We start from the raw sequence: 72,089 nt of genomic DNA, 5'->3' as shown, positions 1-72,089 counted from the left end.
ATGTGTCACACCAGACCACATTAAAAGACCACTTGCTATGGCTCACCGTGAAGACCAAACTGAGCAGGTAAGCATTGTGAGGAGACAGTTTTGTTTGACAACTTCCAGAACCCAGAATGTCACAGTGGAGAACCTCAGGCCAACAGTTACTTCTGGGTCCTGGGGTGGTCACAGTAGATCAGAACCTGCCTGCCACTCTCAGGGCAAAGAGAGACTGTAGTAGACAATGATAAAAAAAATTTTCAAGGCTCTCACTCTCGGCCTACTTTTGAATTTTGTCCCACTCTATAATAATCACAAAATTCAAACTGCCCCAAAACTGATTAACTGCAAGATTAAAAGAAAACTACTATCCACGGTGAAAAGACCAGCCCCAGGTGGGAAATAAGGAAAGCAAAAGAAAACAGCGTGTCAGGCAATCTGGAAATAAAATCCAGGAAATTCAATATTCACTGTTAATTTTCACACGAATCCCTTATACTATTTTCTTTCTTGTCTCTAGCCAGCTGTGCTTTTTAATAAGACAATTATTTGCTATTCAGATGTATTCCAATTATTTCTTTAAAAAAAAAAAACGAACTTCTATAGGATAATCAAGTTTGTCCAATTGAGAAAAATCTCTCTCCACTTTTTACTGCCTCATGTGGCATCTACAAAGGTAATTTTGATTATGCAGAATTAAATTATTCATCACTATTAATAACAGTCACATTAACAAGGAAAGATATAGAGTGTTTATTAGCTTTAATTCAAGTACAAACAATGAGAGCCAAATAAACTGCATAAGAATTAGAAACTGGGTGAGATGGGTAAGGCCACAGGATAAGCAATTTCCAAGCAAGACGGAAACAGGATGAACCATTCACATCTGAACGCCTGGGTCAGTCACAAAGAGAAGCAGCCCAAGCTGCCTCCACAAAAATGAGTTTATTAAATTCTAGCAAGGCCTCCAGCTGCTCATTAGCTGGGAATACTCTAGAGAGGAACATAAGGAGCAGCTTCTTTTATTATGACTTTAAAGAAGCAAAAGTATGGTTTTTAATGTGATGCATTCTGGAGACATTGATTTATTAAAAGTTGGGTTTTTTAAATGTAAGTTACTTGTGCTTTTGAGACAAAGCACTCTGAGGAGGGTGTGTGTGTGTGTGTGTGTGTGCGCGCGCGGGTGCACATTAATGACAACATTCTCTATTAGTGTGCCTGGGCCTCTTCTATCTGCAGGTATAATCAATAGATGAAGATATTTGGTGACTTTTCTCTATCTCCAAATTTAACAAGTGCCACCATATTTGTTTTTCATTCTTCTCTTTTAATGGGACTATTTTACACAAGTGTTAAAGTTCAATAAACCTGAAGCAACAGAATGTCAGCTTCACACATGATGATACTTCCCTAGCTCAATCCACGTTCACTTCTTTACACAAGAAAAGCATCCAATCCCTCATATAAAAAGCACAAGAATAGTACCCTGGTTATAACATGCTTACCTACTTTATTATTTATTGCAGGCCCTTGGTGAATCATATGTTTTTCTGCTTTTAAAAGCATTCTGAATAAGCCAGGTTAAATCATAAATGCCTCTCAGGGCTTACCTGGAGAGAAGCAGAAAGCAACTTTACCACCATGCCCTGTAGGGAATGCCCTACTTCTCCCTAAATCAAATGATGTTTTTTCTCGATCTTCATTTTGTGACATTTTTTTGGCACATCAAACTCTTCACCCCTCCCTCCTTGCTAAATAAAACACTACCTTTGGCTTATATGGTAATACACTAATTTGGTCTTCCTGCCTCTAAAATGACAGCTGCTTCTTCCCCCACCCCCAACACACACACTGACCCCCCTCCCTCTCCCAGGCTGTCTCTGTGCTCATTCCCCCCGATTCAATCATCGATCTACCACTCTTGTGTCATGCCTCTAAGAAAATCCATCCTTGATTTAGTCGGCTACCACCTCTGTGTATTTGAAAATCAAATATTTCTTGACAACTCATTCTTCATCCAATTCTAGGACCGTATCTTCATCATTCTATCGCATAGATTTTGTAGAAAAAAGAATGGGGTTGTCATTTTTAACAGAACTATATACCCAAATGATTAGCTTCCCAAACATGTTACTGTGCTATGGCCCTCCAGGAAAATAGTAATAACTGGAAAATTAGCCAAAACTGAAGCGATGAAATATCAGTTTCACAAGTGGTTAGACTATATATTTTTTTCTTAGCATTCCCTAAATCTATTTTTTAATTCCAGTTTCTGTGAAATTTTATGGTTGGGTCAGAGGCCCTCAAATTCTATATTTCCTCTCTCTGACTCAAAATACGGTCTTTCATGGGGGTCACCGAGCATGCATTCTCGGTGCATTAATGAGAATGCGTTCCAATTCTATCATAAATTAGTGATAGTGCTTCAGAGAACAGAGCATAAACGGCCACCACCCATCTCTGAAAAGGATCGGATGTGATCTTTTCTATACAATGTGTCCTTCTGTCAGCAGGAATTTGAGAGTGTGTTCCACGCTAGAAGAGATGCCTGGTGGATCAGTAAACCTGTTTTTCTTCACAGAGATTTTTCTACCTCTCCCATCTTAAATCAAGAAAGTCTCTCAATCCCCACAATTGTCATAAACATTCCTCTTTAATAAATGACACTGAATTTCAATCAGCAAACATTTACTGAGGAGGTGCTAGCAACCCAGACATCAATACACCAGGACCCCTGCGGGTCCGGACTCTGCAGGAGGTGTTCCAATCCCAGATTCACAACGTGGGAGCTGTGCCACCTCGGGCAAGTTAATTCACCTCTCAGTGCCCAGGATTTTGCTTCCGCGAAATGTGGAGAATAGTAGTTCAAGGGAAGTGATGGAGAGGGAAGAACCCTGGGATGGCCCGGGATAAAACGAGCCCTGTGTTCCAGGCAGATGGAAGCAAGAGGGTGGAGGGCAGAGTGACCCAGACAGGAGCTGAGAAAGAGCCCACCACCCTTGCCAGAAGGAAGAGCCCCTGAGCGGTGCCGAAGGGCAGGGCCCGCAGGTAGGTGAAAAGCCGCATTCTGAATCATGATCTGATGACCTGATGATCATTTCTCAGCAATCTGAAGACTGGAGGAGTCTCCCTGAAGGTGGGGAGATCCATTAGGAGCTCCAACCATAGCCCCAGCAAAGCGGGAAGACACCTGGCCTGAGGCGGTCACTGCTAAGGAGAGGAGGGTACGTGAACTTGGAGGTGGTCCGCAGAGCAGGTGCACAGTGTTTCTATCTTCTCCAAAGTAGATCCTTCCCAGAATGATTTGGGATGGATGACCACCTCAAGAATTGGGGGCTCCACATGCTCCAATGCTGGATGATTTCCCCACTTAGAAAGCTATGTGTTTTTCTAAGAGCAACCTTTTCCTTGGAGGGATATCCTAGTTATCTTTAATTTTTTTTTTACCAAAAAGAATATAACTGTGTTTGTGTATGTATATACGTACATGTGTATACGTATGCAGACTTGTGAGGTCCCATCTGTTTCCAATGACATTCTACTTATGAGTGCACGGAGGCATGCTACTTCCTTCTACAGACTTCCCTCCTTCATTATTTTCCAACTTCTAATCAAACCAGTCAGCAGAGGATGACCGGAGAGTACTGAAAAGGTCCTTAGTGCCCCATAAGGTCTGAAGGCAGAATGTCGTTCCACATTTCCTGGCGAGCTGAAGCATAATGGTCCAGGGATAACACAAGGTACCTAAGAAGAGCGCCCGCTCCTTCAGTCATTCTGGCCAAGACACCGAGTATTCAAATAACAGGAAACTTCATCATTTTGGAAACCAGTCCTTTGCAGCTTCTTATAGTTGTTAAGTCTTTCAATTATTGTTCTTCTGTGTTCTTTAGGTTATCTTAGGTGTATAAGTTATTATAAGTCCACCAAAAATGCATCCAAGAAATCATTTTGGGGTCAACCATGAAGAACACTGAAATCTTGCCATTTGCAACAACATAGATGGAACTAGAAGATATTATGCAAAGCAAAATAAGTCAGTCAGAGGAAGACAATCATCATATGATCTTACTTACATGCAGAATTTAAGAAACAAAACCGAGGATCATCGGAGAAGAGAGGAAAAAATAAAACAAGACAAAAATCAGAGAGGGAGACAAACCATAACAGATTTTTTAATCCCAGGAAACAAACTGAGGGTCCCTGGAGGGAGGAGTGGGGAATGGGGGAACCGGGTGATGGGCATTGAGGAGGCCACGTGATGTGATGGGCTCTGGGTGTTATATAAGACCGATGAACCACTGACCTCTACCTCTGAAACCAATAATGCATTATATGTTAATTGAATTTAAACAAAAAATTTTTTTGAAAATAATTTTGGGGTCAAAATACCAATAATGGATGTTCCTAGGTATGATGGTAACAAAAAGATATGTTCTTATCTTTTTTTTTTTAAGTCTGTTTGCTTGTTTGTCAATATAAATCTCAAAGGACTAGTTCTTTATCTGTCACTTAGCCCACACCCACCCGTCACTTCTCCGCTCAGTAAGGCTGGGGCTAGGGGACCACAGACAATTCCCAGGCTACCTCCTCCTCTGGCTCCCTGTTCCTTAGTAGTAACAGGTTGCTGGTGCAGGACAATGGGAGGCTCCTTCCCTCCCTGTCTCCTCCCCTCCCTGCCTCCTTCTCCCACTCCTTCTTCTCTCTCCACCTCTTCTCTCTTCTCCCCTGGCAGGGTCTCTGGAAGTTGCTGGATTCCCCTCTCCAGTCCCAGCACAACCCACAAAGCTCCTCATCCCTGGTCCGGGCACTGGGTAGGGAGCCCGCTTTCCATGCTTTCCTCGGCCCCAAGTGCATTCTCCTCTGCAATCCCAGCCATGGGCAGCCCTCTGACAGATGTCAACACCCCTTGCGCCACGCCTCCCAGCACCCAGCACTCTGAGAACACCACCTCCTCCTTTTCTTCTCAGAAATCTGTACTCACAGCAAACTCCTAATGTTACCAAGTTCTGGGTAATCTTGCCAACCCTGTTCTGCCCTTTCTGTGCTTCCAATATTTAAAAAAAAAAAACTATTCCCTTGATTCAGTCTCCTCTTTGTGGAATGCCTGGGTGTCTGTTTCGCTGAAAGGACTCGGACCAATACAGTGCTCAGTACCAGGAGTGATTCCCAGGAAACTCTTGTTCTAAGCTAGGATTTTTGTATTGATCTGCTGCCCTGTTTAAGCTTAAATGGTGTGATGCCCTTATCAACGGTAGAAATGGCTAGCCAGTAAACTGCGGCTTGAAATGGCATTATAATTAGTTAATCGCCTGTGGTATCTTGAGATAAAAAGTCTATCAAAGACAAGACTTTGGGAAATCAAGTGGCTACTTCATTTAACTGTAACTTCCAACAGTGATGATTTAAAGAATTGGGGGGGGGGGGAGATCCCTGGGTGGCTCAGCGGTTTGGCGCCTGCCTTTGGCCCAGGGAGCAATCCTGGAGTCCCAGGATCGAGTCTCGCGTCGGGCTCCCGGCATGGAGCCTGCTTCTCCCTCTGCCTGCATCTCTGCCTCTCTCTCTCTCTTTCTCTCTCTATGTCTATGATGAATAAATAAAATCTTAAAAAAAAAACTGTGGGGCAGGTAATTGCTTCCGAATACATGAGAGATACAGGAAAAAAAGGATATCTCAGGGGTTTAAACTCTCAGTTGAAGGTATGACCAGAGAACCAAAGAGCTTCTATGGAAAGGTAGCTGGAAAAAACAAAACAAAACAAAAACAAAAAAACAACCCTCATCCCTCTCACAACAACAATTATTATGCCAATAATGAGAGAGCAAGATTGCAAGATTTGCAATAATGAGAGTACAGATTTGCAAGGTGGACACAGTCACCATAGAGGGCAGCAGGGCCAGAAGAGCAATCAGAATGCTTCCACCTACAGGGAGCATTGGTGGTGACCAGTCCATTGGAAACAGAGATGAGCAGCCCATTAAGTCACCAGGTCTATATAATTGGATCATCTCAAGGGCTGGTGAGCAGACACCAGCTTGACCTACCACAGTGGAGGAGCACATGCTCTTACCCAGATCGGAAGGAAGCCTCTGCCCAGGCCAGAGTCCCTTCACTGGAGAAGAGGGGCTTAAGGATCCCCTTACGGTTGGATCCTACCATGTTCACTGCTATGTAAAATCAGCCCCTCTCCCAAGCCCTCCTCAAATGGACCTGTGGCCATTTCCTTGGGTGGCCATACACATGGGAGACAGAAAACTCAAATCACTGGGATCTACCAAACAATTGATCCACAGATCAACTGACAGTAATTGACAGTAATCTCTAGGGAAAGTCGCTGTGGTCAACTCTCCCAAGGGAGACTGTGCAGTTTACACAGTCACAGAATTTTGGCCCCCATTCCTCTCACAGTGGGTTTAGACTCAGCTTGTGAGAATGTCTCCAGTTACTGAAGACGTAGCTGGATGATCAGTTCTCAGCAACTAGAAGAGTCCTCACATGGGCTACCTGACCCAAAAGAGGAAGAGCCAAATAGATCATTCAGGTACCGCCATACCTTCTGCTACTAAATAGTAAAACAAAAGCAATATTATATTTCATATATTATATGGAAACATTAATTTAGTCAAAGCATAAAAATACCATAAAGACTAAGGGGCAGTAGTATTGGTAACTAATCCCACATTCCTATATAATTCACCTATTTGGTCCAGGCAGAAGGAAGATCATTTTTATAAATTTTATATCATTTTATAAAAGATATTTGTATCTTCCTAGGATAGGACTGATTTTTTTTCTTTTTGTATGGTATAGAGTTTACTTATGGATAGAAGCCCTAGACTTCTTGTGAATTAAATATATAGTATTTCTGCCATAACTGTACCTTTTGCAAATAATTTTGATATATACATTTAAATATGTCAATCAGTGTTCTTACATTTCAAGTAAATATAGGCTTACATGGTCAGAAAGCATCAAAAAAGACAGGATCATGTTAGTGGTGTTTCAGAGATTTTATGAAACTTTCTTCTGAAGCACAACTGGTATTTCACTTTAAGAATCTAATAAATATTTTAGAATGGCATTTCATTTGTTTTACAATGACATTTGATATTAGAATGAAAGAGCTGGAAAAAGAAATATAAAAATGTTCCCTCCACTACCCGCTGGAATCCTTATATTTAGAGACCAAACTGATTTATGATGATCATAAGAGTCACTTTAAATCATTACCAACTGCAGAAGGATCTGAACCAGCAGTGCAGAGGTGAGGTCCACGGTTTGTCTACTGAATACACAAATCTACACTTGACTCTAAACGGTTTTCAAATTTATTTATTCAACATGTTCTACTGAATCATATCTCAGGCTATGCTATTTATTATCGTTCTATGGGATGCCACTGGGAGACGTGCCATTTCACATAGAATAAGAAATCAATGAGGTAGAAAAATTATATTTTTTTTAATTAAGTCATCTTTTTTTAAGAGTCATTTGCCTTAAGTCCTTGAATGCCCATGATATGCAACCTAAGGTCATTCTCAGCAGAGTGCAGTCCTCAACAGAGAAGCCAGTAGAAAATAGAGGTCTACTGGATTCCAAGGCAGCAGCTCAACAGAATCTCTGGGTGGTGGTTCTTAGTTCCATGAGTACGATCTGGGTGGATTCCTCTCTGTTATTTAAGGTATTAGTATTCATCAGGAGTAAAATCAAAGTAGTACAATGTCCTGTGCTGGTGCAGGTAGAAACTGGACACTTCTCCTTCCCTTTCTCCATTCAAACCCTCAGGACTAGTGAATTACAATCTAAGGAAGGATTAACTGTTTCCTTTGCTTGGAGGTCTCCAACCTCCTATTTCCAAAGGTCTTCCCTCTTACAAAGCTCTTTGGAGCTGACATAAACGGGTTCAACCACAAAACAAAATAACATAACATTTGAGGAACACAACCTTCTCTGAAGGAAAACAACACACCGGAAGTACAAATTCTTGTAGGAATTTGTACAACATGATCATACAGGGTCCAAGAACTTTAAATTAGCATAATATATATATATATATATATATTAGATTGATGTGAAAGGATAGTGGCAACATAAAAGAAGATAAAAGAAAGAGAAGTATTACATATGAAAATATAATAGTTGAAATAAGGGACACAACAGATATAGGCGTGGCAGATTGGGTTATATTGTTTAAAAATGCATACTCCTTTCCCCCACACCTTCACGGGAAGAGTATGTTTCCCCACTCCTTGTCTTTTGGCTCCGCATGGGACTGGTTTTGGTCAGTGTGATGTTTCAGACATGACATGAGGCTTAAAACATGCTTGTGTGGTCGAGTTTATACTCTTGCCCTTCTCTATAACATGAAAAGAATATGTCTCGGGTAGGTCACTAGCCTGAAGAGAAAGATGAGAGGCACTTTTTTTTTTTAAGTGCACAATACAGGAAACCAAAGACAATATATTGCACAGCAGATCTCTAAACTTACTCATCTTACAGAACTGAAATTTTATACCTATTGGACAACACTCTCTCCCTACCCTCAGCTCCTGGAAACCACCACTGGATTTCCTACTTCTGTGTGTTTGACTGTTTTAGGTATCTCATACAAACGGAATCATGCAGCACTTGTCCTTCTATGACGGGCTTATTTCACATAGCATACATGTCCTCCAGGTTGGTTGTGTTGTTCCAAATGTCAGTTTTTCATTTTTTATAAGGCTGAATAATATTTCACTGCATGTATACACCACATTTTCTGATTCATCCACTGACAAATACTTAGGTTGTTTCCATATCGTGGCTCTTGCGCATAGTGTTGCAATGAGCACAGGAGTACAGATATCTCTTCAAGATCTTGATTTCAATTCTTTTGGATAACTACCCACAAGTGGATCACAGAGTAATTCTAATTTCTTGAGGAACCTCCATACTGTTTTCCATAGCAGCTGCACTATTCTACATCCCCACCAACAGTGCACAAGGGTTCCAATTTCTCCACATCCTGGCCAACACTTGTTGTCTTTTGTTTTGCTTTGTTTTTTACAATAACCATCCCAAATGATGTGAGGTCCTATCTCATCGTGGTTTTCATTTGCATTTCCCTGATAATTAGTGATGTTGAGGAGGAGTTGCAAATTAACATTTTAATCATGATCACTTTTGGGAACAGTGTTATAGAAAGACATACAAGGCTGTATCTTCCCGAGGCAGGTACTATAAGGTACTCTAAGGTGTTCCCATACTGCTCTAACCTGTAGTTTAGGTCTTTCTGCCTGACCTGAATTTGGAGGGAGCACCACGTAGCAGTCAAGAGCAGGCCACTGGCCTGCTCCCCCACCATGCAGCTGTGTGATCTCTCTGGGCCTCTTCCCTTATCTCCCTTATCTGAAAGTCAAGATAATTGTCACCACTTCATTCTGCTGTCACTGGAGAGTAAGGTACCCCCAACTGATAAGACCGTCTACTTGATAGATAAATAAACATCATCTTCAAACTATCAGACTGGATAAGCTTCATACTTCACAGATGCCAACTGTTCTGGGCTCCGATTGAAGACAACAAGATAAATCTGCCAAGATAGAGATGGAATGGCCCATGTCAATCCAGCCCCCTGGGTGATGGACTGTATGACATTGTCAATCTGACCCCACATCTTAGGTGGGACTTTTTAGATCAACTGAAAACACTAAATGGAATGTGCCAAATAGATGAATACACACACACCAACTTGTAGTCCACGCAAGACAAAGACTGTGCCTTCTATTTATTCCACATTCATGCACAGAAACCATTTGAGTTCTTTTTTCACCCCAGACACCCAAGGTCATCATTAACTCTGTTTCATAGCCAACTCCTTCTCTTAGGACATTTCCTACCCACGTAATTCTTGTGGAAAAAAGACACCCCTTGAAAAGTTTCTTTTTTTTTTCTTTTTTTTTCTTTTTTGATAGTCACAGAGAGAGAGAGAGAGGCAGAGGGAGAAGCAGGCTCCATGCACCAGGAGCCCGACGTGGGATTCGATCCCGGGTCTCCAGGATCGCACCCTGGGCCAAAGGCAGGCGCCAAACCGCTGCGCCACCCAGGGATCCCCCTTGAAAAGTTTCTAACAAACTTTTCTCCAAATGTCCTCAACTTTTTAAATAGGTCTCACATTCCTGCTGTTAGGAATTCCTTGGTGACATCTAAAGATGTTTTCCTGCCCTTCCACTGAGTTCAGCAGTTATGATAAACATTTTACCTAAATAGACTGGAAGCTTCTCAGAACATAAAGATATTAACCAGAACATCAGTTTTAAAAAACAGTCATACAGTAATGTTTTGTGACACACTAAGATAATGTTTCTAAGCATTAAATAAATGTGGTTATACAAAATAGAATGATCCAGCACACCTCCTCATCTCCACTTCAGGAAGCTATCTATATAATAACCTTGAAATATTCAAACTGCTCATTTAAAAAGTATGGCCGCTCTTTATTCATGTTGGAAGAAATTTCCAATAAGATCTCTGCATAGTCCCTAATTAACACTCAGGTGACTTCAGATAAATGTCAATCAAAGTTCTTTCCTTTTCCGTCAAATATGGTCATGTAGGCCTAAGTAAGGAAAGGCAGGTCGAGATTTTCAGTGACCTTCTCAGCAGCTGGGCTAGCTTTCATCAGATAGCTCATTAGTGGAAACGGGCTGATTGACAAGGTTACCCCAAACTGAGAAGAGAAGCCAAACAGATCATTTGCATATTATATTAATGACATTCAGAGTAGCATTTGGTGTTCCTAGGGGGATAGAAGAAGAACAAACTGTAATTTTCACAATCATTAATTGTTTAAAGGAAACTGCAAATTCTAGTAACACTTAGGATGGTTAAAGAATTTCAATTTCATGTCGAAGAAGAGGAAAGCTGTGTAATTGTGGAACAGGAGCCTGCTAATCACTGATTTTGCTTGAGATTAACTCTTCCCAGGGCCAGAGATGTTCTACTGGAGGGTGACACTGTTCACCGAGACATACTGCAGAGCCTCATGACCTGAGGAGGGATGGGGATTGAGAGCAGAAGTGTGGTTAAGTAGTGATGATCATTTGTGCATTTGGCTCCTGTGGGGATGAATGTGTGTGCAAGAAAGTGTGTCAGAGCAGAACTCTCCCAATTCCCTCACCCCAAACTCCTGCGGTTTCCATCACTAAGTCTACTTAGCCTTCTGTCTCATTCCTACTATAGATTCTGGGACTGACTTGTCCCCCTGGCAGGGGAAATCCATGGGCTGGCATAGAGTCCTGTGAATCTGGGAACCAGGTTGGATTAGTTTCCTAAAACTAACATAACAAAGTACCACACCCTGGGTGGCTAAACACCGCAGACATTCTCTCTCCGTTCTCAAGGTCAGAAGCCCAAATCTAGGTGTGGGTGGGGCATGCTCCCTGAAGGTTCTTCTAGCCTCTTCCAGTTTCTCTTGGTTGCCCATCATCCTGGGTGTTGCTTGCCTTGTAGTAGCATCACTCCAACCTCTGCCTTTATCTTCACAGAACGGACTTCCCCTTGTTCTTCTCTGTGTCATCACATGGCCTCTGGCCATTGGATTTAGGGTCCACTCTAAGCTGGTAGGAAATCACCCTAACTATTTATATCTGCAAAGATCCTGTTTCCAAATACGATCACACTCTGAGGTCTCTATATTTTTGCTGATGATCCAGATCTGCTAAGTTCCCTGTCTCGTTTCTTTATATCATGATTTCTAGTCCTGTTTTTTTTTTCTTTTTAGACAAATATGGCTTTACTTCCCTAATTATCTGAGAACCTGAAGAATGGTACCTAAACCTCTTTACCTAGGACCAAGAGCAGGTGCTGATAGTGATCTCTGATAAGGACCACCCCTGTGATTCTGATGTCTGATGTGAGATTCTTTGCATGAGCTTCCTTTGGTGCAGTAGAACTCCTTGGGGATTGCTGATATCCTTGACATCATCTGCCTGCCCATCAGACTTTTTTATGTTGCCCTATGCTGAGCTCAGCCCCATCACCATATGTGTCAGCCTGGCCACTGCTGCCTCCTGGCCACTGTCCAAATAGAAGGCTGCTCAGAAAGACCAGAATCCCACAAGTCCCCATCCAACCTTGTCCTATATATTCTTCTCCCGTGTATTTCCCATATATTCTTCTATATGAATTTTCTTTAAGTTTTAAAATGTATTTAATTATGAAACATCTCAAACATAGAGAAAAGTACACAATGATTACAAACCCCAAATCCTGAGCAGAACTCAGCTCCTTGCAATTGTAGGACTGGGGTCCCTGTTTTCTCACTAGCTGTCAGAGAATGGATGATATGTGCTCCCAGACCCTGCCCATATTTCTGCCAATGCTCCCTGTGGTCCTCCTACAAGAATGGACCAGGTCCTCTCACACTTCAAATCTCTCAGGCTTCTTCTACTCCATCTCTCTGACTCCGGCCAGAGAAAATCTTCTGCCTTTATTAAGGACTCATGTGATGAGATTGGACTCATCCAGGTAACGGTGGATAATCTCCCTATATTAAGGTTTGTAACTTTATGACATCTGTAAAATCCCTGTTGCCGTGTATGGTAACATATTCCAGGGATCAGGGTATGGACATTGTTGGATGGTCATGCTGCCTACCACACTCACCAATATTTTATCTTCTTTTTCTGTTAATTTGTGCTCTTATATTTCTTACTTTCTTCTTTGTTCCATTACACAGATAAATTTTAAACATTCAATATGTACTTGAAAACTATCTGTATATTCATATGCCCTACCTAGTGTATGCTTCCTCATATTTTTACATTGTAATATGTAAAGAAAAAGGAAATATTTATTTTATACACTAAGGTAAGCCAGACTCATTCAAAGGCATCTATATGGAGCTTGTTGGGAAAACCTTGTTATCTTTCCCTAATATTAAGTAGATATAATATGAAAGTAAGTACTGGTAAAGTATTGAAGAACATGCTAACTATGTAGCATGCATAGAATTTCCAAATATTTTTCAAATATATAAATGAGACTCTTGAGGTACTTTGGATGTATATATCCCTTTAATGTCAGGTTTGATGCTTGAAATGCCTCCTATGCAATTCCTGAACAAGACGTTTTAATGATGAGCTCTTCAAATTTTTGATAGTCACCTTTTGACAAGAAAGTTTGTTCACAAAAAAGTGGGTGGTAAAAATGTAAAAAAAAAAAAAAAACTTGAAAAATGTACAATAGTTGAAATTACATTTAAAGACCTTAACTGCGGGGACACCTGGGTGGCCCAGCGGTTTAACACCTGCCTTCGGCCCAGGGCGTGATCCTGGAGTCCAGGATCGGGTCCCACGTCGGGCTCCCTGCATGGAGCCTGCTTCTCCCTCTGCCTGTGTCTCTGCCTCTCTCTGTCTCTCTCTGAGTCTTTCATGAATAAATTAATAAAATCTTAAAAAAAAAAAAAAAACTTGGGATCTCTGGGTGGCGCAGCGGTTTGGCGCCTGCCTTTGGCCCAGGGTGTGATCCCGGGTCTCCAGGATCGAATCCCACGTCGGGCTCCCGGTGCACGGAGCCTGCTTCTCTCTCTGCCTGTGTCTCTGCCTCTCTCTCTCTCTCTCTCTCTGTGTGTGTGTGTGTGTGTGTCTATCATAAATAAATAAATAAATAAATAAATAAATAAATAAATAAATAAATAAATAATAAAAATAAAAATAATTTTAAAAAAAATACCTTAACCGCACTTCCATTTCTTTCATTAACATATATCATGTTGGAATTTCTTAAAATAGCAAAGGATTTCAAACTTAATTGAACTCTTCCATGTCGCAGATTTCAAAATAACAACAAAGCTCTACTTTTCAGGATCGGCACACATTATCAGGGCAGTTTCTCTGTGATGAATGTAGATACCACTAATAAAGGTACTTCTGCCACAAACGAGGAACATTCTAGTATGTGTGAAAACAGAGGTGAGGGGTTGCCTCCGTAAGTTGTAGCCATTAAGGTGCCCTCCCCGCCCACCGCATCCGGGCTCACTGGGCCTCCCGGCAGAACCAGGCGCAGAACCAGGTGCGCCAGCAGGTGCACAAGCAGGTGCGCCTCGGGCTGCGCGCTCCACTCGGGCAACTGGCCAGGTGCTGCTGCAGCTGCAGGGAACAGCGCCACCACTGGACGGCAGGAGGCCCTACAGCTGATGCAGGAACTCCAGCTGGTCCTGGGGTGACCCGACGGGTGGGGATTGAGTGCCCAGGCCGACACAGTGTCCATAGGTGTCTATAAATGGAATCACAAAGTTTGTATACTTTTGTGCCTGACTTTACTTATTTTGAGCAAGGGTTTTGACTCATGAACACATATCTATTTCTTTAGATTTTCTTGAATTTTTCCTTGCAATATGTTATGGAGTTCATTATTGAAAAGTTCAGCCATATATTTAGATTTACTCTTGAGTGCATTTGGGTTTTTTTAATTCTTTTTTTTTAATTTTTTTTTATTTATTTATGATAGTCACAGAGAGAGAGAGACAGAGAGAGGCAGAGACACAGGCAGAGGGAGAAGCAGACTCCATGCACCAGGAGCCCGACGTGGGATTCGATGCCGGGTCTCCAGGATCGCGCCCTGGGCCAAAGGCAGGTGCTAAACAGCTGAGCCACCCAGGGATCCCCGAGTTTATTGCTTTTTATTGCTCAATACTCATCAGCGATAGAAAAATGCTCTACTTTGATACCCAGGTTGATGGATACTTGAGCTGCTTTTATTTTTTGGCCATTCTAAATCCAGCTGCCATAAATCTTCTCTTTTTCTCACAGACACATACCTTGTGTAGTACCTAGAAGTGGAATTGCAAGATGGTAGGAATGTGTAGCTTTGTAAGAAACTGTCAAACAGTATTTTTAAAAAGATTTTTAAAACTTTATCACCTGCAAAATAGGAGAATTATAGTTGTTTCACATTCTTGCCAATATGTGATCCTGTCGATCTTTTTAATTTTAGCCATTTCTGTGGGAATGTAAAGATATCTTATGGTTTAAATTTTTCATTTCGGTGATGACTAATGATGTCGTTCATCTTTTTCTGTATTTATTGGTCATTGGTAAAACTTTCTTTGTAGACTATTCAAGTATTTTTGTGATTCTTAATTAAGTTCCTATTTATTACCTCTCTTTGTTCTTTGCACATTTTTGACAAGATTACTTGGTCATATAAACACATTGTAAATATTTTATCCTAGCCTGTAATTTGTATATCAATTTTTAATCATAATTTTTAGTGAACAGAAAGTTTGATTCTGAAGTAGTCTACCATTTTTTTCTTTTATGGTTCTTGCTTTTTTGGCATCTGAAAAGCATAAAATATCTTATTTTTGTATTTGAAGATTTAAGTTTTATATTTATATTTGAGTTTACATTTTAAGTTTGGTCTAAAATCAACCTCAAATTATTTTAGTGTACAGTGCAAGGGTCATTTTCTTTCATACAACTTTCTAGTTGTCTCAGCATTGTTCATTGGAAATGATTCTTACCCCACTGAATTCTATGGTGACTTTGCAAATATTAATTAGTCATATCAGTGAGAGTCTATTTCTGGACTCTATTCTGTTTCATAAACCTATTTCTTCTGCCCTTACTCTGATATTACATTGTCTTGATTATTGCAGCTTTATAGAAAGTCATGAAATTAGGTATCATGAAATTAGGTATTATAATTCTTCCAACTTTGTACTTCTTCAAAATCATTTTGTTTCTTCTAGCTCTTTTGCGTTTCTATAAATATTTTAGAAGCAGCTTGTCAATTTCTGCTCCCAAAACAAAAACCTGCTGTGATTCTGACTGGGATTACACTGTATCTGTAGACTAATTTAGAGAGGGCTTACATGCTAACAATATATTAAGGGTTTTGACCCATGAACACATATGTATCTATTTATTTAGTTTTTCTTTCATTTTTCCTTGCAGTATGTTATGGTCCTTATTGCAAAGTTCAGCCACATATTTTAGATTTATTCTTGAGTGCATCTGGGTTTTTTTTCATTCTAATGTAAATAACATTATAACATTTCGTTTCCTTTATATAGAGAAACAAACTGATCTTGTATATTTACCTTCTTTACTGAAACTTGTTAAATTCCTTTTTAGTTCTAGTAAGATTTTTTTAATATCTTTGGATTTCTATGGGTACAATAATGTCATCTGCAAATAAAAATATTTTCACTTCTTCCTTTCTGACCTTAATGTCTTTTATTTCTTTTTCTTTCTTATTTGCATGGGTTAGGACTTCCAGGGCAATGTTGAATAAAAGTGGTAAGAGTACACAATCTTAGTTGAAAGTGAGCAGCATTTCAACATTAATTATGATGTTCACTGTCATTTTTATAGCTGCCCTTTATCTGATTGAAGAAATTCCCTTATAGTTCCACTTTGCTGATTGTTCTTATTAAAAGGTGTTTGGTTTTTGTCAAATGCTTCTTATGAGCCTATTGAAAACTTATGATTTTTCTCCTTTATCCTGCTAATGAAGTGTAAGCTGTTACCTAAGTGGCTCGTCTGAAATTCAGGTTTTGAAAGGGGACGTGGTATAATTCTTTGGTTTTTTTTAGCATGGCTATTTAGTTTTTGAATCCGCCTTATTTATTTATTTACATATATTATCTAATATTTACATGCTGTGTGGTAGGGAGGAGTGTGTATCATCTTAGTTCACTCTACTATAGACGTTGGATTTGCTTTTAGAAGTTCACCTTTTGGGATGTAAATATTTCCTGGGAATAATAAGACTTTCAGTGAATTGTTTGAATTGTTTTAATTGGGTTGTTCAATAATAAAGCACATCCATAAAAAGATGATTCCGCATGTCCCACAGTTGTGTTTCAGAAACTCAGAGAAAAGAGTGGGATTTTCCAGTGTCTTGACAAGTCTAGTGGGTATAACTGTACTGCGATCAGAAGAGTTCAGAAGATGACAAGCAACCTAAATGTGTCCTTTCTCCAGAGGTCAAAACCATTTAAAAACCACGTTCCACTAATGTGGAGGGTATTTTTCCATTTTTCATTAATTAGACTTCATTATTCTAGGAATCAGGGGAATGGTAACATCTAGAGAGCACTAAGTGTGGGCAGTGGGAACCTGGAGTCCTTACGGCTATAATTCACATCCCTCAGACCTTCGTCTCACAAAGATAGAGTTGACACACACAAAAAAATAGCAACTACATTAGCTACTGCAAAAGGTACACAGTAAATCTGGCTCAAAATAATGAGGAACTGGGAAGTTTGTCTTCTGTCCGAAGAAATAATGGTGAGGGCAAAGTGTACCTATTTTATATTTTAAATAAATAAGGTAGTTGGACTAAACACTTACTTAGGTGACTTATAGTTCTAATAGTCTGTTACTCTGGAATATTATCTGAACAAATTCAAAATTAAATATTGGTTAAGAGAAAAACAAAGGAAAATGTACAGAAAAGATCTATACTAGCAGAGTCAGAGGTTAGGCTTCCATAACTCTGATTCTTGATTCCTCCAAACTCTCCAATATCTTTGCAATGGATATTTGAGAAAAATGTGGGGTGTCTCTGTACCTGATTTCCCATGAATTCACTGCATATGCATAGTGTGTTGAAACAAAAGCCATTTTTACCTCTATTGCTAAAGACCACTGTAACAGTATTTTAAAAATTTGGGAGGTAAACTTAAAATCTCCCAGATTGGCCTGTATTTTCCCCAGTACTATCGGGCTACTAGCTGTTCACACATTCATTTATTCCTAGGAGTCCACCAGAATTTGGGCATATGTGGAGAAACAACAAATGCAAAGACCAACCTGAAGACGTCTAAGTTCTCTCTGCCCACTCACTATTCTGTCCCCCATGACCCAGAGTAGAACTATTTTAGATGCACAGCTAGAGACAAAAGCCATAAGCTAAAATCTGTATTTTAGTTATTGGATGGGAAGAATTGTAAATATTAACATTTTCTTTTCACACAGGAAGAGTCTCATGATTTATTGCTGAAGAAAATAAAGCCAAAATACTTAACTTCTTTTCACTAGATCATAGTTTATGTAAATAATCATTTAAAAAAAAATTTTTTATTCAAAATCCCAGTGACATTTTTTGCAGGAATAGAAACAGTCACCCTAAAATTGATATAGAATCTGGGGCACCTGTGTGGCTCAGTGGTTGATGTCTGCCTTTGGCTCAGGTTGTGATCCCAGGATTCTGGGAGTTCCACATGAGGCTCCCCACAGGGAGCCTGCTTCTCCTCCTGCCTATGTCTCTGCCTCTCTCTGTGTTTCTCTCATGAATCAATAAATAAAATCTTTCTTAAAAATCTAAAAAAAAAAAATTATACAGAATCTCAAGGGACACTTAGTAGGCAAAACAATCTTGAAAAAGAAAAACACTGGAGGGTCTCATGTATGCTGATTTCAAAACTTAACTACAAAGCTCCAGTAACCAGATCACTTTACAGGCATAAAGACAGACATAAAGACCAGTGGAATAAAATAGAGAAATGAATCCTCACATACGTAGGCAAATTATTTTAGTCAAGGGCACCAAAACCATTCAATAGGTTTTGGTAGGAGAGGATAATCTTTTCAACAAATAGTGATGGGAAAACTGATTTACCCACATGCAAAATAATGAACTCTTACTACTTACTCTATATAAAAATTTACTCAAATGAATCAAAGACCTAAATATAAAAGTTTTAACCATAAAACTCTTGGAAGAAAAGATTGAACAAAAGTTTCATGACACTGCATTTGGCAATGATTTATTGGCTATGCTATCCAAAGCAGAGAAAACAAATGAAAAAATAGATAAATTAGATTTCATCAAAATTTAAAATGTTGGTATAGCAAAGGATCCCAACAGAATGAAAAGGCAACCCAAGGCATAGGAGAAAATACTTGTAAGTTATAATATGAAAACAGATTAATATCCAGATTACAGAAAGAACTCCTATAACCCAACAAGAAAAACCAAACACCCTACAAAGTGGGCAAAGGACTTAAACAGATGTTTATCCAAAGAAGACATATGCATGACCAATAACCACATGAATAAATGTTCAACATCACTCATCGTAAGAGAAACGCAAACCAAAACTACAATACCACCTCACACCTGTTAGTATGACTATTATTTTAAAAAATAAAATTTTAAAAATTAGACAAATAGAACAAGCGTTGGCAAGGATGTGAAGAAACTAGAATCCTTGTGCATCACTGGTGGGAATGTAAAATGTGTAGTCTCTGTGAAAAAGAGTATGGAGTTTCCTCAAAAGATGAAACATAGAGGGGCACCTGAGTGGCTCTGTCCATTAAGCATCCAACTCTTGGTTGGATATAGAAAAAGCTATAAAAACAGAATGACCAAAACATTTTTGAGAAGTTATAATTAATTACTTGTGTCTCCTCTGTCACCACAGTTGGTGTGTTATTGTATCCCAATGTAAATACATTAAAGAAAAGTTTGAAAACTACCTGTCACTTTTTCAATGTGCCTATATCCAAGAGAGATTTTAAGCCTATTTCACCCAAAAACATTTTCTAAGCAGAAAACCTGATAATACTTTGTGACAAAAGAACTGGGTGCATGAAAAACTTATGACATTTTTCACAATTGCCAGGATCGTCAGTGCAGATGTTTTCTCAAAATGTCAGTAATAATAAAAATCTACATTTGTCAAGAAGTCACTACTTTTCAAAGGACAATGCATACTTACAAAACTTCAAGTTTTCTGTTAAATTACCTTTTCTGAAAAATCTTGAAATTCAAATTTTTATGTCTATATATTTGACATAACTAAATGAATGAATATAACTAAATTCTCTTTGCTACACTGTTGATAACCTCACCGGATGGACGTTTAAACTTCATTAACATTTCAGAGAATGATATCAACATCATGGCAGCATAAGACATCCCTTGCTTTTTTCCTCCCCATGAAAAAACAAAAATTCAGCATCTATCTATGGACAAAAAGATGCATTTGAGGGATCTGTGGAATCCTGAACCATACACGTAGGGACCTGACCTGGAAGGACTCTCACTCACCCTTGTGCCTGGGAACAGGTAGATGGACCTCAGTTTGGCTGCGGGCCTTGCCATGGCCTGTGAACTATCTCCAGGCCCTCTTGGCCATGGTCCAGGAACCCCTGGAGAATACAGACTTAGACTCACCCCTGTGAGAGAGACCCTTCTTGGAGGTTCAGGTTTCTAGAAGAGAATTTTCAACACCCTGTTACAGAAAAGAAAAAAGAAGGAAACAAATAGACCCACAGAGGTGGGTCTAAGAGGAACAGTTTGACTTTCACCATGTCACCCATCCATGAAGGCAGCACAGATTAGGGGCAAGAGAGATCATTCTCCATGTATGACTTCTCCCATAGGGAAAAGGAGAGGGTGTGGGTGAGCATCCAGCTTCCTCAGCTGTGCAACATGCTGCCAAAATTCTCATTTCTCTCTCACCACATCAAAATTGAATAGCGAGGAATTGGGAAGAAACAGTGAGAAGAGCAGATAGGACTCTCAGAGGACATTAAAAGCCCACCCATGAGCCACTGGGAAAGTATCACTCAGGACTCCCCCCATCTGGCACATGGCACCTCCAATGCCCCATACGTCTCACTAACACAGGTTTTGGCAGAGGGCTACTGAGCAAGGACAGAAGCCATCCAAATCTGTAGGCCTGGGAGAGACCACAAATTTGAGATTAGTGCCTCCTTTGGGAAAACAGAGAGAGAGGTTGTCAACACTCAGCCTGGTGTGTTTCAAGATCCAGAGAAGACAGATATGCTTAAGAATGCTGCCACAAGAAGCAGCAAGAAGATGGAGCAAGAAGATGGAGCAGGTGTACCCACAGAAAGTCTGAGCTAGCCTCGGTACCTCTCTCCCGAACACAGTAAAGACTGGAAGAGGTGACAGCTATTTCATGCAAAGAGAGTAATGCAAAACTAGGAGCATGAAAAACAAGGAAATATATCAAAATCTCTTAAAAAGATCAAAATAATCTCCCAGTAACTGGATCCCAAAACATGGAAAATTTTAATTTACTTAAAAAAGAATTCAAAGTAGCTTTTTTAGGGAAACTCAGTGAACTAAAACACAGAAAGACAATTCAATGAAATCATAAAAAGCAGTATACAAGCAAAATGAGAAGCTTAACAGAGACAGAAAACACAAAAAAGAACCAAACAGAAATTCTGGAGCTGAAGAATATAATGAATGAACACAAGGATGGGAGCCTGGTAGGAGGTTTTTGGGCACAGGCAGCCCACCTGTTGGTGTGTCCAGATGGAGCAGCATGCCAGCCATTCCAAAGGAAAAGCCAAAGTGGAAAGTGATGCCATCCCTCTGTGTTGAGCCAAACTTTCCCCTAACTTTATTAATCTTCAAGCATGTTCCCCACCAACCACTTTCTTGAACATCCAGAGAACAAAGCTGCCCTCAGGACTTGACCACAAGCCCAAGGAATGCCTGGGACTCCTAGAATGTATGTATGCAATCTCCATTCAGACCCAGCCCTCCCAACAATAGATGGCTATTTTGGAAAATTTACAAGCATCCATGACACAACTAGCTCCTGAGAGGAGAAGCAAGAAGTCTTCTCTCCCAGTCTTATCCTGCAGTTTGCTGTTAAGTCATCTGCCTCAGTTCAGTAAATGAATTCTGGGGGCGGAAAAAAAGAGAATATAATGAATGAAATGACAACTGCAATAAAAAGTACTAAGAACAGGCTTAATTCAGCAGAAGAAAGAATCTGTGACACTGAAGACAGGAACTTTGAAATAATCCAGTCAGAGGACAAAAAGGGAAAAGGAATGAAAAGAAATGAAGGAAACCTACATGATCCGTGGTACACAATCAAAAGAAATACTCTCAGTTAACCAGATTCCCAAAGGAGAAGAGAAAGAAAAGGGGCAGAGAAATTAAAGATATAATGCTGGGTGGCTCAGTCCATTAGGGCACCAACTCTTGATTTCAGTCCAGGTCATGATCTCAGGGTCCTGGGATTGAGCCCCATGTCTGGCTCCATGCCTGGTGGGGGTCTGCCTGAGAGTCTCTCCCTCTCCCTCTGCCACCCTCCCACTCGCATGTTCTCTCTCACTCTCTAGCTCTCTCAAATAAAATAAAATAAAATAAAATAAACCTTTTAAAAAGAAAAAAAGAATGGCTATGAACTACCCAAATCTGGGGAGAAATGGATATCTAAGATCATGAAGCTCATAGGTCACCAAAGAAAACCAACTTGAGATCCTCTCCAATATGTATTACAGTAAAACTCAAAAATCAGACAAAGGAAAAATCATAAAAGCAGTAGGAGGAAAAAAAAAACTTATAACTTACAAGAAAACCCCCATTAGGCAATCAGTGATTTCTCAGGAGAAACCTTACAGGCCAGGAGAGAATGGGATAATATATTCAAAGTGCTGAAGAAGAAGGAAAAAAAAAAAAACTGCAAACCAAGAATAAAGGAGAGATAGATTCCCAGAGAAACAAAAGCTGAGGGAGTTTACCACAAGAGCTGCCTTAAAAGTAATGTGGAAGGGTGTTTTGCAAGCAGAAATAAAAGGATGCTAACTAGTAAGATGAAAACGTACGGCAATACACAACACACTGACAAAGGTAAGCATATAGTCAAATTCATAATACTCTACTACTGCAAGATGGTGGAATGTTAAGCACTTAACTCTAGTTAGCCTTTTAGAAGGTTAAAGGACAAGAGTATTAAAAATAAATATGGCTAAAATAACTTGTCAATGAACACAGTATAAAAAGAGCTGAATTCTGACATCAAAAATATGAAAGGAGGAGAATAAAAGGGTAGAACTGTTGTATGCACCTGGAATAAAGTTATCATCATAAAATAGAGTATTATAACTATAAAATATTTTATGTGATTCTCATGGTAACCAGAAAACAAAAATCTACAGTACATTCAAAAAGGATAAAGAGAAGGGAATCAATGAAAACCACTACATAAAACCATTAATTCACAAAGGAAGCATCAAGGTAGAAAAAAAGGAGTAGGAGGACTATAAAATAGCTAGAAAACATAAGATGGCATTAGTAAGCCCTCACATATCAATAGTTACTCTAAATGTAAATGGACTGAATTCTCCAATCCAAAGGCACAGAGTGGCTGAATGATTTTTTTTTTTAAGATTCTATCCATCTATTAATGAGAGACATAGAGAGAGAGGCAGAGACATGACAGAGGGAGAAGCAGGCTCCCGGTGGGGAGCCTGATGTGAGACTTGATCTCAGGACCCCAGGATCACGACCTGAGCCAAAGGCAGATGCTCAACCACTGAGCCATCCAGGCACCCCAGAACGATTTAAAAAAACAAAAACAAAATTTAATTATATGCTGCCTACAAGGATACACTTCCATTTCAAGGACCCACATAGATTCACAGTGAAAGCATGGGAAAAATATTCCATGTAAGGAGAAGTCAGAATAAAGTAGGGATAGCTATACTTACAGCAGACACAGTAGACTTTAAGAAAAAATTGCAACAAGAGACACAGAAGGTCATTATACCATTATAACGGAGCCAATTCATCAAGAAGATCTAACAATCATAAACATAGATGCTCCCGCATCAGAGCACCTAATTATATTAAGCAAATGGTGTCAGACCTGAAAGGAGAAAGAGATAACACTGATAATATTAGGGGACTTCAACACTCCACTTCAGCAATGGATAGATCATCCAGACAAAAAAATCAACAGTGAAACACTGAACCCTTCTGCACTGTTGGTGAATGATCCAGCAATCTCACTTCTGGGTATTGACCCAAAGGAAATGAAAACAGGATCTCAAAGAGATATGTGTACTCCCATGTTCTCGGCAGCATTATTTACTATACCAAAGACAGGGAAGCAACCTAGTGTCCACCAAAGGATGAATGGATAAAGATATATATATCATAAAAAAGAAGGAAATTCCACCATTTGTGACAAAACAGGTGGACCTTGAGGGCACCATGCTACATGAAAAAGTCAGAAAAGCAGGGGATCTTTGGGTGGCTCAGCAGCTTAGCACCTGCCTTTGGCCCAGGGCACGATTCTGGAGTCTCAGGATCGAGTCCCACATCAGGCTCCCGGCATGGAGCCTCCTTCTTCCTCTTCCTGTGTCTCTGCCTCTCTCTCTCTCTCTCTCTCTCTCTCTCTCTCTCTCTCTCTCTCTCTCTGTCTATCATAAATAAATAAATCTTTGGGGAAAAAAAAGTCAGAAAAGCAAAGCCAATGCTGTGGAATCTAAGAAACCCAAATGCGTAGAAACAGAGTAGAAAGGTAGTTACCAGAGACTGCGGAGTGGGGAAAACTGGGAGATGTTGGTCAAACTCCCATTTAGAAGACCAGTCAGTTCAGATGATCTAATAAACAGCAAGGTGATTATAACAAATAATCCTGTGGTTTATACTTGAAAGTTGGTGAAAGAACAGGTCTTAATTTTTCTCACCACAGAAATGAAATGGACACTAACACTATGTTGGAAATCATGTTGCAATACATAAGTGTATCAAATTAACATGTTGTATGCCTCAAATTTACATAATGTTATAAGTCAATGCTATCTCAAGAAAGCCACAAAGAGAAAAACGTTTCATATGTTGCTTCTCCTTTGGTAATGCTAAAACGTTTTAACCAAAGTTGGTGATTTGGATAATCTTATTCAAAATGTATGATTAGGTAACCATTGCGAGCCAGATACTATGTTCAATGCAAATTATACAAAATAGGGCAGCCTGGGTGGCTCAGCAGTTTAGCACCGCCTTCAGCCCAGGGCATGATCCTGGAGACCTAGGATCGAGTCCCATGTCGGGCTCCTTGCATGGAGCCTGCTTCTTCTCCCTCTGCCTGTGTCTCTGTCTCTGTCTCTCTCTTGTCTCTCATGAATAAATAAAATCTTTTAAAAAAATTATAGAAAATAGAATGGCATATTCCATTGAGTATCGATTACAAGTGGGGTTGTTTTTACAAATCCATGAAATTAAGGGGAAATATAATTAAGTGACTTTTGCTCATACTGGAGAAGTGAAAGATCAGAATAATTGAGAGACCTCTTTGTTGTCAATTTCAGCCCAAAATGCCATTTAAACTGTTTTAGCTGAAAAGCTGGATTAATTGCTTTGTGTTTTGCCCTCTCAGATCCTCCCTGACCACTCTCTGGTATGTATGCTGAAGAACTAGAAAAGAAAAAAAAAAAAAAACAGGCAAAAGATTAGCAGCCTGGAGCATAAGAAGGAAAACAAAACAAAGTAAAGAAGCTCTACAATGACTTTTAAGTTAGAATGAAGAATATCTCTAAACTGGTTCGTGGAGACACTTTTATAAGCATTGAGTCACACTGCAACATAGTTTTATTAATAATGTAGAAGCTTTAGAACAGCAAATGTTTCTGACAGAGCAATACTTTAACTTGAAAGCACAAGCTCCCCTTTATAAACAAAAATGTTTCTTTCACGTTGCTCTGGAAGCACAAAATTTGGTTAGCAATTTCTGAAAGACATCATTAGCTCTTCAGCGCACCATTCCTCTCCTGCGCTGGACAACTCCTCCCAGAAAGGATTTAAATAACAGTGCTCACTTTGAAGAGTACAAATCTCATTGACAGCAAAGGCCACCTGAGGCAACAAGGTTGCTATAGCCTCCTTGTCAAACAGGGTTGGAATCTGAACCTTGAGAAAAAAGGACAAATTCAAGCTCTAAGGTTCAACTTTTCACTCATCTTAAGACTGACATCCTAAATGTTTACAAATAACTATACTTTACTCCTAAACAGGTTTAATGCATGCTCATCGATATCCTCTTTGTCTCCACAATATCCTCTTTGTCTCCACACCAGAATCGTCTACTTATATCTGAATCTGCTAATATATAATAATCCTTGTGGAATAGGCAGAAACAAAATGATTATTTTCAACAATGGTAATCAGAATTTACAGGGTTTTTTTTTTTACACACATTTTGACAAGGAGCAATAACTGTGTGTCCCAGAAGAAAATGAATAAATTCTCTCTTTTTCCAAATATTAGTTCTTTGACCTAATGTTCACACTCAGTAACATTAACTAGAAAGACCGAATAAGGGTAATGGAAAGATTGCCTTTGTAGATATTCTTAGTATCATTTTCTGCTTTTTGACTTGTTTCTTCATATCAAGTGATTTTTAGGGAACCAATCTTGCTTACTGCTACCCAAAAAATTACTCCTATAACTCAATGGCTTAAAGCCACCCATTTGATTTATTATATCTCATTTTAGGGGTGAGAAGCTAGGACGGGGTTCAGGTGGGTGGTTGTTATGCTCCACATGGCACTGATGGGTCACTTGGTGGGACACAGCTGGAAGCAAAACCAAAACACTTTCACTCACGTGCATGCACCTTGGAAATGATGCAAGGGATGGTTAGGAGTCTGGGCTCAGCTGGGACTATCACTTGACAGGCCTACGGTGACTGCACCCTTTGGGCAGTGTCAAAATATCCATAATTGTTATACGGTGGCTCAGGGATCCCAGAAAGACCGTTCAAAGAAACAGAAGGTGAAGCTGACATTTTCTTAAGAATTGGTCAAAGCCATGACAGAACCTAGCTCAGTTCAAGGGAAGGAGACACAGGTCCCACCTCTCAAGAGAAATGTCAAAGAAATCACAGCCATCTTTAATCTGTCCCATCAACGAGCTTTCCTGAGGACCTTCTCCATGTCCCCGCAAATACAGATCATGGTACTTCACCTGCAGACACCCTACTTTCTGACTTACCTAACCTTTATTAAATCACTCGGCTATTACTTCTAGTTAAAGAATTACCTCGGGCTTCTTTTAATGAGTTTCTTTTAATCACAAAAGAAACAAAGAATATTAAAAAGAATTGTTAGCATGCATATTTAAATTTCAGAATACCTATTTTTAGTCAAACAATCATGTTTGTTACCACGCCTTGATATTATCAAGAATGATATATTAACAATACTACACATAAAATCATTTTACTGATACAAGAAAAACCTGTCTCAACTTCAATAAATAATCAGTAGGCTATGGGCTAGCAGCTCTCCCATTTCATGGATTGCAGTTTGAGGCATATAACAAGTAACTTTCTTAGGGTCACTCAGCTGGTAGATGTCAGAGCTGGGCAAGCTGCCTCCCTTGTGATAGAGTGCATACAGTGCTTCTGTTCTATCGAATTACATCAGTTTTTAACATAAAATTCTACAATGAAGTTCAATGCTATTTATCCTCATTCTCTGTGAAACCTCGATATTCAATTTTCAGAAGTACTTATGATCATGTATGCACAGTACATTTTAAAAATCTCAAGGCATTTATATTTAAAACCTCTGACCAGAGCTCTAAGGACATCATAATTTATATTTATGCCCTATACAACTTAGAGGTAATTACATGGCAGTTGGGCTATTTTTTTCTAACTACTATACTAATGTTCAATGACTGCACTTTTGACAATCCACTGGAGTTTCATTAGCAGAAAAAAAAACATCTTGGTAAATGCAACAAGCATCATGCTGGTTTGACAGACCTGAGACAGGTCACTGAAAAAGAGGGAAGAAGTGACACTCAGGTAACTATCCTGGTGTTGGGTCTTAATGTGGTAATTAAGTATCATGAGCTCATTTTTAAAAAATCTACAAAATGATTTTTATCATTTAATGAGAACCACATTGTAATTAAATATTTAATAATGAAAAAAAAATATTTAATAATGGCCCTTACGAAGCATATTTTCAGTATCACCAGTATGCACAATATTTTAACACTGTTGTACCTCAGATTAATATAAGACTCAATGGATTCACAGTATAAATTACATATATCTCTAGCCTGTATCTAATAAAGAAAATTAAGGAGAAACATAAAATCTATAAATTTTATGAAATGTGCACTTAAATAAATAATCTATAGTAATAAAATTATGAGTGTCACAAATCAAAGAATTTCTGAAGTTGGTTCTTGAATGGACCAATAAGAAATATTTAATAATTTTGCTTGCTACATCTTCACTTAATAAATAAAACTGCCCAAAACTCATCAAAGCTTTTTTGAAAATGTTTTCAAACTAACATGACAATGTCCCTTAAGCAGCTTTGGTGACAAACTTTGAGTAAGCAATTTTTATGTTTTTACAGTATTTAGAAAATGTGAAACAAACAAAAATAAAGAGAATAGTAGAGTGAATTTCCTGTTCCTCATCACACAATTTTAACATTTTTGAAATCATTGCTATTAATCTTCCATCCTTGCTCTTACCAACCCCCCACCTCTCTGGTTTGATACAAATCCCAAGTGCTGTATCATTTCATTTGTAAATTACAATAAGCATTTAAAACTTCAAATTGTGCTAAGTTAGGATATTTTACACAATCGATGAATATTGAGTTTAAAATTTAATTATTTTTTAGAAACTGAATAAGAAATGAATATCTGAAGTAAAGTTGAAATGTCATTATCTACACAAGAGAAGCTACTATTTTTAAGATGTTAGAGAGTTATCATTTGGAAATCAATAATGCTTAAGGCAAAATCATCGTTATTAATTCATCAGCGACTCAATATTATTAATCTGGTTTAAGCTGCTGGTTTAACTATATTTTATTGTTTATACCATATCTAATTTCAAAACCCTGCAACAGTCTTGTACATATTTGAAATAATAACTGTGATTTTGTTTTTAAAATATATTTGCTAGTTCAAACTGATCCCTATTCCTTAATCAAAACTGTGTTTTATAGTTTTATAGTAATGTTTTGTAGTAACTACAGGCAAAATCGATGACAAAATACAAAATATATGATAAATCATGTTTCTTCTTATCAACTCCTTATTTTATCAGGCTGTTCCATGTATTAAAGGTAAAATAGCAAATAAGACAGATAAATTCTCCTGTCCTCAAAGAGCTTATAGTCTACTGGGAAAACAGACAATGAAGAAACAGCATTATAAAACATAGAACACTATATGGCAGCAAGTATTATGCGGAAAAATAAAGCCACATGAGGTGGCAAGCAATGACTTGGGGGAGTGGCAGTTGGCTGGATTCCTGATGAGGAGACTTGTGTGTAGTATCTCTGATGAAGGCCAGGAGGAAAGCCCAGCAAAGATTTATAAAAGAACAGCAAGAGGAAAAGACAAGCTTTGAAAGGAAAATAGAATTAATGTCTAAACAGAACTGCAAGAAAACCATGGAGATTGCACAGAGGGAGAAAGGGGGAAAAGCTCCAGGAGTCAAGGTCTATCATATTATCAGAAACCACGTTGTGGGAGAACTTATAGGCTAAAAAGTCGTGACTACAGATTTTGTTCTGAGTGTGATGACAATCCATTAAAGGATTCTAAACAGGAAAGGAAAGTAAACCTCATTTTTAGGTTTAAAACAGCATTCTGGCTTTTGTATGAAGAACTACAGAGCAACCAATATGGAAGCAAGGGGGTAAGTTAAAATTCAACTAAAGAAGTCCACAGAAGAAATGATGAACAAGGGTGGCGGGCGGAAAGATCCTGAGTAGTCACGTTTAAAATATGTATATAATTTATTTACTTGAGAGAGAATATGGGCAGGAGGGGCAGAGGGAGAGAAAAATCTCAGGTAGACTCCATGCTGAGTGTGGAGCCCAACCCAAGGCTCCATCTCAGGGCCCTGAGATCACAACCTGAGCTGAAACCAAGAGTCCAATGGTCAACTGACTGTGCCACCAGGTGCCCCACATTTAAAATATATCTTGGAAGTAGAGCTACAGAGCTTGGTGGATTGGATGTGGGATGCATGGAAAAGAGCATCAAGGAAGATTTCTATGATTTTCACCTGAGCTCCAAATAGATGGGGATGCCTTTAATCAACAACTAGGTGGAAAGCAGGTTTGCAGGAAGTAAATCAAGAGTTCTATTTTGGTCAGGTTACGTTTGAGATGCTTCCTAGACATCTGTAAATGATTTGCTAGAGCACTGAATACACGAGTCTGATGCTTGCCAAGGGGACTGGCGCTGAGGTATCCGTGTATGGGATTCATGAGCGTCTGAACCAGACTGAATGGCATGGAAATCAGTGAGATCGTCCAGGGGGTGAGTGTGCATGGAGAAGGAAATCAGGCTGAGAACTAATCCCTGGGAAGATGAGGAGCTGCCAACTCCTCAGGCAGAGAGAGAAGAAGAAAGTCAGCAAAGCAAGCTATTTGGAAGCCAGGTGATGTAGGTACTTCCAAAATGACAGCATGATCGGCTGCACCCAATGCTTCTGCAAGGGTGAGCTGATGAGAAGTGAATGTTGATTACAGAATTTGCCAAAAGGAGGAAGTTACCGGTAAACTGAGAGTAATCATTTTAGTGGTGTAGCAAAAATGAGTATTTTATTGAAGAAAAATAAGTTATAAATATAAGGAGATAAAGAAACAGAGAAAGCTAACCTCAAATTTTCAGAGTTTTGGTATGAATGGTACCGAAGAAATCATTTATCTGGAGAATTGCTGGGTTTATGGATGACTAGCCCCTTTTCCTTTTCTTTCAAGATTTATTTATTTTTTTTAGAGAGAGTGAGAGAATGAGAGAGCAAGGGAGGAGGGTCGGAGGGAGAGAGAGAATCCTCAAGCAAACCCCCGCTGAGCGTGGAGCCCAACGCAGGGCTCCATCCCAGGACCCCAAGATCATGACTGGAGCAGAAATCAAGAGTTGGATGCGTAACCAGTTGAGCCACCCAGGCGCCCTCATTCCTTTTTCTTAAGATGGAAAAAAATAGAGCATGTTGGAAGGTTAATTGGAATGACAGCATAAAAAGGGAGAACATGATGATGCAGAAAAGAATGAAGATAATTTCAGAGAAAAGTCCTTGAGTAAACTTAAAGATGTGGGCTCCAGCAGCCTTGGGGAGGCTGCAACTGCCCACCATGGATGTATAAGGTGAGTACATGCTCAGACTATGGACAAGGACACGGACTGGATGCTAGCACAGGTGGTCTGTCTACTGCCATGATTCTCAACCGGTCGATCATGAACACCAAAAATAGTTCTTTTTCAGAGCTGGAAGGTTTCAAGCATGTCAACTGTCCTGTGTCTTTAGAGAAGTGGTTTTCAAAGTAGGGTCCCCAGAGGAAATGCAACAGGATCACATGGTACTTCTGAGAAAAATAATTTCTCAGACCCTAACCCAGACTAACTGAATCAGAAACTCAGGAGGAGCCTAATAATGTGTATAAACAAGCCCTCCAGGTATTCTGATGCATGCTGAAGCCTGAAAATTGCTGTTCTAGAGGGTGAGGGAGGAGGTGAGGAGCTGTGCAGGCAGCATCTAAAACTACCCCCAGGCCCATGGCTTCCAAGCAACCACTCCCCTCAGACTCATTGGGTTACTATCAGTACCCAGCCCACCTCCGTGACCCTCTTCAAGAGCAGTCTTGAAGTCTCTACAATTATCTTTCTCAATTTATATTCTTGCAGTGACCATATTCATGGTCTGTAAACAGTGTTTTTATGCTAAAAATCCAAGTTTCTCATTTTTATGAAACTCCAATTTTATATGAGCCAAGAGCTATTTGCAAATGGTTAATATTTTGCTAACAAGTCAGTTCCACTCATTTGTACACTTCACATGTCACAGGAAAATAGAGTATCTTTACATTTCTGGGTATGAAATGTTTCTGAATATTATGATTATCTATGTCCAAAATATCACCTCAAGACCAGAATTTTCTCTTCATGCCACTCTTAGAAGAAACACTACTATCAGTTCTTTGGGTAATTCATGGAAAACTAATGACTCTCTCTCTTCTCATGACCTGGGGTAGGATGTTTGGATCTTGTTTTCCTAGGACTTCAACAAATAAATTCTTCTGGAGGCTACACAGACTGTGGAAGTAGGTGAGTATAGTACACATCTGAAATAATCATAAGCTTATGCTATCAAGATGGTATTTAAATTTTACTCTGGTTATCGCTTGGATTGATCAAATGTTTAATGTAAAGAATAGCCTTTTTCTCATTTTAAATGCTAAAGCTCATCTCGGTGGGAAGTATTACAAACTCTGTTTAATGTGCTTCTTTTACGATGTGAGCATCACCTTTGTCATATTAAAATCCATCCATTTCTAGTAAGATAAAATTAAAAAGAACTCCAGCCGAATATAATTAAAAACTTGGACTATATGTCTTCCAAAGAACCAAGTGCTTTCTGCACTTTGGGGAGTCCTATATGCTTTCCCACTGTGGCTAAGTTCATAAGTGCAGTTGAAAGGATCCGTGCTGATTATAATTACATTCTAAATTAGCCAATATTAGCACTGTGCCAAATAATTCACATAGCATGGTTTTCATGTTAGACAATCAATTACAGTTCAGATGAATCCATGCAAAAATCCATAACTTTTATTTAGGATCACAGTTTTTGTAATTTAACATATTATTACAGCAGAGCCTTCAAAAGGTCAGAGAGAACAATGGAGAGCAATTTCCAGTTAGTAAATGTTCCTTTATTGTCACAAGAGGGTAAGAAAGCTGAGGATATCTGCATGCTTGGTAGGATCAAAATTTCAACTTATTTTGACGCACGCCTTACAGAATACTTTAAAATAGAGAACAGTTCTATCTAAAACCTATTAAAATTTCACAGTAGTGTATCATGATGATACATGTTGTGTTAGAATCTTTTATGTTGGCCAATTCACTGGGAGAGTGCAGAGGTAGGAAGAAACACCTTGGGAGATGACACCAGGTAGGAGCACCTGCCTAGACGCCCAGTAGACAATAGTTTTACATTTTTCCAAATTTGAGAATTTAGCAATATCCTGCTGCCCCCAAGAGTTCTACCTATTGCAATGGCATAGCAGAATCATTCCAGAAAATTCTGTGATTTATCTTCTCCATACCAATGTATTAGAGACTTGGAGAGACACCTCTTATTTTCTTTCAGCATATGGACTATATTTCCCAAAGCCAAATGAAACAGGTTAAATTTCATTCCAAAACGCCTCTAATACAGTGAAAAGAAAAGCAAACACATTTTCAAACATAAGGATTAGGTCTTGTTTTTATCATCAGGTAAGAGTTAATAGTCACAAGTTTTTTCCCCTGAGATTTTAAAATTAAACCATCATCGGAATCTTTATAGGACAAGTCACTGGATATATATATCCTACCAAAACCATTTACCTGTCAGCAAGACATGTAAATCTACATGTCTATGGATGGTTAAGAGAATTAATTGGCCTATGTGAGCCAATTTAGACCAGGTTATATATTAAGTATATTTGGTTCAAAATCAGCAAAATCACACACACACACACAACTACCCTAGCCTCACTCCTCAACTCTGGCTCAACAGAAGCTCTCTTCAGAATAAAGGCACTGTCTGCAAAAGGATGTGGAGGGAAGAGAGTCCTTCATGACCTCTCCTACCACGTTAGCTGGTGGTTTCCTACTGTGAGGTCTGAGAAGCAGATCCGGAAAGAAAAGGATGAATGTTTGAAGCGTGATGACCAACTGTGAGACCCAATTTGACAAGCTCATGGAGACACTTCACCAGAGGTGTAGACAACGCAGAGGCGGGGGGCACAGCCAGGCAAGAGGGAGGAAGGTGATCTCCCTGAGGACACCACATGCTCCCGAGGTCCAGGGCCCAGATGCTAGGGCTGGATGGCCAGAGTTCAAGTCCCACCTCTGCTGATCAGTAGAGGAAGTCTCTTAACCTTTCTGAGCCTCTGCTTCCTTCATCTGTAAAATGCAATTAATAACAGCACTCCTGTATGATGAGAAAACTGCTGTTCTGAATGGCTGCTTAGGCAATTTATGGTATGACAACCCTGCTCACACTCAAATCGGTCCAGAGTTTGGGGTTTTTTCACCTCCCCAAAGTGGGAGTGTAGATGCTGAGGGAGCTACCCACCAACCCCATACAGGTGACCTGTGCCTCCTCACTCAGCAAGTCCTAACCTGCATATTCTTGATTTAATATACCAGCCAGGGATCCCTGGGTGGCGCAGCGGTTTGGCGCCTGCCTTTGGCCCAGGGCGCGATCCTGGAGACCCGGGATCGAATCCCACGTCGGGCTCCCGGTGCATGGAGCCTGCTTCTCCCTCTGCCTGTGTCTCTGCCCCTCTCTCTCTCTCTGTGACTATCATAAAAAAAAAAAAAAATATACCAGCCAGAGGCCCCCAACACACCTCCTACAAACACACAGTGGTTGTCCCAAGGATCCAACCTGTAAAGTTTCAGATCAAGACCTTGTGCGTGGTAACCACCACAGATAGGTTTGCTCTTGCTCCCATTAATATTACCTGCAGTTGCCCCTATTTCAAAATTAAGCACATATTCCCTGGACCTCGTATAGAGGAAAGAAAACATGAACACGTTGCTCCATGTCTTACTGCTGCTCTGTTTTTCTGTCTGCTTGCTTGGGTGGAATCATCTCGGCTACCTTAACTCTCCTGCACGCTGGCTTTACCTTGAGGAAAGAAATGAGCCAGGGTGGGAGGTGGTTTGGGTTGTGTTTATTTGAATAATGTAGACAAATGTTCCTGTTCTCTGGTTTTCTCTGGAAGCACGCCTGCTGTACCGCCCAGAGAAGGGGCCCTGGCAGGTGGGGGCCCAGGCACACAGCACCCCAGCACCTGCCGCTAGCGGGGAGCAATGCGGCCCAGAACACACCAGGCTTGTTAACTGCTCAGCACTCCTAACTAAGCGCTTTTCGACTCCTGGCTCATCTCTTCTGTTTGTGTTGTGTTTTTACTGTTGTTGCTTCTTTGGGAATTTGTGCTGTGCAGGGAGAAGGAAAAAGCTATCTAAAATGCCAAGGAAATATTTCAAGAAAATGCAGACATTTTTAGGTGCTGAATATGTACGTTGTAATAAAATATAAAATAAATAACATGGAATAAATATAAAGGTATTTCCTGTTTTTTTGTTTGTTTTTACCTAAAGGATTCCTGATTCTTTTAGGAACAATGGAAAAGGAGTACGTTATTCACAGTGATGGCACACAAGTGGAAAATATGTAAAATGCACCCCAGATGCACCACTGTGCAAAGTGGGAAAAGCAGCTCATTTTTTCTCTAACGTGTGATTCTCTGATCAACAAAGCTTGGCTGAGTGGCTCCGTGTGTGGTCACCCCTGCAGGTGCGGCGATGGGTCAGGGGGGAGCGGGAGTGGGGGTGCGGGCCGAGCTGGAAGTGGGGGGCGGCCTGGTGCGGGGGGGCCACTCCGGCCAGTGGGGACCCGGGGTGGTGAGAACCTGTGGAAATTCCCTTCTGCCTGCTTTAATTTTCTCAGGAAAAGGGTAAGCAAGGTCGCCAACAAAAAGCAACATCTCGACACAAAAATACCCCGTCGCTTACACATGTGCATAGACGTTCTAGGAGCTTCTACATCACCTTGGAGGAAACAAGAAGGTCGCGGGTCAGAGTCAGAAACCCAACCCAGTGGAGCGAACCCGACCGACGGCCCGATCCCGGGCAGCAGCGAGGCCGCCGAGATGCCGCGGAGGGACTGATGTCCTGGGACACGCGCCCTGGGGGGCCGGGCACACGCGATGCACGGTGCCCCCTGGGCCTCCGCTACCCCAGCTCTGACGGTCCTCATCCCCTGGGTCCCAGCGCCAAGGTCCCCGCCTTGCGGCAGAGCGCACAACCCTGGCGTGAGCTATTCAAGGTGTGCAAGGGTGGTCTGCACCCTAGAATCCTCACCCCCCCACCCCCAGCAAAAAAAAAAAAAAATGCAAAAAATGCAAAAAAAAAAAAAAAAAAACCTTGCCAAATAATCAGCGGTTCCTCTTCATATAGTAATCAGAGGAAATACTTTAAAAAGTATTCAAATTTCAATAAAAAGTATTCAAAAATCATTCACCCTGGCCTCTGCCTTGGTGGTGTCCACCTCTACACGCACGCACCGCTGCACACATCCATGCGGGGCATCCGGGAGCCTCAGCGCTTGAGCGGCTGCCTTCGTCGCAGGTCGTGATCCTGGGGTCCTGGGATCGAGTCCTGCACTGGGCTCCCTGCAAGGACCCTGCTTCTCCCTCTGCCTGTGTCTCTGCCTCTCTCTCTCTCCGGGTCTCTCATGAGTAAATAAATAAAATCCTTTTTAAAAATCCATACGAGGGATCCCTGGGTGGTGCAGCGGTTTAGCGCCTGCCTTTGGCCCAGGGCGCAATCCTGGAGACCCGGGATCCAGTTCCACATCGGGCTCCTGGTGCATGGAGCCTGATTCTCCCTCTGCCTGTGTCTCTGCCTCTCTCTCTCTCACTGTGTGCCTAAGGTAAACAAATAAATTAATTAATTAAAAATCCATACGATTTCAACACACATGCAAGCAAATCTACCCAGTTCCCTTTGCCATGCTGCACTGACTTCACACTCAATTTTTTATGGAGAGAAATTTCTGATCCTCATAAAAGTACGAGTATGGTTTTGTTTTCTCCCTTATTTATTTTCCTTATTTCTTGCAAATAACACAGAGAGGCAGAGCATGGTATTTCTTTCCAAGGCCCTTCGCACACGCATTAGTCACACGTATCTTTAGAAATCAACCTACAGTCATTTTCTTGTCAGCCTATAGTTAAGACTCCCTCAGCATCTCCCACATTTTGTCAGATGTGGCCTCCCTAGCTCCCATATTATCGAGTAGCTCATGCAGCAGTCTGCAGGAACTATACCAACAATTTCTATTTTTAGCATCTTCAAATAGAGCAAGACTGTGTCTAAGTGCTACCAAGGGTCTCCAAATATAATTACATACCGTAATTGATACTGTGAACCATATACAGTTTCCCTGAACAATCTAATGCAGTCCTTGAATGTCTGCCTCAACAAAACAATTTATTGGGCCATTGTGAGAGAAAATACAGAAGCAATAGTTAATTCACCAAAACCAGTACTTATAATCCATTTACCAAAAAATCGGTGATTTATATCACAGAGTGATGGGCTTTTTAAAAGTCATTTTATTTTTCAGTGTCATATTTTATTAACTTCTCCCATTTTGGTCCCTGGCATATTTACATAAATCAATCGCAAAATATCTGGTCTTCTTAATTTCATTTATGGACCATCAAGCTTACCTTTCAAAGATAAAAATTACTGAGGACTTTTCTGTGAGGCTTCAGAAAAATAGGATTTGAAAATAGATAATTAGGTAACTGGCTAAATCACAGTTATGATTTCAATTTTTCTTGAGCCATTAATGAGACTGGCAGTAATTGCCTTCCTGGCTTTTTCCACATGATTAGAAACTTTTCCAGGCTAACATCAAATTTACTCAGCCACATTTGGGTCCAATGAAGACAGAACTGTAGCATTTTTAGGGTCAGAATCAATGAACACATGAAAACAAAGCCGAGTCAAAGGCTTGTCCCAGTGGTTTCAATCTGCCAATCTTTTAGGGATGACATATTTTAGAACACACATTTGTGCCAGCAGAGATTTTTAATTAGCTTTCCGACCTAACAGCAATAATGGAGGGAGCAGAACTTGGGTCACCACTTAATGTGTTTTGGATCCTTTGAAAACTGACTTTTGTTCCCTTTTGAGCCTGGCGCTGACTGCCCTGCATCCCTCCGTAGGAGTTTTGCAGAGCGACAAATCAGCCATGGCACAAATGGTTTCTAATTAACAGTGACAGGATATTGACTGGGGTAACAATTGCTTGATAAAAACCAAAGAAAAGTTTTAAGGTCGTGTATTTTCCATTACATTCAGAAGTGATTACCCTCTCAAAGATTTTAGGTTGATCATTATATTTCCACCACAGATATTGGAAAATCCCCTTTTGAAAAAAAAAAATTTTACTGTTGTAGCTCAGTTGGAGGAAATGGATGAAAGACCACTAATCAATGATCATTCTTACCATGAATCAGCTCTTCTACTCGTAGCTGAATCTTACAAAATGCAAGACATGGGGATAACCAGCAACTAGACAGTGCTGACTTCTGGGGTTTTTCTTAAGGGGAGTATTGTACTCTGAATTCTTCTGCACACACAAGAGTTTACTCTTTCCGACACTATTCTTTTTTTTTTAAGATTTTATTTATTTATTCATGAGAGATACAGAGAGAGGCAGAGACACGGGCAGAGGGAGAAGTAGGCTCCTTGCAGGGAGCCCGACGTGGGACTCGATCCCAGAACCCCGGATCACACCCTGGGCCGAAGGCAGGCGCTCAACCGCTGAGCCACCCAGATGTCCCTGACACTATTCTTTATATACAATATAATGCTGCTCTTTCAAATAAAGCTGAACTGTTTTCCTGCTCCCCTAAATAACTAGATTGCCCTGGGTTCCTCAGAGTCAGCTGCCTTAAAATGATGAGAGCTCAAGTCACTTCACAAATCCCAAAGCACCCCATGGGTGATGACCAAAGCATTCAACATGGGGTTGTTATAGGTACTCCCCCAGGGGACATCTGCTCTCTTATAAGGGTATGGGCAGACAGCTGTTTGTCAGCTGTAAACCCTAAGTAGATCCGATTGTATTACATTACATACTGGAGATGAAGTTCCAAGCAAAGTTAGTCATTAAAAAGTATTCACTGTCAAAAGAACACACTTAAAAATTACTTGTATCCAAGATAAAATGTTTCCATTTTAACCAGGCACATTTGAGCTGTTCAGCATCTAGTGGAAACTCAGTAATTGTCACAGAGTATACAGTCAATTTCTTCCACTAATTAATAAAGTTAGAGTCTCAAAAGCAGAAAGAGCCTTATATATATTCAATTAGTTCAGGTATCCCTATAGTTGAATCCCCTCCAATGTAGCTCTGCTAAGTCACAACCAAGTCTCCGGACAACTTCACGGATGGAGGGTGTTCTAGGAATAAGGAATAGCAAAGGAAGAGACCCTAACGTAGGAGCACGTGTTGCAGGCACACTTGAGGAATACCAAGCAGCCAGTGTTACTGGAGTGGAGAGTGTAAGACAGGGAAAGAATAGATGAGCAAGGGGTGAGCAGGCTGCTAGGTAAGCAGTAGTGCAATTATTCTGGAGGAAATGGACGGAGAGGGTTTGGGGCAGGTAAGTTGCATGAGCTGACATGTTTCCACGGGGTCCCTCTGGCTGTTGTGCTGAATGCATTCTGAAGAGGAGATGAGGCCAGATGCAGAAAAGCCAGTTTGGAGACTCTTTGAATAACACAGGCAACATCTGCTGGAGGATGTGACCAGGGCATTAGCAGAGCAGACGATGAGAAGTACTTCCATTCGGAAGAGATTTATAAGGTAGTCAACAGAACTTCCAGATGGATAGAACATGGTCTCTGAACGACACACAAGAGTAAAGGATGAGCCCAAAGGTTTTATTTCAAATAGTTGGAAAGGTGGGATCGCCATTTACTGACCTGAGGAAGACTGAAGAAAGAGAAGGCTTCGTGGGGTTAAATGGGAACTCCATTTTTGGACAAACTTTCAGGTGCTTATCTAGAAGGAGATTCCAAAAGAGAAGTGAGGTATGCAATCTGGCACTCCGGAGAGAGGCGAGGTTGGAGATTTAAATTTAGGGTCATCTGCACCTGGATGGTATGTAAAGCTTCGAGACTGAAGAAATCACACTAACCCCTGAGTGCTCCACCATCTAGGAGGGAGGGAAGTGAGGAGAAAACTCATTGGAGCCTGAGGAAGAAAGGCCCAGAAGCCAGGAGGTAAAGCAGTGTGTGAAGCCAGATGAAGACCGTGTTTCAAGGAGTAAAGAATGATCAGCTGTGCCAAATGCTGCCCAAGCTCAGGAGCCTGAGAATTGGCATGGGATGTAACAATGTGGAGGTCACGGGGCCTTGACAAGAGCAACGGTGGCAACCTTAGTGGATCTGGAAGGAAGAAACAGAGAGGCAGTGAATACAGGTGGCTCTATGTTGGCTTGGCCATGAAGGAAATCTATCTCACTTGGAATGACAACCTGGCAGCTACGTATTATCACACCCGTGAGGCTCTGAGGAGCTGGTGAGCATCCTAAGGCAACAGGAGCAAACCTTCCACCTTCACATGTCGGGCTCCAGGGGCCATTAAGTAAAACCACTGGTTACCTATGTATATTGGAGCAGCTCTGACACCAATAACATCATCACAAATCCTGTTCATCTCTACTAGTGACTCTTCCCTCCCTCACCGTGTACACGTGCTGTTCCATAGAACGCACTTCTGTCCTAATCAGCTTTCATTCTGCGAGAGCCATTGTGTCACTCCTGCCTAGTGAGTACATTTTTAGAATCCTGATTCTGCCATTATACACATTTGCTATTTTCCCCTATTTTAGGTAATCCAAATGTGTGAAATGGATGCAATTGTTTCTGGTTTTGTTTCCCCAAGGATTACTTATATTTCATTCTCAATTTTTCTTAATCAGAATGTAAATGCCTGGAGCTTTTCCATCTGACTAACCTAAAACACTTCCATTGAAATTTAGGTGTCATTCTTACCTAGACAATACTTTTGAGAATTCTGGTCTTTTCCATAGATTATGAAGTATTATTTTACTCTGGAAAATTTCAAGTGCAGGTGTTGCCATTCATCATTCATCCTAATTTTTAAAAATAGGGTTTTCTTTATATTTGATGCAATATATTATTTGTAAGTTGCCTCGCCTCTTGGTGGCCTCATAAACAGCATTACATACTTCCAGAAAACAAACCAACTGACAAGCTTTGGGTTGGTGGGAAAGTGTGCAACAAGAACAAAGATGTGTTTGTGCCAAGATCAAAGATAAATGATATAATATCAAGTAATATTGAGATGTTTGTTCTGCCCATAACTAAGAACAAAAATCTTTCCTTTCTGAAGCTCTTTCAGATAAATGACAGTAAAATCTCCTTCAGAGGTGCTGCATGCAACCCACCCCCCAGTCTGTCCATCCACAATGGCAAAAATACATACATGGAGGTTCTTTAAAACATATATAGAGAGAGACTCTGGCATGCTCATGCCTCTTTCAGGCCCCTGACAGGCTGACTCAGTTATTCAAACACTAAGAGGAAAAATGCAACTTAGGGTAGAGCCTGGGAAACCTGATTCCATGGCTACTTGAGTACTTGGCTACATGAGTTGGAGTCATCTTGGAGGAATCATCTTTTGTGCAGTCCTGATTAAAGTTCTAGATCTCCATTCAAAATGGTGAGGAAATGACTGAGTATACAATAAATGTGACTCAAAAAACTTGTTATCCACTTTGAAAGAAAAAAAGCCTAAGGTCCATACACCTCATTCTTTATGTAAAAGCTCATGTCAAAAAATTTAAAACTCTAAATATTTTTAATCCATAAAATGAAAAAGTAAATAAACAGAAAATATATTAATAAAGATAACATGATGAGCATGAAATTTTCCTTGTAATCAGGGTCACATCCTTAGAAATAAGCAAAACTATGTGATAATCATCAACATTAAATGATAGAGTTGATTTAGGCCCACTTGATATCCCAACAGGATTGTTTTAGGGTGAGTAACTTGTTGATTCTAAAATATTCCTAAGAGATAACATCTGCAAAGCTAGCCAAACATGGGGGCCGGAGGGGGTTGGTATATGGCAGGAATCTGTTTTTAATTTATTTAAAAATGTAGATTTTTTTTTTAAGATTTATTTATTTGAGAGAGAGAGCACTAGCAGGGGTGAGCAGCAGAGGGAAAAGCAGACTTCTCACTGAGCAGGGAGCCCGATGAGGGAATGGATCCCAGGACCCCAAGATCATGACCTGAGCTGAAGGCAGATGCTTAACCAACAAAGCCACCCAGATGCCCAAGATGTACAATTTTTAAAGTCTAAAGTCAGGGCAGAAATTAGCAACTATCCCAATGAAACATACTAAAAATCTAGGAAAAGTCTAGAATTGAAGAAGAAACTAAGCATATGATAACAGTGGCACTTTACCCCAATGGGGAAATAATTCAATAAGTGCTATTAGGACAATGGACTATACATTAGTACAAAGATAAAGTTAGATCAATACCTTATGCCAAACATAAAAATTTATTCCCAATAGTTTGAAGATTTAAACTCTAAAAATGACAGAAGAAAACGTAGATAACATATTCATCATTTGTGTCATAAAAAAATAATTTTCCAACAGTGCACAAAGTACACAGATGAAAGGGAAAAAATTTGATCGCCAAAATAATTTAAGTATCATACATTTAAAAACTTTAGTGTGGGGATCCCTGGGTGGCGCAGCGGTTTGGCGCTTGCCTTTGGCCCAGGGCGCGATCCTGGAGACTCGGGATCGAATCCCACGTCGGGCTCCCGGTGCATGGAGCCTGCTTCTCCCTCTGCCTCTGTCTCTGCCTCTCTATATCTCTCTGTGACTATCATAAATAAATAAAAAAATTAAAAGAATTTAAAAAAATAAAAAATAAAAATAAAAACTTCAGTGTAACAAAAGCATGATAATCAAAGTTAAATAATAAGCAAAAACATACAAGAAAATACTTAAGACACATACAGAAGACAAAAATGTAACATTCTGAATACCTAAGCAACTACTATGAACTACTACAGAAGGGGGAAAGATGAAATAATAAGCAAGGAATATTCATAGGTAAACCAAAACAATGAAAACACAAATGATTTTTAAAAATTTGAAAAGCTGCTCACACTCATTAGTAATCAGAAAAAATCCAAAACAAACAACAGAATACAGACTGAATCAAATTTTAGAGATTGATTGCAGCTCATATCAACAGAAGCGTGGAGCAATGTAAATGTTTGTAGAATGTCTTTGGGAGGACAAAATAGTATGACATTTGAGGGATAGATGGCATCATAGTAGCTCTCAAAGTTTGACTGTAAAAGATTTAAAAATCTCACTTCCAAGAATCAAATCTGACAAAACCACTAGAATAGGTAAACAACAAAACGTCCTAAAAATGATATAGAAACAGATAAATGTACAGAAATATATGTAGCGTTTTCATAATAATAAAATAGAAACAGCATAAGTATCAGTAGAGGAACAATTAGTTATATGAATTAGGGACATCTCTGCAAAAGAATGAAACTTTTAAAAATTAAGCTGTAGGTATATGTTCCAGTTCATAGAGATGGCCTTAACAAGTCAGGTCTCTATGCAAGTCGTAGTACAAAATACACAGCACAATCCAAGTCTGTAAGTAAATAAAGAAATAAAAAAACCTGTATCAAAATATATGCATACATGTATCTGTACAAATATATACGCTATTTGTAAATACTGAGGTCCATCATTAATATCTGTTTTTAGAAAAATTAAGAAACAATTGATGGAAAACTGTTAATGGTGGTTACCCAGGGGCAATGTCATCATGGGGGCAAAAACACCACATGAACAGTCATGATCACACATGGGCCACTTAAACATTTAAATAATATTTTTAAATAAAATGCTAACTCCTGACCTATTTTCCAAAGATCTTTGTTGTGAAGATAAAATTACATGTGGCATTTCTCTGCAATATAGTCTCAAGTGCTATAAAATTCAGTGTACTATTATTATTCCTTTAGCATGAATAAATCATATGTTCGAAGTCTCTTAAAAAAGAAAGGAGGAAACAAAGAAAGAAACAAAGAAACTGAAGTTGCATAAGAAGAATAGAGTGTAATCAGATCAGATGACCATCTTGATTGCTCTAATTATTGAGACAGTGTTAGCATAAGGGATTTGTAAGAAGAATTAATAACTCAATGTCATTATAAAGCTCCTTGTGTTCCACTCATACAGTATTTCCAGCCAATGAAACAATGATCGATTACTGAACTCTGCAGAAACTCTCTTACTGTTGGTAATGAAGTCTCCATTCCTTTTCACTACTTACTAAACTCCTTTAGTTAGATTTTATTCCATGTTACACTTCATTCCCCAACTGTCACCCAAAGAAGGGCTGTCCAATGACTTTATTTTTAGGCTACCTCTTGGACTTCTCTAAAATTCATGCAAATTTCATGAAAACTTGTATACAAATAAATTATTCCATATATATGTTAACACACACACATACACAGATAGTTGACCCTCGTCCTTGCTGCAGACATGAAGAAACCAATATGCCTTAGTAATATGCTCTTGAAAATTGGTTTTACCAAAAGCACAAAATAAAACATAAGAAATCAATACTGAAACAGATTGCATAACTCAGTGGCATGGCACCTCTTGTCATATGTGTGTATAAATTTTGAGAATAACCATTTATCCTACTGGAATTCCTATAGACCTTACAGTAGAGTCTTTTAACTCATTTTACATCTTAAATCTTTAATTTGGCAAGATAGAGTATTAGACAGCCAAAGGTACTGTAGCAATCATATTACAGTTCTGAAATTGTCAAAAATAGTTTATAATTTTTCTCTTTTTAATTATAAGAATAAGAAGCAATTTCGTGATGCAATATTCACGTTCCATGACAATTATCAGAAAAATAGAATCTCAAACAGGAAATTCTCCGATAGTTACCAAAACAATTTTGTAAGTTCTAGCTTAATTAATTGATCATTTTTCCTAACATCTAATTTCCTAAAGAAGTTACTCAACAAACTTGAAAATTCCTTGATGCTTCTTTAGTGACATCCTTTAAATTGTAAAGTCAAAACAGTAAAGCATTTTTAAATAATAATTTTATCATTCATTTTACTCATCTAGTATAAATACATATTTCCTATACTTTGGCCTCTCAGAGAACTGACCATTTTCAAGGTTTTCATAAGTTTATAATCAATAGGGTTTCAGAGGACAAACAAGTCAATATGGATTCCCAGAGCTTCAGTCTGTAGAAGTCTTTATTACATATGAAAGACCCTGATTTATCTGTACAGTTTAACCCTGAAACAGCAGAAAGTACCTGATTACCAATGAAAGGTTTTTCTTCACCCTGGATCTATGAGATAGCCAAGAAATAGCCAAAATAAGAACTCTTCCCCAAGAAAAGAAATTTGCAACTGGTATTTGCATTCTGGAATTGCCCTTGGGGAAGCAATTTTCTTCTTGCTCAAAGAGGGAAAGTAACACATTGATAATCCCCCTACCAATTCAAGCACTCCTGTATTTTACTAAACTGTTAGATAATGAGTAAGTAAAGCTTAAGAGATTATCCAAATATGTCCAGATATCCAAGGAGTCAGGAATAATTGAAATATTGAAACAGATTATGATCAGCCTTCAGGGAAATCAAGCCTAGGAGAAGCAGATATTTATCAAAAGAGCCAGGAATCTGGGTATTTGACAGAGAGTAAAATAATCAACGACTGTTCTGCTAATTCCCTAATGATTGCACGGGGTGGGGAGTAGAAGGGCATCAGTCTGAAGCCTTGAATATGCTAAGTAAATTTTTGGTTTTGTTTCATTCCATGCTCTGAGTTTCTGTTTTGTTTGTTTTTTTTGTTTGTTTGTTTGTTTGTTTTATTTTTTTATTTTTTTATTTATTTTATTTTATTTTATTTTATTTTATTTTATTTTATTTTATTTTATTTTTTGAGTTTCTGTTTTGGGACAAGAACTAGCTGTATTCTAGGAAAGAGTATTAATCATTGAAAGACTAAATCTGGAAAATCTGTCAGATGTGAAAGAACATCATGGCTGGTCTTGCCACTCAGCATTTTGTCATCTGTCATTTGTCATCATTATATCTGATGGGCCAAGTTCACTCACTATAAAACAAGGGATCGCCTATCAGACAGCTGAGAGTAGGAGAGTCTAGATAATTCCTAAATCAAATAAAAGTCTTAGAGCAGAAGTCAAGGGCAATTCAAGCAGGTGAGAAGTCTCATGGTCTGCCATGGGGCAGGTGGCAATGAGGAAATTGCTGAGGACACTCTAAAGATGGAGGGGAAATGTTACTGTTTTTAGGGGAACTCCAATCAGTGAGGATGAAGATTAGTGGAGAAGCATAACCCAGGTCTCTGATTCTCTTTTACTGAGTCCTCAAAGTCAAGCAAACTTGAGAGGAAAACTCAAAGGAACTGTTTAAGTTAAAAAAAAAAAATCTTTATGCCCTAAGTTCACTGTGGTCTGGATTGCCTAGGGACTTTTAAACTTTGCAGAATGACTTTCTGTGTTTATTCTAGAGAGACCAGTGGAACATAAAAACTTTTTGTCACCTCTCAGGATTCTCAGAAAGACCAATGCCAGAAAATCAATTCAGGAAAGGAGCATTTTTTCTTAGTTTTTTTTTTTTCTATTTTTTTTTTTTAAATAACCAATGTGATAGTCTTGGATTGTTCTATCAGTGGACCTATCCAATAGAGACATGGCTAGAGATCTCTATCAGGAATAAGTCTAGTCCTGGTCAGGGTTTGTCGGCCCTGTAGAACTCCAGGGAGTAGCTGAGGAAAGCTACTGCAGGATGAAAGTTTTTAAGATGAGCTAAAAATGAATGTGGATAAAACCAAGACAAGCATATAGGGGACTACACACTGTAGAAATATTGCTAGAAGCCTTGGGCACACCCTTCTATGCCGCATCCTCTTTTTTTAAGATTTTATTTATTTATTTATTTATTTATTTATTTATTTATTTATTTATTTATTTAAGACAGAGAAAGAGAGAGCATGCAGACAGGGAGAGGAAGAAGCAGACTCACCACCAAGCAGAGCCCGACACAGGGCTCGATCCCAGGACACTGATGTCATGACCTGAACTGAAGGCAGTTTAACCAAGCCGCCCAGGCGTCCCATGTGTCTTCTAAATATACAGCCCATTCTTGTTATTCACAGTAATGATGTTCTATAAAGTCACCACAAGCACTGAATAAGTGAATACTGAATCGCTGTTACCTCTTAGGAAACACAGCGCACATCCTGTGAGTCTCAGGTATTATTGATCAGGAAACCTAGTACCTGCTGGTCATTCTCCAAATTCACCTCAAGTCCTTGCAAGAAGGATTTACCCTATTATTAAGTGTAGGTCTTGCTTATTTTCACTTCCTGCCATTGCAAATACTGTCAACAGAGTCTGCCCCAAACCTATTTTGTCATAAAACATACTTTTCAAACTATTTTTGTCCCACAAATGAAATCATGCTCAAATTCAAAGAACAACGCTACACTGAAAGTTCACATGTGCATACTGTTTGTAAATATCACAAACATCCTAAATAGGATAATGAGCCTATGAGTCTGAGCATCCCAAAGAAATGTCCAGCACATTGATATCAGAAAAGAGAAAAGATCTATATAGGGAAGTGGGAGGAATCACTTTGGAGGATAGATAAAAAGGGAAAAAGTCCCCAGTTACCTCCCTTTGCAGTTGAACCCTCCCCAAGTGCTAGCTTCTCTGCAGCCACACTTCTTTACTGCCTTTATCTTTAAATATACCATTTTTATTTAAGAAAAGAGAAAGAAATAGATTGTTTAAAATAAGTATAACAATTGAAACAAAAGTATTGAAAAATAACCTAAAAGTTTGAGAACATGAATGAAAAATTCTGAAAGCTGAGTATAAAATATGGAGAAAATCAAAGAAATATGGATGATTCCTCTAAAATAAGAAAGATAAAAAGCCTCATCAAATGTAAAGGAAAAAATTAGGAATATAGAAACAAGTCAAATACATTTAAAGAAACAGAAAAGTTTTGAAATGCAAAATAACTAAATACTTCTAGAATAAATTAAAAATAAGAAATGAGGGCTCAGTGGTTTAGCACTGCCTTCGGCTCAGGGCATGTTCCTGCAGTCCCGGGATCGAGTCCCACATCGGGCTCCCTGCATGGAGCCTGCTTCTCCCTCTGCCTGTGTCTCTATTTCTCTCTCTTTCTGTGTGTCTCTCATGAATAAATAAATAAAATCTTGAAAAAAATAAGAAATGAGGAATAAAGGGCCACATGAAACAAGTGGATGATGAAAAAACCAGTAAGTTATAGAAAATCAGTAGTAGAAAAATATCTAAGACATAGCATATTTAATAAGGTAAGTACACCCAAAAGAGGTGAATATACAGCAGTGGAAGTGAAAACGCATTTCCAATGTTGAAGCTGCAGACGAAGTGAAGTCACCGTTTAATGGAATGATATAAAGAGATTACAGCTAAAGAACAGAAGGAGGAGACTCTTGGAAAATGTGTAAATTGAAAGTGTATCATGATATCCATTGGGTTCCACCTCTGTCTTTAGCATGAAATCCCGGCAGAGGCGGACCAGGTAGAGTGCAATGCAAACCCTACATCGTCCCTCCTTCACCCTGAGTACAGACAGGGATCTCATACGTCTGGTGGCTCTTCCACCCATATGCGTGAGATGAGCATAACCCACAGGAAAACCCCAGGCCGAGCAGGAAAGGCAAACACACAAGTTGGCCTTACACAGGGTAGAGGGCTCCAAACAGAAGCCCTTAATCCATGGAAACTAAGTGCTACAAAACCAGCACGCTGAGATTTTCACATAAAACCCTGCAGAGGGGTTGACACTTAGAAACCAAAGAATTTTCACACACAACCTTAGTAATTTTTTTTTTTTTAGTTTCAATCAAGTAACATCATATGTGGGATCCCTGGGTGGCGCAGCGGTTTGGCGCCTGCCTTTGGCCCAGGGCGCGATCCTGGAGACCCGGGATCGAATCCCACGTCGGGCTCCCAGTGCATGGAGCCTGCTTCTCCCTCTCCCTATGTCTCTGCCTCTCTCTCTCTCTGTGTGTGACTATCATAAATAAAAATAAATAAATAAATAAAAATTTAAAAAAATAAAAATTAAAAAAAGTAACATCATATGTTATTAAAACAAGAATATAATGTGTTTCAATAACAGGTATCAGGAGAATCCCATCAGGAGACGGGACCAAATTCAATTTTGTTTTATATATAAAACAAAATCACTACTGTATGGCACCCCAAATTCAGGGAAATTTTGAAGTCTTTATGTAAACGTACAAATACACCCACACCATAAGCAGAACTATCCTGAGAACCAAAAAGTGAAGGTTTCAGGCCATGGTGTGGATGAAACCAAGTCAGACTCAAGAAGTGACTGTGGGTGTAACAGGACAGGTTAAGTTTCTTTTTTTCATCCTCTCTGTACACAGAGGGTTTAAATATTCCCAGGGTCAAGAGTGAAACACATATACTCAAAATTAAGGAATAATACATGACATGTTACTCAATTATCTTTTTAAATTTAAGATTTAATAAGGCCTTTTATTCATTATGACACATCCACATAGCCTTAGCTGAAAAATAACTTTCTTTCTCAATAACTACTTATTCTTTGTAATCATCCAATGTAGGAAAAAACAAGCTACAGAGGATACCTTTTTTCCACACTGAGAGAACACACAAAAGAATGAAATGTAGAGGAACAATCATAAATGTAAGGTCCTATACACTCTAAAAAGATCTGCCATTTTAATTTTCTGGCATGTTACCAGTTACTCTCAATTCCTCCTGCTTGTTGACTTATTTCTTCAATCTTTCCTACTGACAGGAAAGCTCCTCTTAGTATGAAATTATACAATTTTCATTCTGCCTTTGTCCTTTTTCTTATACGGATTAGCATGAGCAGCAGGGCAATGAGGCAGGATCCACACGTGATTTGTAGCTATACCCACCCCTGAGGAACACCCCTGCCATTAACTGCAACACCAGCTGCCCATCCAACACCACACCTTCAGATCCTCCACTTGTATATGGGAATAATAACACAGCATGTCTCACAAAATTGCTTTGCAAAGGTTTACTGTACATGAGATCCATTTGTTTTTATATTTTTAATATTATAAAATGAATGGGAAGAAATCTATAGCAACATTGTATGGAATGTGCTATATAACACGGTGGCCTCGTCTTCCATTTTACTGGTTTATCATTAAAAGATAAACATAGAATGACAGGTATAAAGAGACACCTACAACTCCCCTCAAGTGGATGTCATTATGATATTAGGGGCTGGTGCTCGGCCAGGTGGTTCATCAGACTTACAGGAAAGTCCCCAGAGGGGGGAAAATGTGGGAAGACCCAGTTCTGTGTGTAAATAAGCTGCTTTCTTCATTTGTCCTTGATGCCATATCCTTTCTTACTTAAAAATAAAACATCAGAGTCAAGTCAATGCCATTACAACAAGCTGATAATTCTCTGCCTTCATATTTTTCAAAGCTTCATTCAAGAGCCCTTTTGAAAAACACCCTTGATTTTCCATTAAAATTCAATTTGTTGATTTATGTATTTCAAGATGGGACTTCAGAGATGATTTTGAGAAATCAAAAGCTCTGTTTTTTGAGACATGGTTCTTTGAAAAGCCTGATCCATTGGGTACATACTGGTTTTCGAGTTTGGTTGCTGTTTCCTTTAAAAAAATATAAATTCCCTAAGATAAAAAAGTACTCCTGCATGGGTTCACTTTGAAGACAGATCTTTTCAATATTATATTCTTAAAATGGCAAATTCATCTTTTAGCTGATCTAAAGAATTCAAAGGAAGTTAACATATGCTTTTTTCAAGATCATAAATGTTTCTTTTTTCACACAAGGATCAGAAGAAAATCTTGATTGCCAAAAATACTTTTAAAATTCTACTATATATGTATAGATTGTGGGAAAAGAAAAGGTCAAAGTCACAAAATTTTTGACAAGATAAAACAGATGAAAGAACACACTTTAGAATTCATGGTAGTTGTGGCCACTATATAAACGTTAAGTGCCCAAATTAAATGTCATCGGACTCCTGGGTCACCGTTTACTTTAGAGAGTTTCCTTTCCTTTGTAAGATTCATAAAAGAAAGCCAATGCCTCAAAAGGTTCCTTGGTCTGAATGATTCTTCAGAAGAAAACACCTAAGAGAAGGATTACATTTTCAAGAAAGATACCCAAATCTATAAAGATAACGGAGAACCATCAGATGTATCTGTAGAAGTGAATTTCTAGATTCTAAAAGGCCTATTCTTTTTTTTTTAGAAGTTATTGTATTTAAAAAAAAAGTCTCTCTAGATGTGAATTTGGTCCTGATTTGAACAAAAAAAAAAAATCTAAAACAACATATGGAGCCATAGAGAAAAATGCAAACACTGACAAACTATTTTATGACATTAAGGAATAATTGCTATATTTTAAAGTTTGATAATATTATAGTAGTTTTATTAAAACTTAAAAGAACTTTCCTTTCAGAGATATGTACTGAAGTATTTATGAAGTGCTATGATGTCTAAGAGTTGCCTCAAAATAATCCCTTGATGGAGGAAAGAGTTTGGGGATTTAGATGAAACAAGATGGGCCATATATTGATAGTCACTGAAGGTGAGTGATGGCACTCCGGTGTGCATCATATATTACCTCTAATTTTATAGATGTTTAGAAGTTTTATTAATACATTTTTAATAAGTATTATGCCTTTTCAGCACTTTTCCTTGTGATAAATATTACATTTTGATTTGAAACACCTGATATAGATGTGATGACTCCAGTCCTTTTCATTTTAGGTTGGCATTTTATTAAATAAATTGTCCTTCATACGACAGCCTACACGATTCCTAGTATGTTAGTTGCAGAAACACATTCATATTGAAATGTAAAATATTACGCTAACATACCTTCCCATCATCTGCTGTATGATATATTTGCAAGTATATGGTATACTGTACAAGCCTCATTTATTACAATTCACAAATGGTCTGGCTAAAACATAATTATATATAAATACAGATTCTATGATCTATAAAGATATTCTTATCCAAAGAAATGCAAGGAAATGAATGCCCTTCAATTTAATTCCATCCAAATCCCAGTAACCATAAACTCTCCTCCTCCTAAGCTCCACTTCACCTTTCCACTTCATCATCCATTAGGGTGAAGCTTTTCAAAGAGACAATGGTCCTATGAAGAACTTCCTGCTAGGGACATATTTTCTTTCATTATTCGAGTTTGAAGCTCCCTTTGGCATTTGACTCCACTTCTTTTCCCATGAACAGGAAGAAAAATCAGAAATAGGACTAGAGTGGCTGCTCCTTTCTTTGGATTCTCTTGTGAGGATGTGAAAGCATCAAGACAGGGCTTGGTGAGCGGGGGGGGGGGGGGGGGGGAATCTGATGGAAACCCAAGCATGTAGGACACAGTGGGCTGCAAGAATGTGGGTAGAAAAGCAGTTCCCATCGTTTTTTAGGCTGCTGTCTCTCCTTTCCTCTTTCTCGAATTTCTCATCTTAACCCAGTCATTCTGCTTCTGATTCTGTGTTTCTGTTTTCCTTCTTAACCATTTGTTTCTTATTTAAAGGTAACCATGCTCCAAATTAAAGCTTGCTGTTAAGCAATAAAAAATAATAATAAATAAAATATTTATTATTTAATAAATAAAACTGTTACCAACAAATCAGGGGAGTAAATAAAATTTAATATGATCTATATAGCACCCATCTACATTGGAACTTCAAAACCATAAATACCATCGAATCATTTCAAAATGTGCAACTTTTCCCAGTGTTTCCCTGATTTACTCAAGGGGCCTCTATTTTCCACGGTTGTGAGGACGATGGCACATTGTGATTTTAAATGAAAACCAAGTGAAGGGCCAGCCTGAAAGCAGAACGGAAGATCCAAGTATTCCAGTGGCAATTTTAATAACCTAATACTTGCGGGTTTCAAACAGAGTAATTCATTATGCAACTCTAGCATTTATGAATGGGAGAAGGAAACATCATTCATTTAGCTCATCACCCGCTCCATTTTGCGTGCAATGTAGCCTGCAGAAATTTATGTGTTATCTTCATCTCTCCCCGTGTTGCAGGCAACTGCAGGAAAGAAACTGCTGGGATTCATCATGTAATCAATATCTTGTACATTAAAGCTCAGCATCTCTCTATGCAGCCACAGAACACTTAACCACTGCCAGCCATCCTGTGTGATTCTAGGGTGTACAGTGGACTCCTCAATATTTTATGCTTCTCTTTAGAGGTTTATTTCTATTACCTCTAAAATATCAGGGAAGTAGCCTCTTCATTGTTCTTTCCTTTGTAAACTCTGGTGGTCGCCTTCAGTATGGCATTTATCTCCTTCCTCGGAATGAATTTGATTTTGTGATTCTTGGTTTAACGTATAAACATAGGGGAGTTTTTATTTTGCCCTAGTACCTGTTTCCAAAGTGCTCCACAGTGGGTTTGCCCTACAAAGAAAATTGTTTGAATAGTCTTTGCAAGTTTAAGAGCTCCTCTGAGGAGTTCCCATAATGGCTTTGTTGTTTAAGAGTGTCTTGCCACATTCATTTTTAAAGGGGTAGTAATGAATATGGAAAGGGCAAATCTGGGCCTCTCACAGATGTTTTCCTAAATGCCAATCAGACTCAAGTAAATAAACCCCGAAACCACATAAAGTAAAAGTAAGATTAAGTCTAACCTGCCCTTTGATTTCAAATACTGCGATAGTAATGGAAACAAAGAACTTTTTTTCACTAAAAAAAAAAAAAAAAAAAAAAAAAAATCTACTTCCTCAGACCAGAACTCTCTGGGTTCAGCATCTGGGTAACAGTGCAAAGCAACCTCTCACTATTTATGATTCATTTTCCATTTTTATTTATAACAAGAAAACGATCCAATTTTTTTGGACTTTATTTCATGCTTTTTTTTTTTTTAAATCCACTTATTTTACCTGACAATGATTTGAAGGCCAAAACCTAAAATGACGAACGTCCCTTAGTGCTATTCCTCTTTTTATGGGCCCATTTGCCCCACACTAAATACGTGGAGAAAACACAAAGCACCTGATTCATTAAGCTGGAAGCTATTGTCCCTACAGCAGGACGGGATGGTAATTTACTGCACACAGCCAGGAAAGACACACTTTACAACACAGATTTGCAGCTTTTAACCTGGAAACTTAATAGCAAAGGCAATTCTGCTTACTTTGTTTCCCTTCAAATCGGAAAGAAAGCAGTACCTACTTTGTTACAAAACAGAGCAGGCCGTATTTTATATTGCCACAGTCAATTATGTGAGGCTGTGTAACCTTTCCCAGCTATTAGAGTCTTCAAATCTTTCTGTGCTAATGTTGCCTACACAATAGAGAGGCAGCTTCAAAGCATCTCTGCAGTGCTAGAAAGGGAAGACAGCTGGCGCTGCTCAGAGACTACGCTGATGACCAGATTTCTAATTTATAAAACTGGGACAGCACACGTCAGGGGAACATCATCGGGGGTTTTGTGAAGGTATATCTCCAGCTATTTCCTTTTGTCAAGTAAGGACTTGTTTACTGGGAAAAAGAGAGAGAGAGAGAGAATAAAAAAAAAAAAAAGAAAGAAAGAAAGAAAGAGACCTGAAAGCTTTTATTGAGAGAAGCAGGCAAAATAAAACAAAATCCACGTTCAATTTAAACAGAAAGCTACAAGTTTTAATATTCACGTTCCAGACAAAGTTGTGCTCCAATGTACACATTTGGGAGATTTCTAGTGACAAGGTAGATGGAGAGCCCCACACATTGACCAGGCTCACCTTCAAGCCCCCTTGGACCTTGGTTGTAACAAAACATTCACTACTGGAAGGAAATGATACAGTTGTAAAAACCATGGACCTCCCATTGTTGTAACTACTGATGATCCCTTGGGTTGGTTGCTTGGACACTTTTACTCCACCCCATGTGTCTCCTGAACTACCATGTAACTCCGGATAACACCAGATCACCAACCTCTGAAAGTCAGGAGGTGGGGTAATTTGGGCAGGCGTCTGCGGAGGTGGGTAGGAGTCCACTACAGGCAACTGATGACCCACAGTGGGCTCATTAAATAAAACACACTAATTTCTAGATTTTCACATCAATTTTTCATTAGTTTTGTAGACGGCTTGTTTCCAAACGTGGTCTCATCAAATATCTTGTTTGATCTTTGTAACTCAGGAAAGTGTCTGAGTTCATGGTAGTTTGCCCATTTCAGAGGAGGGAATGTGGATTCAGAGCAGCTATGTGGCTTGTCTCAGGTCACACAACTAAAAACAGAGGAACTGGGCCTAGAAATCTGCTCTTCCAACCCATGGATGAATGCAAATGGATTTTTAACTTCTCACAAATGGATCTGGGGAACAACAAACATTGCGATTACCTATAGGGCATCATGTTTCACATGTTTCGCATGAAAGCAGAGAGAAATGCTAAGGTATGTATGAATTAGATAGAATGGAGCTTTTCATAGGATGATTTTGAGCCGTTTAAACCAGATTGCTTTGTTCTTGCAGACACGTTACTCACAACAATTCCCTAGATCTTAAGAAAGAGGGAAATGTAAACTCTCCATCAGGAATTGTACTAAAAGCTCCATGTTAAATGGAAGTGCTTAATGTGGTTGCTTAACTCCTGCAAGATACAAACGTTCAGAAGCCCAGTAGAGGAAATAATAATTCTCAAACATAAGATAGATTCACAATGGGGGATCAAAACAAATAAGCTTTTAGTTAGCCCTTGATATCAAGGTTTTCACAAGATATAATGAAATAGCCACATAGAAGTCAGGCTTGAGAGAGAGACTCCCATCGTGCAGTGGAGGAGACGGATTTCTTCTGTCTCCTATACTTGTATTTTTGCTTTTGCAAACAGCTCAGGGACAGTGCCTCCGCCAACACCTCAGAGCTTCCCTATGCGTTGTTCTTTTGACAATTATGCTGTGAATGTCAAACAACAGAAATATGAATGTAACATCGAAACTGGCTGTGGTCCCACCTACAAATTGCCAGCATCATCTAAACACAAAGACAGCTCTTAACTTGATAACCAGTGAATCTTTCAAGAAATTGTCTTTGTTCTTTGGCCTTACACTTTTGTGACCTTAAATGAAATGAGACGTCCTTCAAAGAAATACCAAGCCCAACATCTAAGGTATGCGATGTCAAAGAGACGATTCATTTACGACGCATCAGAGTATGAAAGCACAACAGCAAGTCTTCACCAAGAACACAGAACAGTGGTTTTGTGACATCCTTGACTGTGAGAATAACTGCTACCAAGTCTCATGCTGAACACGACAGTCATCACATTTTATAAGCCAACTCACTAAACCAAAATTCATCTGGCCGTGCAATCTGATGATCCAGGCCAGTTCTGCTCAGCCGCCTCTTCAGATACCTTCTTCCTTCTTCACTGGTCCATGGACGTTGCCCCGAAACTGACCTCTTAACTCCACGTGGACATGCACATCTTCAAGTTAGAATTTGCTGATATAAATGTATAAGGTTAAGCAGCACCCACAAATTTCAAAAAAAAACTACTGTAACAGGTGTGACACTGTCAGGCTATACAGTATAACACAAGCATTTCACTTCACAATTGAGCTTGGATGCTCCCCGGAATCCTCATGGTAATGAACTGACTTAAGGAGATTGGCTAGGATGACATCATCAGAGAGAACTGTCAGGTATTTGATCCCACACCCTCTTGATACACACAATTTTATCCCATGTCATCGGACTGCTCATATCCACATTTTGCCACTTCCTTTACTTCATCTAAGCCCTCTGCATATTTCTAAGTAGAAATTACAACCAGCTCAGTATCTACAGCTGCCATTTTTATCCTCCTGCACTTGTCCAGGGGGAGACTCAGGAATCTTTGTGCATCCCTCTTTACCTAAACCTAAAAAATGTCTCAATTTCTATTCTTCTGCTAAAGCATAAGGCTGAAATGACACAGGAAAAAAAAATCTTGAGCCATACTTACATTTCTGGTAATATCTAACATAATTTTAAGGTGGAGCCAGAAATTCTCTGAACAGGTTAGATCACTGGAGGTCTAGCGTATTTAAAGGCCTCTAACCATCTGACCCTCTCCCAGGTCAGAGAGATTTTAAACCCCTCTTGTGCAGAAATCTGAGGCACACAGTAATGCTTGTCACACATGCAAAATCAGTAAACTTTCTTTTTTTATTTAGATATAATGGACATATAACATTATATCAGCTTCAGGTGTACAACAGCATGATTCAGTATTTGCATATATTAGAAAATGCAAAATGATTACCACGGTAAGTCTAGTTAAAATCCATCACCGTATATAGTTATGAAATTTTTCTTGTGATGAAAGCTTTAAGCCTAGCAGCTTTCAAATATGCCATTCTGTACATTAGGTCCCCAGGAGTCATTTAATTTCTAGTTAGAAGTCTGTACTTTTAAGTCTCTTCTCCCATTTTGCTCCCTCTACCTGACCCCCATCTACCTCTGGCAACCACCAATCTGTTTTCTGTATCCATGAAAAGTACTTGCTCACCCTAAACATGGAGGAGATCTGAAAATTCGTTTTTTTGTAATACCTCGTAATGCCTTTTACCATCTCCCTCATTTCAAACTAAATATCAATATCCACCATCCTGGTGAAATGGGTATAAAGGCCAAAAACTCACAGACAAAATACCACATATATTTTTTAAATTTGAGCTTTCTGATACTCATTCCCCAGAATTAAAAAAAATTAAGATTTATTGATTTATTGATTTGAAAGAGAGAGTGGGTACACGAGTCAGGGAGAGGTAGAGGAATAGAACCTTCAAGCAGACTCCCCACTGAGCACAGAACCCTACACAGTACTAGAGTCCATGACTCATTATATCATGACCTAAGCCAAAACCAGGAGTCAGAAGCCCAAACGAATAAGCCACCCAAGCCCCCAGAATTAAAATTTTTTAAAGTACAATCTGATTTTTCTCTTAATGTATAACACCAGTACAATCTGATTTTTCTCTTAATGTATAACACCAAGTAGATTGCAACTGTATCTAGTTCTCAAAAATCTCCCTCCCTCTCAGGTCTCAAAAGTATTTTCTCTCAAGGCTATTACGTCTACCATGGATGACAAAAGTCTATTTTGAAACTCCAAAGCTGAGAATTTCTTTCCCTTTCCATTTCTGTGGCACCACCATACAGCAGGCAGTAAATAGAGAATGAATTCATGGCTGCCTAAATGGAGGAGGATCAAGAACGATAGGAAATACTCATTTTAAAAAAATTGCTGAAGAGTTTGATCATATTTGCCTTCACATCATATCTCCTGACTTAAAACATTCTTTGTTGAACATCCTCTGAGACTAGAAGGTCATATTTCACTAAGGAAGATTAACAGATATGGTTCTCTCTCTTTTTTGTCCAAACAACTAAGTCCCTTGGCCTCCACCACCTCACAGAGAGCCTCCTCATCCTACTGAGGTCCTAACACACACATACAACTGCCTGAGGTCCAGCCTGCTGAAGTCGCATTCTTGCGTCCAAACACCAGAGAGAAGCCTCCAATGAGGAGGAGGAGGGTGCTGCAGAGGGGAGCTATCACCCAGTCTGAACCCTTTCTCTACCCTGCCCCTGGGTCAGAGGAGGTGGGTGTCAGGGTGTCAGGCTACTCATCTCAGAAAACAAGAATTATGGCTCAACAATCTGTATTAAAATTCAGCTCTGTCATGATGCTTTACTAGTGATCTTCCCCAACCAGCATACGATCAGATTATAAGGAAGCCCAGGACGTCAGGAAAGCCAGGGGTCTTGTCAGTGGTATTGTCTACATTTTAGTGCACTTGTGAAAGCGGCCTGTGTAACTGAGTACTAACTGCCTTTATTCTCCTTGTCATAATCACTTCTTCAGTGGATGTTGTCATTAATTTCTTTGCAAAGGCGGCCCTTGGTAGACTTAATTTGGTCAAGCTCCTTATTCAAGTAAAACCTCTTCCCAACTCAGGTATTTATGGACAAAGAATTTCAACTTTGTGGACATAAAATAACAGAGAGCTGAAGGCAGATGAGGGTGAGAGCTTGGTGAGGAGGTGCTGCAAGATGGCCTGTGGGTCATCCCGCAGGAAGTGGTTCCGTCAAGCCCGTGTGCGAGTGCTGGACTCCGGCTGAGCAGGTTTCTACACAGACCCTGCCTCTACTTGTTAATTATGACCCATTTTCTCAACAAGAGGGGATTTTCTTCAGGAAGTTCTGCTGACAAAGCTTTCATCATTTTCCAGGGAGGCTGGGTGCTGTTTGTTTACGTGATTGCTATCAAAGCTGCCACAGGGTGACCTGAAGCAAACACGCAGCTCCCCAAGGAAAGAAAAGAGCCCCAAAGTCTTCTGTGTTCAAGTCGAAAAAGACTCTTGAGGGGAACTGTGTTCAGTGTGTGAGAATTGGAGGACTGTTTCACTCCGTGTGCTGAGTTTGCAGTCGACACATGAGCGAGTGATTGGGTTTGCATATCTTCTGAAACGATAAAAAGTGGCTGTCATTGAGTCTCCCCCCTTTACTCTTCACCACCCAGTGAGGCTGCCCTCAGTGATCCTGCACCATCCGATGGATCATGCTTTTTAACTGATGCCGATGGCCTCTCTGGTCCAGTTCCCAGGACAAGTGGCAGTGGAGCGCCATGTTAGAAGTTTATTCCCACCCTCTCATGCTCAGCCTTGCACACATTCATTGGGCCAAGATGGCAAAATCGAGAACACTTTCCAGCACTTGGCTGTGTGGGCACCATTTCACTCCTCGAACTCAAGGACTCCACGTCTTGAGTGTGGGCCACCAGCCTAGACTCACTTTTCTCAAAGAAGTTATACATCAAGAGATTTCATCCCCTTCCCTTCCACAAGACCTCAGCCAATGCTGTCATAACCCACAGTGACAGCTCTCTAAGTTGATCTGGGGTGAATTCAGGTACCTTAAGTCTCTAAAGTCGGTGGGTTCCTGATGGAAATGGATCTACTTCACACCAGTGATCAGCTTCACATGCTAGAGCACTCAACAGATGGCTAGAGCACCCAACAAAGTCACAAGAAATGTTGGTTTTACCAAAACCCAGAAAAAAATGGCTGCTAACCTGCCAACTTCTGCATCACCTAGAGACATGCCTAAGTATACTTCCAAGTATCAAAGTAGTTTTCCAAATATATAATCACAGAGTGAAGAAAGTAAGAGTTTGGACATGTTACGAAGTTAAAAAAAAAAAAAAGCTTTGTGGAAAAGATATATGAGCCTACTATATGCATATGTACAGCCATGTAAATAGCTACTCATAAACTTTCCCAGGGAAACAATAACTTATGCCAACTGAGTAGCCAAGAATTCTGATTCCATTTATTTGGCTATCTGGAAATCCTCTATTTCTAAAATGATTTCTAGTCTCACACCCTAGAGCCCCAGAAGTCTATTTTGTTCAGCCACAGCTGTTGGTGATTTCTTAAAAGCAGCCATATACACACATGCATTGAAGCTCCTCATTCTTCTTCCACACCAAAACCCAAATGCATGGTACTATCAGCTGGGCATGCACATAAGCCTTGACCATGAACAAACTATCTTCCTGGGAATTACTTTTCCAAGTGGAGAGATTTAAAGTTTTCAGGCCGAGTGCCACAGTAAACACTTCACTTGACCACTTGACATGGCAATGAAATTTTGCCAGGGTTAGGACTAACCCAAAGGAAAACCAGATCGGCACAGCTCCAAAGCCCCATTTCTTGATGGGTGTGCATAAATGCTCATCCTAAAGGAATAATGCAGGACAGGTGATCCTCTCAAGGCCATAAGAGAAAACCAGTTGAAGCCTGTAGTTCTCAGAAGAGGACAGGCTGCCTAAAGAAACTGCGTATTGCTCGCATGTTGACCACCTTTAGCAGAGCCATGTCACCTTCCCTTCTGCATAATAAGCATCCATATATGTGTTCTCCCGGGACTCCTATTACTAGTCCCTGCGTAGATCAGGGACAGATCAGCGGTGAAGAAATAGCTTGCTCAGCCACCCTCTGACCTCCATTATGCATAATGCCATTTAGCCACGAACATAACTTTTGTTAAAAGAAGAAGAAGAAGAAGAAGAAAGAAGAAGAAGAAGAAGAAGAAGAAGAAGAAGAAGAAGAAGAAGAAGAAGAAGGTCTGTACAGAGCATATACATGGAAGAAAGAAAACACACACACACACACACACACTAGACAAAATAGCTGCCAGCCCCTCCAGCCCAGGAGGAAAAAATAGTTTGGGCCTCTTACTATTTCCATAGCGTTCATCTCCCAGGAATGAGTCACCCCGTGGGAACATACTGTCTCTCCTCCGTTACTACTCAAGCCCTCCGCTCTTGGCCTACATTTCTCTCCAGGTTTTGCCTCCAGTTATTCAGGCACCAGCTGAGAAATGAAGAGTTATCAGTAACCTGAGTGCAATTCTCACCTGTTAAATATTAAATATTTCAAATGGTCTCTGAAAAGGGGGGAGACTCAATGACAGCCACTTTTTATCGTTTCAGAAGATATGCAAACCCAATCACTCGCTCATGTGTCGACTGCAAACTCAGCACACGGAGTGAAACAGTCCTCCAATTCTCACACACTGAACACAGTTCCCCTCAAGAGTCTTTTTCGACTTGAACACAGAAGACTTTGGGGCTCTTTTCTTTCCTTGGGGAGCTGCGTGTTTGCTTCAGGTCACCCTGTGGCAGCTTTGATAGCAATCACGTAAACAAACAGCACCCAGCCTCCCTGGAAAATGATGAAAGCTTTGTCAGCAGAACTTCCTGAAGAAAATCCCCTCTTGTTGAGAAAATGGGTCATAATTAACAAGTAGAGGCAGGGTCTGTGTAGAAACCTGCTCAGCCGGAGTCCAGCACTCGCACACGGGCTTGACGGAACCACTTCCTGCGGGATGACCCACAGGCCATCTTGCAGCACCTCCTCACCAAGCTCTCACCCTCATCTGCCTTCAGCTCTCTGTTATTTTATGTCCACAAAGTTGAAATTCTTTGTCCATAAATACCTGAGTTGGGAAGAGGTTTTACTTGAATAAGGAGCTTGACCAAATTAAGTCTACCAAGGGCCGCCTTTGCAAAGAAATTAATGACAACATCCACTGAAGAAGTGATTATGACAAGGAGAATAAAGGCAGTTAGTACTCAGTTACACAGGCCGCTTTCACAAGTGCACTAAAATGTAGACAATACCACTGACAAGACCCCTGGCTTTCCTGACGTCCTGGGCTTCCTTATAATCTGATCGTATGCTGGTTGGGGAAGATCACTAGTAAAGCATCATGACAGAGCTGAATTTTAATATAGATTGTTGAGCCATAATTCTTGTTTTCTGAGATGAGTAGCCTGACACCCTGACACCCACCTCCTCTGACCCAGGGGCAGGGTAGAGAAAGGGTTCAGACTGGGTGATAGCTCCCCTCTGCAGCGTTCTGGCCCAGCCTCCCTCCCCATTTGATGGCCAGCTCCACTGATGGTCAGCATGGTTGAGTGGGACTTTCTGATCACAGTGCTCGAGATAGCAGAGTGTGGTAAAGAAGAATCGCCACTAGCCAAACCTAACAGGCCCTCCGCATTCACACCTGTCTCCTGCTCTAATTAAAAATTCAAGGTAAGGGCGCCTGGGTGGCTCAGTCGATTAAGTATCCAACTCTTGATTCCAGCTCAGGTCATGATCTCAGGGCTGTGAGAGGGAGCTCCATGTGAGGCTCTGTGCTGGGCTTGGAGCCTGCTTGAGATTCTCTTCTCAACTTCTGTCCCTCCCCACACATATAGCTGTCTCTCAAAAAAAAAAAATGATTTTCAAGGTAAATGACTCTACCAAGAGATTAAAATCAAACACCTTTTCCTTAAGGTTGGTAGAGATCACACATCTGAGAACTCAGTGTGTAGCCACAAACCCCACACGCAGAAAGGCTAAATGATGAACAAACGTGCAGAAGCTAGCTGGTTCACCAGTTACCTAGAGAAAAGTTGCCACCTCAGCAAGGCCTGCTGTTCAGGAAGTTTGGGTTGTGGCCACGTAAAGACAGGACTACGGTTACAGAGACTGTGCACCGGGGCTTTGTGACACAGACTGTTACAGTCTGGTAAAGGGGGTTCTTCCCTATAGAATAAGATAATGGACACAATCAGTCATCTTACTAATTTATTTTCTGTATTCTATGTGTTTTTCTCTCCTAATTAAAAAGCCATTTTCCATTCTGTAATTACCTCAAAAACAAATATACCATACTACCTCTTGGGCTAAGCAATCTGGAAAATTAAATTCCAGAATATGAATTAGATAGCTGGAAACATGTTATCTCATTTTATATATTTATACGCACATATGTAATTATAGATCTATCATATATAGTACCCCACATGACATAATATATATAAATGTATATTTAACATAAAATTTTTATAAACTTTTAGTCATTTAAAATGTTTTATTTTCATATTGAGCTCAAAAGCTTCTTCCATTGCTATGGGGAAGAAGACGTAAGAATGCTCCGTTTCAGTACCTCTGCTGTTTATGTAATCACTACTGTAATCTCAACCTACAATTTATATTATTAGATTATTTGGGTTTTCTACTCTATGCTGCACTGCAGAAAAGAATAAGTTTCCCTGAAGAGGAACCATGTGTAAGGTAGGTGTTATGGACAAAACTGTGTCCCTACCAAATTTATATGTTGAAGTACTAACCCTCAATGGGACTATCTTTGGAGAGAGGGCTTTTAAGGTGGAAATTAAGTCATTGGGGTGGGGGGTCTCTGACATGATAGGACTGGTGTCCTTTTCAGAAGAGGCAAAGGCACCAGAGACACCTCTCCCAATGTGCACATGCAGGACACAGACCACATGAAGCACGGTGAGAAGGCAGCCATCTGCAAACCAGGATGAGAGTTCTCACCAGAAACCAACCCTGCCGGACCTTGATCTGGGATTTCCAGCCCCCAGAGCTGTGAGAAAGTAAACGTCTGTTGTTTCAGCCTCCCAGCCTGTGGTGCTCTGTAATGGCAGCCTGAGCAGACTAACGCACCGCCCTGGCACAGAACGAAACTGTCTTGTTGCACATTCCCGTACCAAGAATCATGGTGCTCCCTACTGCACAAGGAATGAGATCTTAGGGACACCGCTTCCAACTACAGCAGAAACACATTAAAAATAACACAGGGGCAAGACATGGCCTCATGTTCTACACTTGGCTATTGTGTTTATTTAAGTGAGCTAAGGTATCTGGATGGCTTTAAGTTCAATCTATGTTGATAAAGCAGAAAGTCACACGAGTAAGGTGAAAATTCAAAGGTGTGTTTAAAACCAGGGCCAGAATGTGAGACATTTTGACGTGAAACCCATTATTGGAAAAGATAAGCATACTGAAAGAATTCAGAATGTCTCGTGTCAATGAAATCTAAAGTTTCTCTGATCAGTTATTTTATACTATGTACTTGGTGTGAAATAAATGAAAAAAAAATGTTTTCAGGTTTAAGAAGAAATATTTGACATTTCTGTTGTCTTTACTATTAAAAGTACAGTAAATACTGGGAAACAGAATTCAGCTCTACCTCACAAGTTACAGCATCGATAATCAGACTGATGCTAAGAAAAACTCAAGGTAAGTGATAATACTTCCCTTCCCTGAGGAATGCCCCTGGTTTGGACACACTATGCCTACAAATCATACACTCAGCTGCTGTCTTCTTACCTATAGATCAGATTCTGTTGGGTACACAGAACATTTTCTGTTTATAGTTTTTAGTCTTATTTAGTTTGTGATTTCACAAAATCTAGATTTCTTTTGATGAAAAATCAGATCTAGCAACTCTTACTGGAGTCTAGGAGCAAGTGTTCCTCTGGAGGTGCATGATTCCCCAATTCCCCAGACCCACTCAAGACCCCTTTGTTCGTTTTCTTACCTCCCTGGCTCCTTCAGACATTTTATGTATTACCACTACTTTAATATTGGGATTTTTTTTAAGATGTTATTTATTTAAAAGAAAGATTTTATTTATTTTGTGAGAGAGAGAGAGAGCATGAGCAAGGGGAGAGGCAGAGGGAAAGAGAGAATCTTAAATAGACTCTGCACTGAGCATAGAGCCTGATGCAGGACTCAATTTCATGACCTTGAGATCTTGACCCGAGCTGAAATCAAGAGTTGGATGCTTAGCCAACGGAGCTATCCAGGGGCCCCTGGGATTTTTTTTTTTTTAAGAAAGCCAATGTAAAGCACCTGGGTGGCTCAGTCGATTGGGCATCAGCATTTGGCTCAGGTTATGATCTCAGGGTCCTGGGATCAAGTCCCACATGGCACTCCCTGCTCAGCTGGGAACCTATGGCTCCCATTCTCTCTCTGTCCCATCTCCCCACTCAGATGCTCTCTCTCTCTTGAATAAATAAATAATTTTAAAATAAGACAAAAGTAAGCCAATGTATTGGTCTTCCCTCTCCATCAATATTTTCCTTTCTACAAACCAATCATAATTGGAGGCTGTAATGTCTGGATGGCAAGTAGAGTAGGGAGAAAGAACTGACAGTCATACATCTGATCTTGGGAAGCACAGTCCAGGAAAGCAGATAAAATAGAAGAGGTAAAGACAGAAAGATGTGCAGCCATGTGTATATTTTAAATTTTTATATACTCAGTACATGTTATATAGACTCAGTATATGTAATCACATTAGAGGATAGAGATGGTGTTGGAAGAGCATCAGAACTATACTAGATGAAGACTGAATGGATCCTGAGGTTTGGGGTAGGAAACATACACTCAGCCTGCCACCCAGTTCTGGATTTGAGAAGGGGATTCAGTGGTGATAGCAAGTGAGGCCAGACTCCGCACAGCAAGTCTGCAGAGATCACAGATCTCTCCTAAGGTGAGAATGACTCATGGAGAGGCAGTGGGGTGGGTGTGCATTAGCTGGGCTCACACACACACACAACTGCAGAAATGTGGAGGGAGAACATTATCCCAAAGATTCTGACACAGCTCTAAAAATAACCTGGCACAAAAAAAGTCTTTAAATTGTTAGCATTTAAAAAAAAAAAAACCTTAAGATTAAGTATATGCACATGGTTGTGCAACCATCACCACCATCCATCTCTAGAACACTTTCATCTTCCCCAACTGCAAGCCTGCAACCAGAAAAAGTAACTCCCTGTTCTCTCCTCCCACAGCCCCTCCCTCCTCTCTTCTGTCTTTATGAATTTGACTACTTTGGGAACCTCATATAAGTAGAATCATACACTATGATCCTTTGGTGACTGACCTACTTTAACATTTTAAAATAGTTATGCTATGTAAAACAAATGAACAAAGAAAAAAAGTGACAAACAAAAACACAGGCTGTTAGATACGGAGAACAAACTGGTGGTTGCCAGAGGGGGGACTGGGAGGGGTGGTGGGTAAAACAGATAAAGAGCACACTTACCATGATGAGCACTGAGAAATGTACAGAATTGTTGAATCACTATATCTATCGTACACCTGAAACGAATATAAAACTGCATTTTGGGGCACCTGGGTGGCTTTGTGGTTCAGCACCTGCCTTCGGCTCAGGTCATGATCTCAGGGTCCTGGGATAGAGTCCTGCACTGAGCTCCCTCCAAGGAGCCTGCTTCTCCCTTTGTCTATATTTCTGCCTCTCCTTCTGTGTCTCTCATGAATAAATAAATAAAATCTTTAAAAAAATGCTGCATGTTAATTATACTTGATTTTATTAACATTTAAATTTTAAAAACAAAGAATAAAATGGTTGTGCTATGTGTATTTTTACACACACACACACACACACACACAAAAGAAAAGACTCAAGGAATCACTTACTTTCTTTATGAAATAGGAGCAGAAAATCACAAGGGAAAAATAAGCAAAAGGCTTTATTGGAAAAAAGCCGACAGGACAAGAAGATGAGTAGAATGAGGGAGAATTGCAGATAAATTTCAAAATGGAGAAGAACATTAAAATTGACACAGCAGAGAGTAATACAGCTAAACAGCTGCTATAGAAAATTGAATCTGAAGTATGAATGACAAACATAAAATAAGCCCCTAATATATAGAGAACATTGTCCCGGGCACATAGCAAGTATTCTAGAAGGGGCAACCGTGATTATATTTGGGAGACAGGGGTGTGAGAAGATCTTCATGATAGAGAAAAGAATAAATAAATAGATTGAGGGAAGATGTGAAGGACACATGACCCAGAGGCTTCCCAAAAACTTCACAACACATTCCAGGCAAAGCCAAGACAAACAAAACAGATGGACCACAGTGATTTTAATGGCAAGGATTTTTTTTTTTTTTAATCCACAGCACAGGAAAAACAAACAAAAAAAGAGGATACCTAAAGAGGGGAAAAAATGTTTTGTTTTTTTTTTAAGATTATATTTTTTTATTTATGAGAGAGAGAGAGGCAGAGACACAGGCAGAGGGAGAAGCAGGGCTCCATGCAGGGATCCTGATGTGGGACTCGATCCCCGGTCTCCAGGATCATGCCCTGGGCCAAAGACAGGCGCGAAACCACTGAGCCACCCAGGGATCCCCCCCAAAATGTTTTTCTTTATATATTTTTTCTTCTACACTAAATGCCACAAAAAATAAACAAAAATAAACAGAGTAACATGTATTATATTTAAGGAGTTTAAGGGTTATGATCTGCAGATTATTCTTTCAACAAAGATACTGAAAAACTACCACTAGCCAATCAAGAAATGAGCCAAAACCAAGGACCAAAGAACAGGAAAATCAAAGTTAAAAATAAAAAAGAGGAGTGTATGGGGTGGAGGTTTCTGATAAAACACCCAATCACAAAAATCCCTATTTAGCATCACCACCTAAAATCACCAAAACTGACTGAATTACCCACATTTAGGAAGCTAAAAATACAAACAAGTCTTAATCAAGATTTAAAGCAAAATACATCATTATGATTGCTATTTCTTACTGGGGGAATGAATAATCTTGTTACTGAACGTAACACATTCCTGCAGGATTACTTATTCCACATGGAGTCTTACCACAGGGTTCAAACTCCCCCATGAAAGTCAGGTTGGTGGTCAGAGGTGGTGATCATACACAGGGGCCATCAGATTATTCTCCCCCTTCTTGTGGGTGTTTGCAATGCAGCATATTAAAAAGTTTCAAAAACAGGAAAAAGACAAGTGTAAGAAGGGGGGTGGAATTCCAGAAGTTAAAAACAAAACCTTTATGTATAGCTTTAAACCAGCTACTTTACCAAAATTAAGAAAAGTGTAAGCTCAAGTTAAGAGATACAAGTTTGAGAATGTCTCCCTCAAAGTTCCAGGTTAGCTTACCAACTAAAGCAGGTGTGGACTCAAAAGAACTGCTCAAAATAACAACAACTACTTGGCAAAGCAAAGGTATCCAATTTACCCTCCTCAGTAGGGAATATAGAAGGCAAAATGTGTTATTTTTTCCTAATTTACACATTAGGATTACATAATGAAGAAAATAAAATGTCAAAACTGACTCTAGGGGGCACCCAAGTGGCTCAGGTCATGATCCCAGGGTCCTGGAATTGAGCCCCGCGTTGGGTTCTATGCTCAATACAGAGTCTGCTCCTCCCTCTGCCCCTCTCCTTACCACTACGGCTCTCTCTTCCCTCAAATAAATAAATAAAATCTTAAAAAAAAAAAAAAAAAGGCTGATCCTAAGACATGTTAACAAATGATACTCAAGAAAAAACTGGAAGAAAATTTAAAACAAAACTTTTTAAGTAAGATTTTATTTGAATAAAATTATGTATTAGTATTTTTCCTTCTTTCTCTCCATGTCTGTATTTTCCAAATCTCCTTTAATACACATGGTAACAGGAACTTTCCAGAACGCTTTGTGAAAAGCAGAGGAGCAGGGCCTGCCCAAGCTGTGCTCAGCAACGCATTCATTCCCACTCCCCCACACTGGCCTCAGCCCACTCACCAGCTGTAGAAAATGGTGAAAGAACCACTTACTATGATGTTTGGGGTCAAAACCCAATGTCACCCAGAAATAATTGAAAAAGGCTTACAGGACACTGGCCCTGCAGTTACCACTCTGAAAAGAATCCAAATGAAGGACAGAAGTTTAAACAGATTTCTCAAGCTAATGAAGTGCTCTCTGATGCAAAGAAAAGGGAATTATATGACAGAGGAGCATAGGCAATTAAAGAACGTGGGAGTGGGTGGTGGTTTGGGTTCCCTCATGGACATCTTTGATATGATTTTTTGGAGGAGAAGGAAGGATGCAGTGAGAAAGGAGAGGTAAAAATGTTGTGCATCAGCTCTCAGTAATCTTAGAAGATTTATACGACGGTGCAACAAGAAACCTAGCTCTGCAAAAGAATGTGATTTGTGACAAATGTGAAGGCCGAGGTGGTAAGAAAGGAGCAGTAGAATGTTGTTCCAGTTGCCAAGGTTCTGGAATATAAATAAGAATTCACCAGAATGGTTCAGCAACTTCAGCCTGTGTGCATGGAGCGCCAGGGCCAGGGGGAATGGATCCATTCAGTCCTAAAGACTGATGTAAAGGCTGCAATGGAAGGAAGATAATTCAAGAGAAGAAGGTTCTAGAAGTTCATATTGACAAAGGCAGGAAAGATGGCCAGAAAATAACATTCCATGGTGACAGAGACCAAGAGCCGGGACTGGAACCAGGAGATACTATGATCGTTTTAGATCAGAAGGACCATGCTGTTTTTACTCAGCCAGGAGAAGACCTATTCATGTGTACACATACACAGCTGGTCGAAGCACTGTGCAGCTTTCAAAACCCAGTATCTACTCTTGACAACCAAACCACTGTCATCACCTCTCAGCAAGGTCAGATTGTCAAGCACGGAGATATCAAGTGTGTGCTAAATGAAGGCATGCTAATTGATTGTAGACCATATGAGAAGGGTTGTCTCATCATGGAATTTAAGGTAAACTTTCCTGAGAATGGCTTTCTCCCTCCTCTCCTTTCTCTCTTTGCTGGAAAAACTCCTACCTGAGAGGAAAGAAGTAGGAGAAACTGATGAAATGGACCAGGTAGGACTGGTGGACTTTGATCCAAATCAAGAAAGATGGCGCCATTACAATGGGGAAGCATATGAGAATGAACATCATCCCAGAGGTGCTGTTCCGTGTCAGACCTCTTGATGGGGCCAGTGAACAGCACTGCTGGCATTTTATATGCTGTAGTGAATGAGTAAAGGACTAAAATCATAGCTCACTACTTGTTACTGTTTTTGTTCTAATATTCAACCATGGCAGTGTTTTAAAAGTTAAATGAAGAATACACTCAAATACAAAAGCTCAAGAAATTACACATAGTAACAGTTATAATGAGATTTCCAAATCTCTTTTAATATATATAGTAACAATTATAATTGTAACAATTTATAATATTTTAACATCTGGGGTTTTTCTCTTGCCCAGGTCTTGAAGACATTTGGAGAGTGTCATGGCCTGAATGTCTGTGTCCCTGTCCAAGCCATATGTGATGGTCATCCCCAGTTTGATGGTATTTAGAAATGGGATTTTTAAGAAGTGATTAGGTCATGAGGGTGGAGCCCTCATGAATACGATTAGTGCCCTTAACCTTTGTTAAGGTCTCTTTAGACCCCAGAAGGCTCCCTTGTACTTTCTGCCTCATATTGTGAGGACAATGTGAGATGGTGGTCTATGAACCAGGAAGAGGGTGGTCTCCAGACACAGAATCTATAGGCACCTGATCTTGGAATTCTAACCTTCAAAACTGAAAAAAAAAAAAAAATCCATCATTTAAGTTTTTTTTTTATTTTCTTTATTTGAGAGAGAGAGAATGAGTGAAAAAGTATGAGGGGGAGAGACAGAGGGAGAAGCAGACCTCCCTCTGAGCAGGAAGTGATGCAGGGCTCAACTCCAGGACCCTGAGATCATGATCTGAGCTGAAGGCAGATGCTTAACTGACTGGGTCACCCAGGCTCCCCAAAATCCCATTTTTTTATAAGCTACCCCGTCTATGGTATTTTTGTTATGGCAGCCAGAAGAAACCTAAAGAGACAAGATTTTAAAGTAAAAATGAGACTGAATTTGTTATTCATTTATTCATATATCTTACCAAAAATAAAGTATACAATATTGAAAGTAATTCAATATTGAAATGAAATAAGGTGGATACAAAAATATAAGAATCACCAACTAATTTTTTTTAGTCCAGAAATTTCACAAATGCAACTAAGGGCCTTATAATGACAATGGCATCCACTGATAAGCTCAATTTTCTGGATGGAAATTAAAAGCTCCATAAGCCTGAGGAGGTTTATTTTCTGTGTACCTCTTCTATTATATTGGTGCCATTTTGATCATCACTGAACTGGTAGTTGCTTTGCTCCTTCAAAGCTCTCACTAGAAAAAAAAAAAAAAGGATTCTCATCTATTCCATAATGAGAAGCTCTCAATCGTTAGTCAAATGACCATATTCAAAACCTGTATTTTCTACAAAGCATACTACCATTTTAGCATTTTCCTTGATAAAGTATCGCTTTATGATATGCCTCAGACTTTAACCTACTTTCTTGTTACACACATTTTAATCTGATCAAGGCTCTTCCTTGTAATTATTTTTTACACTGTTATCATTTTCCACTGGTCTTTTCAAATTCCACTTGGTGTGGGGTCTGATAGCCCACCTGACCTTCCAGGTACTCATTCATTTTGCAGGAACCTCTGGGCACCTACCCTTCTGACTTTCTCTTCCAGGATGTTTTTTTATTCTTGCTTTTTGCATCTCTCCACATGTTGCTCTGGAATGATTTATCATCCTTGTTGTTCTTAGGAATCACTTTCGCTCTAATTGCAAAGCTAAATAAATTGCACTTCTTCACTGTCACTTTGGAGAATTGCTTTCAGTAGAACATTTCTAATGATGGCCTAGAGAGCTCCTAAAAAATAAGGTCAGAATCACTGTATTTCAAGAGTGTTACAAAGCATCCTGAGCACAAAGATCTTTTGTATATACAGGCAAACCATGGACACACTGCACGTTCAGTTCCAGACAATTGCAACAAAATGCGCATCACAATAACAAGTCAAATGATGGTTTCCGGGTACATATAAGTTATGCTTATACTATAGTGTAGTCTGGTAAGTGCACAACAGCATTTGTCTGAAATGTACATACCTCAAATTAAAAATATTTTATTGCTAAAAAATGCTAAACATCATCTGAGCTTTCAGTGGGTTATAATCCCTGGTCACAGATCACCAAAACAAAAATATAATAATGAAAAGTTTGAAACACGGTGAGAATTACCAAAATGTGACTTGAAGTAAGCAAACACTGTCGGAAAACACGTTGTGGACAGATTTCCTCCACCCAGGCTGCCTCAGACCTTCACTTGCATCTGCAAAGTGCACTAAAGTGAAGCGCAGTAAAATGAAGTATGTCTGTAAAAACAAAGAGTCGGCTAATTTTACTCCTATAATGTAAAAGTTTTTCCATACGTTTCAAATATTTTGACTCTCAGCACTATTGTCTCAGCCTCAAAACTATGAGAGACTGAATACAGAAGTGGACGGTGGTCAGACCAGATGTA

General features: G+C 39.6%; 2 pseudogenes; both read left to right on the top strand.

Annotated features, from left to right (window-relative positions):
* Nucleotides 1-21,261: 21,261 nt before the first annotated feature.
* LOC129495422 (TSSK6-activating co-chaperone protein-like) lies at nt 21,262-21,633 on the top strand (annotated as a pseudogene).
* Nucleotides 21,634-35,100: 13,467 nt separating this feature from the next.
* On the top strand, nt 35,101-69,718 carry LOC129495468 (dnaJ homolog subfamily A member 1-like; annotated as a pseudogene).
* Nucleotides 69,719-72,089: the final 2,371 nt, after the last annotated feature.

Source organism: Nyctereutes procyonoides, unplaced genomic scaffold (genome assembly GCF_905146905.1).
Source record: "Nyctereutes procyonoides isolate TBG_1078 unplaced genomic scaffold, NYPRO_anot_genome, whole genome shotgun sequence".
Classification (NCBI taxonomy): domain Eukaryota; kingdom Metazoa; phylum Chordata; class Mammalia; order Carnivora; family Canidae; genus Nyctereutes; species Nyctereutes procyonoides.
The sequence above is the reverse complement of the archived record's forward strand: the minus strand, read 5'-3'. Positions and strand labels throughout refer to the sequence as shown.